The sequence below is a fragment of the Motacilla alba genome, chromosome 27 (assembly GCF_015832195.1).
Source record: "Motacilla alba alba isolate MOTALB_02 chromosome 27, Motacilla_alba_V1.0_pri, whole genome shotgun sequence".
Classification (NCBI taxonomy): domain Eukaryota; kingdom Metazoa; phylum Chordata; class Aves; order Passeriformes; family Motacillidae; genus Motacilla; species Motacilla alba.
Window position 1 is genome coordinate 3,158,913 of NC_052042.1, and position 60,419 is coordinate 3,219,331.

Here is a 60,419-nt window from a genome sequence, read left to right on the forward strand (position 1 = left end):
GAGAGGACTCGCACCGAGGCAGCAGCCACAGGACACCTCAGTCTTGCAGAGAAAGAGAATTTATCGCTCTCTTATCGAGTTCTTCCCACCTCGCTCAGCCCTGAAGACGCCCTCAGGATTCAGAGGAAGAAGCTGGCACTGACCAGACCGAATCCTTTGTTTGAATGGAATTTATGCCTCATGGATGAGGTGTGTGAATTTGCAACAGGCTGTTGCTTTTAAGGGTTAATCCTCTATAAACCTGGGTCCTTTTTCGGCCTTACTTTGCCCAGAAAAGTTACCCAGACAGTCCATAACTCTTTGTTCTTATTGTCTCGTATCATCCTAAATCCTAATTGTCCAAATTTTTATTACTCTAACCATATTGCTGTTTTTATAACCATTTCATTACTATTACATTTGAAATTCTGGCGTTTTCACAGCCCGGTGTCGGGAGCACGCAGATCCCGTGCCCCAGCCTGGGGTGACACGGCTGTGCCTGGCCCAGGGTGGCCCTCCTGGCCCGGGCTGGCCTCGCTGAGCCTGGCACAGCCTGGTCACCCCCTGTGCTCCGGGCAGGGAGCGATTGTGGGTCCCTGGTGCTGGAGCTGCAGCCTGGGAAGGCTCTGAGCTCCCCTGTGGCTTTGCGGGCACCGGGAACGTTCCTCTGTCTGCTCCCCCCCGGGGAGCACTGACTCTGACCCTCATTCGTGGAGAAAGCTTCCTAGACTTCCTAGAATCCAAAAAAATGTGAAATAGGTTACAGAGAGCAGTGCAGGGGTGTCTTGGTGAGAAATGGAGGGTTTGGGGTTCTTAGTGTGTTGGGGATGGCAGCAAGATGGAGGGCACAGGGTGCCATCCTGGGCTGCTTCTTCATGCTTCTCCTTCCTTCTTCTTGGGTTTGGGTGGCATTTTGTAACTGGGCAGAAAAGTCCACATTGGGGTCAGTTACTGGGTTAAAAGGGAAATAATCGAGGTGTCAGCTCTTAATTGGATAGTTTAGTCTTTAAAGCCCTTGGAAGCAGAGACTGCTGCCCATTTTGTGCCTCGCTGCCCAACTCACAGCAGTCAGGCTGTTTTACTGATAAGAAATAAAACCTCCGGAGTCCAAACACGAATTACTGTCTCCAGTGCCTCCAGTCCAGAGCCAGAGAAACCAGCTGGGCCTGGGACCCCCACATTTGTTCCTGGGGTTTGTCACCAGCTGTGCCCTGCTGGCACCTGCAGCTGGCAGAGGGGAGGGTCAGGCTGCCAGGCTGCTCTCACACAGCTCTGGAGCGGGCCAGAACCGACAGGAAAGGAGGATTATTCTCTAAACGAGTGCAATCGATGCCCTGGCACGCCCTGCACCCCAGCTCAGCCTGGGCAGGGTGAGCTCAGCTCCTTCCGCTGCTGTCCTGAGCTGGCTCCCGGGGCTCAGCACATCCCAGGAAGCCCAGTCATGGTCATGGGAAGGGGCAGTCCCTGTCCTTGTGCAGTGACACAGGTGTTCTTGGGAGGCGGCTCAGGAGGGCAGTGAGCCCAAACCAGGGTCACTGGGAGCTGGGATCTCAGCTTTAATCCTGTTCCCTATCCTGGTTTAGGGCCTGCGGCCTGGCTCGCGGGGCTGGCACCGAGCTGCTGAACACGGCCCTTCCGTGGCTTTCCCAGGGGATAAACCCCCCAAACCCCCAGCCCGGAGGGTCTGTCCCTGCCACGGCTCAGCCAGCACGGGGGCTGCTGCCACAGGAACACCCCATCCCGCTCAGGGACATGGCACAGGCACTGGAAATCCCCCGAGACTCCAGAAACGAGGAACAGCAAATCTCTGACAATTCACGGGGTCAAAAGGCACCTGGATCCAGCCAGAGCCTGGGCTCTCCTCTGGGAGCTGGTCAGAGCTGCTCATGGAGCAGGAATACCACCCCAGGGAGGCCTGGGTGTGCTGGGCAGAGGATCTGCAGCTCCCTTTGGATCCCTGCAGCCCCAGCTGCCCGTGTGGGTGTTCCTGCCCTGCTTCGGAGCCATCTCTGAGGCACGACACACGTATGACAGTTATTATTATTGACAATTAATGGGGTCAAAAGGCACCTGGATCCAGCCAGAGCCTGAGCTCTCCTCTGGGAGCTGGTCAGAGCTGCTCATGGAGCAGGAATACCACCCCAAGGAGGCCTGGGTGTGCTGGGCAGAGGATCTGCAGCTCCCTTTGGATCCCTGCAGCCCCAGCTGCCCGTGTGGGTGTTCCTGCCCTGCTTCGGAGCCATCTCTGAGGCACGGCGTGGGTTTGACAGGTTATTGGCAGCTGGGTGTGCTGCCATCTGCGGCTCTGGCAGAGCCACGTGGGTCGGATGTTGCATCATCCTTGGGGGTTTCATTTAAGATGAAGGCGAATGATTTCTCTCGCACCGGGCAGAGGGAATTGTTTGCGTTGCTGTGTTTGTGTCTCTGGTGTTTCTGAAGCATCTGTCTCTTCTGTGTGGCACAGATCAGCCGGAGAGCTGGCTGAAATTTTCCTAAGAACATGAATTTGCTCCATGGCCACCATGAACAAGCAGGTGGTGGTGATGAGATTTTCCCCTTTTTCTGATCAGATTTTCCCCCTCTCCCAGAGAAGGAGCTGTCTCTAGCAGCCGCACGGTGGAGTAGCCAGACAGGAGAAGCAATTAGAGGTTTGCACTCCATCTTTCTGCTGGAGGCATTCCCAGGTCCTCACTGCAGCCGAAGGGCTGCTCTTCATTTTCAGCAGCAGCCACCCGAGCAGAGCCAGCGGTACCCTCAGCACTGGGCAGACTGGCCCTGCTGCTGAGCCAGGACACGCCAGAGAATCCATTCATCAGTGTCACTTCTGGTTTGCACAGCCCACACGGCACATCCTGATCGTGTCCTCACCCCTGGGCCCCCAAAAGAGGCGAGCGTGTGTCAGACACCAGAGCTGAACCCATCACTGCTGAGGTCAGGCAAGTGCTGACACCCGATTTCTGCCGTGAGCAGGATCCAGAGCCGGCACCTGCAGTCGTGAGTGGCTCCGGCTGAGCCCCTGCACCCTCCTCCCTCTGCCCGTCCTTCCGTGCTGCTCCCGAGCCGCCCGGTGCCGCTCCCGGCTCCCCACGAGGTGGCAATGCCGCTCTCCTGCAGGAGCCCCTGCACCCGGCGCCCGGCACTCAGCCCAGCCCGTCCCCCGGTGCGGGGCCCTGGCCTGCCAGGGGAGCTGCCAGAGGCTGCTCAGGGGCAGCAGGAGGAGCAGAGGGAGCTCTGTGCTCAAGATGACCCCGAGATGTGTTAGGGAGTCTCTTTTTCCCAGCCCGGCAGTCGAAGAAGGAGTCAGGATTCTTCAGCTGTGGTTCCCGAGGTTGTTTATTTTCTCTTATCTAATATTTTCTTTCTCTGGCCTGCTGAGGTCTGTCCGGCAGGTCAGTCAGGGGCACACTGCCCGCCTTCAGGGTGGTGCTGTCTTTTTATACTAAAAACTATGTGTACTTAATTTACAATTATTTTCCAATACCTATCACCTATGTTAGACAGTCTGTCTCTAAAGCAACCCAAAAGTGCCACCATCACCCAGAAGATGGAGGCTAAGAAGAAGAAGAATGAAGGACAAGGCATGCCCAAATCCCTCCATCCTGGCCTCTGAACCCCCATTCTAAAACCCCCAAAATTCTATTTTCCACCCTGTGACAAACAAACTATCCTTCTACTTAAACTCCCGTGGCTTGTAAATCTTCACATAAAGTTGGTAATTTTCTCCGTGGGTTAAAATCAAAGGCACAGGGGTCTCGGGCTCTGTGCCAAGGTCTCTGAGCCCCCTGCCAGGGGCTCGAGCCATCCAGGGCAGCCAGAGGGGTGTCCTGGGCTCTGACACAGAGGGAGCCCAGAGCTGCCTGTGTCCTGTGACACCTGTGCTGTCGCTGCTCACTGCAAGGCATCTGGAGCTGCTCCTGGGGGACCATTGTGCTCCTTGGCAGCAGGGAAACGTGCTGGTGGTGAGGGCAGGTGAAATATGGGTCTCCTTGAGCCAGGTCTATAAGCTCTTGGAGATTTATTTCACACCCAAGATAGCTCAGCTACCTTAGAAGGCATAAAATCAGCAGGATGGCTTCTGTGGGAGTGCTGGAAACAGTGTTGGAAACAAAAATGTTTTAATAAAAGGCAAAATAACAAAACTCTTTACAGAGGAAAACTGAGCCAGGTGCAAGAGGTCCTTGCTCCTGGTCAAACACCTCACAAGAGCCATTAGTTCCTTTGTTCTCTTTTTTTTTTCTAGGGAATTGCTCAGGGGGGACTTTTTGGCTTCTGTCCAGTTGGCCATCCTTAAGTTTGAGGTGAAGTCCCCCAAGGTCCTATGAGGTGTCTTTTCACCTAATTGAGAAGAGAAACTTCTGGGCTTATTTCCTTTTTAAGGGGACAAAGGATAGTTTTGTCACTCCATCAACAAGGGGCACATTCCTACAGGCGGGGTCTTGCCAGCATCGGTGTCCCTGCCAGTCCCGGGGGTCTCCAGCTCCCTGGTACCCCTGTGTGTGCAGACAGACCCAGAGACCCAGGGAGATGCAGCTCCAGACTGGGTGGGGGTCCTGCAGCAGCGGCCCTGGGGCTCCTGGGGCTCTTGGTGGGCGAACAGCCCGTGCTTACTGCAGGTCTCTGTCCTTGCTGGGTCCTGCAGGGCCATTTCACCCTGTGCTCTGAGCCGGGGGGGGTCTCGGTGCCGCCCCCAGCCCACCTGGGAAGTGCAGCAGAACGGAAGGAATCATGCTGGCGTTTGGCTTTACTGCTTCTCCCGCAGCTCAGCAATGCCCTCCGGGTCGGGACATTCCTAGAAACCAGCTTTTCTCCTCCAACATCCTTCCTGCAGCCTCGGTGTGACGGCAGGACGGGGATTCGGGATGAGCTGGATGTGTGACGGATATTTGACGCCATTAATCAGTGCGGGCAGCGCTGGTGATTGAGCTGCTCCTGGAAAGAGCAGCGGGTGATCCCGGCTGTCACAGGGCCAGAGGCGTGCAGGGATTCCCTGAGCAAGTCCTGCGTTCCCTTTCTCTACACGACTGTTCCCGGCGTTCGCATCCCAGACCTGCAGCCCCCGGGGTGTTGCTGAACCGGCCGCTGCCCACCCGCAGAGCCTGCGGGATGCTCGCTGTGGGGCGCTCGGGACGGAGGCACCGGACGTGGTGTGACACATTCAGAGGGACAGCAAGGGCCGGCCCTGGGCACATCCCGATCCCCGTCAGCCCAGTCCGGGCACCGACGTGGCCCCGGGCGTGTTACAACCGCTGCGTTTAAGGGTGTTTGTTCACCCTCCCTCGCACTGCTCAGCTGCCGCTCCCCCTGGCAGGGCCCCCAGCCTCCGTCCCTCCTCCTGTGACACCGCTGCTCTCCGCGAGGTGCCAGGAGAGCTCCAAGCAGAGCTGAGCCGCCGGTGCTGCTGGGGCGGGTGAGCAGGAGCGCACCTGGGGCAGGTGAGCGGGCAGGGAGCCGGCTCAGCCCCCGCCGCCGCTGCTGCCGGGACCGTGAGGGAGCGATGGAGTGGCTCAGCTCTGACTCTGACTGAGCAATTGTCCCTCTGCCGGGCAATTCTCTCAGGGAGGTTCTCCAGGATCTTGGAGATGCCATGGGTTCCCCCCCGCCGCAGCCCCGGCCAGCTCCTGGGTCATTCCCATGGGCTCTCTCCTCCACCCATGGGGATTCCCCGGGCCAGGGTCGGTGCCCTGTGCAGCCATCACTCCGTGCTCTCATCCCAGGAATGTCTCACATAATCACCCACCTTGTGGGGGTCACTGGGGTCTGAAAGCCCCAGCCCTCAGCTGAGGCCTTGGCATCAGCCTGGAGCAAACCTGGCACGGGAACAGGGGTCACAAAGACCAGGAAGGGTGGGAGCAGCTCAGGGCAGCTTCATCAGACACCCTCAGAGCCCCTGGGAAGCACTGGCTCCTGCCTAGGGACAGGCAGCAGGTCCAGGGGGTTTTCTGCAGTGGAAGGGCCCAGAGCAGGCATGGAGGGCAGCTTGAGCAGCTGGGAGAGGGACAGGCACAGCCATGATAGGATTTTCATTCCCTCCCCTGATGGATTCAGGACCTGCTGGCACCAGGCACAGGCAGGGCTGACTCAGAGCCTCGGCATGGGGCTGTGCTGGGAGCAGGGATCATCCCTGCTCAGCAGCTCTGCTGTCAGCCCCACACAGCCTGTTTGCACATGCCAGGCACCTCCTGCTTTGCTGTGGCTTGTCACACCTGGGCCATGGGACACAGAACAGCTCCAGTGCCACAGAAAGGGGCAAAGTACCAGGCTCAGCTCCCACAGCTCCCTTGCTGCAGCAAATCCAGTCAGTCAGCACAGCCAAGGAGCAGACTGGGACACGGGGTCCGGCTGGAGACAGAACTCATCTGCCACTGCTGCCCTGCACGGCTCCAGCCCTGCTCCAGCCGTTCTCAATGCCCCATCCCTGGACGTGCTCAAGGCCAGGCTGAATGGGGCTTAGACCAACCTCATCCAGTGGAAGGTGTCCCTGCCCATGGCAAGGGGTGGAAGTGGATGAACTTTCCTTCCAACCAAAACCCCTCTGGGATTCCATGATTCCATGATCCATCTGGGCAGGGCAATGCAGCTGTCCTGCCCTGCTGCCCCCTGCTTTCATCTTGCCACTCTGCCTGAGCCAGCCAGGTCCCCTCCACTCTGGAGGGAATTCCCTGCTCCATGCCAGGGAGAGAATTTGGGCCATGAAGGGGTGAACCTTAGCTGGAATCTTGTGTGCCAGGCAGGGCCCTCCTGAGCTGGGCTCCTGGCACGTGCCAGCTCATCACCAGCACCAGCACTGGCAACTTCTTTGGACACAGGATGGGTGCCCTGGGCCCTTTCCTGCCAAGGTGGGTGCCCAGCAATGGCAACAACCTGCAGGCACTGGGAAGCACTGGGAGACCCTCCTCCCACCCGCCCCGTGCTGCCAACGCTGCCTGGCACAATGGGGATCACAGCAGAGTCCCCTGTGCTGGCACAGCAAGGCCAGAGGGGACAAACCTTTCTGAGCAGCTCTCCGTGTCTGGGGGCTGTGAGGCCATGAGAGGAGCAGCCCCTGCCCGGCCAGGAGAACCAGTGCCTGCTGTGCACTGCCCCGTGCACAGCTCCAGCCAAGGGAGGAACCAGCCTGGCTGCCAAACAGCTCAGGTGTTTCATCCTGCCCTGGTGGGACAGGGGATGGACACCGTGCTGCCACATTTCTCTTCACAGAGAAAAGCAAGGCACAGTTCCTCCCGAGAACGTTTCAGGGTTTCACATTCTCTGAACCTCAGAGAAAGGAAGAACAATTCTTCTCACTTGCTGTGCCTGTGTTTGTGCCAAAGTAGAATGCAGTGTGGAGATTGTTTACCCAGAGTGATGGCGTTTGTGCGTGTCAGGACTGTTGGCAGACAGTCGCGAGATTCTGTGCAGGTGTGTGCAGGGTTGAGTGCTTGGCAGATTCAGTTTAGATGTAATGCAATGTAGTAGAGAATATTAGAGTGTATTAGAGTAATTAATTAGCCTTCTGATAACATGGAGGCCGCACCATTCTCTCTCCCCTCGTCGGGGTTCTCAGAACAGCAGTAACACCAGGCTGAATCCAGCTCTTGCTGATCGGGGGGTAAGTGCCAGGAGGTTTTTGGGGTAACAGCAGCAGGAATGATGAGCACAGGGCAGAGCTGTCCCCACTCTGCTGACTCGAGCAGACAGAGGGGCAGGTCAGGCCAAACACCTTGGTCAGCACCCGCCTCACTGCAGTTCGTATTTCACTTACGAGGCAAAACCTGTGCGGGGTGTGAGCACATCCATCCCCACGCAGCTCCAGCCGCAGCCCGGCCCCTTCCCTGCCCCGCGGCCAGGCACACTCATCGCTGCCTACACAACCCCCCGAGGGCCAAACACTGGCCGCGGGCCAGCGCTCCTTGCCACGCTGCCAGCCCAGCCCAGCCCAGCCCAGCCCAGCCCGGCCCGGCCCGGGCACGATGCTGGCACCGCAGGGATTTGCCTCTTACAAAACACTCGGCCATGGCACGTCGGCAGCTGGAGCTGGGATGTGGGATGGCCGCACTCCGGGGTCCCAGTGGTCCCGTTGCCAAAGCTCGGGCAGGCTCTGGGACAGGCTGGCCCGGGAAGGGCACAGGTTGCAGTGGCAGAGGACGCTCGAGGGGACATCAGCCCCTGGGGTGCTCAAGGTCCTTGAGAGCCACAGCTGGTGTTCGCTGCCCTGCTGTGCAGCTGCCCGGCCCCCTGTGCCCGTGCACACTCCTGGGGCTCCCCTGGCACCCCGAAGGTGCAGGAGCAGCGTGTTTATGCCAGAGCTGCCTGGTCACCCTCTCTCTGTAACCAGCAAGTGCCAGCCTGGCAGGGGGACAGGGAAACCTCAGCCTTGGGGCTGCAGCTGTAAAACCCCTCGGTGACAGCCCCTGCTTCTGGTTATGAGATGGCAGGGACCCCTAAGCAGAGGCATTTCCATGCAACAGCACTGCTCAGCTGCTGTGTTTGTGGCCTTCCTGGCAGCCACTGCACACCCCCTGGCATGGAGCTTCCCGGGAAAACCAGGTCAAGATGGAGCCTTTCAGCCTGCTCCAGATTCTGCTGTGCTTGTGCCACAGGCTTGGCCCTGCACCTGCCAGAGGCAGAGCCACAGCGGCTGAGCCAGCGTGGGGCAGGAAGGGCTGGCAGATCAACTGGATTTTGGGGGCACAGGGAAGGCCAGGGTTGGGGTGCCAAGACTAATATTGGCCCTAAAGCTGTGTGGCTAATATTGGCCCTGAACCTCCCAACCCTACAGCAGGTTCTTGCCAGGCTGGGCCAGGCGTTCAAACCCTGTAGGGTTCAGATCAGAAGTGGGCACTGCCTGGCTCCCCTGCTGTCCCCCTGCTCCAGGGCAGACTTTGGTTGCATTTCTCTTTTTTCCTTCATTCCTTTACCAGGAGCAGGAATAAACTCCCCACCACGGCCTCCCCTGCTCAGGGGCTCTTCCCGAGCCTGCCAGCCTCGCTGGAAACGAACACGGCTCAGGGAACAGGGGCTGCCCAGCGGCCCCAGCACGCAGCCCCAGGGCAGGAGCCCCCCAGGCTGGGGGGGCTGTGCTGAGCTGCAGGCGTGTCACCGGCGTTGTTTTGGCTGCCGGGGCCGCGTCCCTGCCGCGGCTCGTCCCCACGCCCAGCGCCGGGCTGTGATTAGCGAGGCGGCTCCCGCGTTCCCATCCCCGCGTCAGCGCCGCCGCCCCCGCGGGCGCTGCCAGGCCCTGCCCGCAGCCAGGGGAGCCCGGCCAGGAGAGCCCGGCCAGTTGAGCCCGGCCAGGGGAGCTCGGCCAGGTGAGCCCGGCCAGGTGAGCCCGGCCAGGTGAGCTCGGCCAGGTGAGCCCGGCCAGGGGAGCCCGGCCAGGGGAGCCCGGCCAGGTGAGCCCATCCAGGGGAGCCCGGCCAGGTGAGCCCGGCCAGGGGAGCCCGGCCAGGTGAGCCCTGCCAGGTGAGCTCGGCCAGGTGAGCCCATCCAGGTGAGCCCGGCCAGGTGAACTCGGCCAGGGGAGCTCGGCCAGGGGAGCTCGGCCAGGTGAGCTCGGCCAGGTGAGCCCGGCCAGGTGAGCCCGGCCAGGTGAACTCGGCCAGGGGAGCTCGGCCAGGTGAGCCCGGCCAGGTGAGCCCGGCCAGGTGAGCCGCTCCGCCGCCGCCGAGCCAAATAAGGAAACCACCCGCACCCTTCTGCTTGCAAAACACTTTGGACTCGGTGCTCTGCTGACGCCGCCAGTTCCCAGCAGCTCCTGGGATGTGCTGGGGGCTGAAATGGCCCCCCTTCCCTTGCTGGGCTGCACCTGAGAGCCCCGGGACACCGCAAAGACAATGTTCTGAACCCCCACGGGGCTGGTGTGGCAGAGCCCTGCCAGCAGTGCGAGGGACACGGAGAGGGGACACAGGCAGGGACCCACGGTGCGAATGTGGGGCAGCCCTGGCCACAGGACTCACACCCTGCACGTGGAGCTTGACTCCCAGGCCCGGGACATGAAGGGGCTGCTGCCTGGCTGGCAGTGCCACGCTGGCCTGGCTGGGCTCACCCGTGTCCCTGTGCTGCCAGTGAGCCGTGGCACTGGACACAGGGCTCACAGCCCTGCCACAGCTGCTGCAGCACAGCTGGGTCAGGGCCAGCAGCAGGAGAGCAGTTCCAGCCTCCCCGTGGTCCCACAGGGGGGCCACCAGCACAGGGTGGGGAGCAGGGGGGGCTGGAGGAGGAGGCAAAGCTGGTTCAGGAGCTGGCTGCCTGTGTCTCTCCACACAGGGAGAGGCTCAGGAACAGGGGGATCTCAGGTCTTTCCCAACTGGGTAAGCAGCTGGGATGAACAGAACCTGTCCAAGGGGCTCAGTGGGTCCAGCCTTGTCCGTAATTTGGGAAGGCTGTGTGTTGGCTGGGGGTGACAGAAATGCCCTGAGCAGATATGGCTCCTCACCCAGTGAGTCTCATGTGCCCCCCGAGTCCCCCAGTTCCTCACAATGCCCTGGGTCAAAGCCCTGGGTCCCAGGCAATCACTGGGGAGCTGTCCTTGGCCAAAGCAAAGGTGAAGGGCCTCCTGACAAGCTCCAGTTGAAGGGCCTGACTGGCCACCCATGTGGCTCCAATCTCTTGGGGACACTGGTGCAATCCCCCCTCCCCCCCAGCTTCCAGTCCCCACAGCCACCCGCTCTGGCCCCCAGGGAAGGGTGGTCACCAGCCATGCTGGGCGCTGAGCTGCACCGACCCCACAGGGAAAGAAGGCACTAGCACCCCGGCCTGCAGGAGCTCTGGGGACAGGAGGGGGTCTGGGGGCTCTCTGCAGAGAGACAAAGCCAAAATGGGGCTGGCAGGAGCCCCCCAGTCCCACTGGGCTCCCTGGGCAGGGCTGTGGCTGGGCCACGCAGGTGGAAAGTTATTTCTCAGGAACTGGCTGATGGTGAAAGTTCTTTCCCAGGTGTGGCCCAAAAGGAATGTAAATCCTCTGAAGTCCTCATCTCCCCTGTAATTACTGTCAGACAAGTTTCAGCTTGGAGCTGGGCCGCCCCGGCCCGGGGCATGGGAGCAGGGGATGACGCACCCGGCCTGTCCCTGCAGCACACATGTCCCCTCCTGCCCCAGGAATGCATCCGTGACTCACGGGGACCGCGGGGGCAGCGAGCTGCTGGGTGGGTGCACAGCACTGGGCTCACGCTGGTGTGGGACCCCATGTTGAGCCTGGACATGCTTTGGGGTGACTGAATGGCCAGACACTGCTCCCTGCCAGGGGACACAGCCTTGCCTTCCTCCCAGCCGTGTCCCAGCCCCAGGGTGTCAGCAGACCCAGGAGAAAGGTGGTGCCTCCTTGGCTCTGTGAGGGGTCTGAGCACGCAGGGCACTGCTGGTCTGGTCTGTGCCCCTGGTGTCCCTCACCCTGCCCAGTTCCAATTCCACTGGCATCATCCCGGGACATCGTCACTGGGCCAGTGGACATATTCCTGGCAGCTGTGGGCCAGTAGATTCTGAAGGGTCTGGGCTCATGGGGCTGTCAAAACTGAGGACCATTGCACAGGGCTGACAGGGTCTGACCCATCTCAGGGGAGCCAGGCAGCTGGAGCAGGAGCTGGAGCAGCAGCAGGAGCTGGAGCAGTGCTCAGTGGCATCTCGGAGCCAGGGGCTCGGGGTGAGCCTGCTGGGGGCCTCCCCAGGGGAATCACTCGGGAAGGAGCCTTGCACAGTTCCCTCATGCCATGCCCTCACCCCTGTGCTGTGCTCCTGGGGGCCGGTCACGGGGCTGGAGCAGAGCAGAGTCCGCACTGCCAAGGCCCGCGTTCCCCGATGCCACAGGGGCTGTCCCCGTAGCCTGGGAGTGCGGAGCAGCCTCGGGAGCGTGTCAGAACTGCGCACGCCAGGCGAACACACGAGCGTGCTCGCCTCACACCCCTGCTCACGCTCCTCAGGCGCTGGCTCAGCCCCCGCCCCGGCCGTGCGGCGGCTCCGACCGCGGGCCCGGCTCTGCGGCACCGGCACCGGGGGCTGAGGAGCTGCTGGGGCGCGGGGGCAGCGCGGGCAGGATGCGGGCGGGGATCGGCTGCCCACAGGGCACCTGCGCACACCCCTGCACGCCGCAGTACCCCCCGCACACCCCTGCACGCATTGCTACCCCCCTGAGCACCCCAGAACTGCCCCACACTCCCGCCCCATTCCCATCCCTGTTCCCGTCCCCGTTCCCGTTCCCGTCCCCGTCCCCGTTCCCATTCCCATCCCCATCCCTGTTCCCGTCCCCGTTCCCATTCCCATCCCCTTTCCCGTTCCAATCCCCGTTCCCGTTCCCGTTCCCATCCCCTTTCCCGTTCCCATCCCCGTTCCCGTTCCCGTTCCCGTTCCGGTCCCGGTCCCGGTCCCGCCGCGCCGGCCGGTGCCAGCAGGGGGCGCCCGTGCGCAGCGATCGCGCCCCCGGGCGGGCCCGGCGCTGCCCGCGCTCTCTGTTGCTGTCCCGGCCGCTCCCACCGGGAGCCCCGGATCCGCCCGGCCCCACGGGGTATCCCCCAGTCCTCCCGCTCCCACAGGGTACCCGCGATCCCAGCCTGTCCCACTGGGTACCTCTGGGACCCTCGGATCCGGTCCCCCCGTCTCACCGGGTTCCCTCGGACCCCCCCACTCCCCAGGGCTCCCACCGGGTCCCTCTGCCCGGTCCACAGCCCAGAGCGGGATCCCAGCACCGTTCCCCGGGGCAGGTCCCAGCCCAGATGCCCAGCTGCAGTCTGACCACACCCGGGGCTCCTGTGGGGTGAGGGGCACCAGCATCATTGGGGCATTGGGACAGCCAGCACCACCGGAACACCGGGACTACTGAGCCACCAGGACATGGGAACCCCTGGGACTGTAGGTACCACCAGAACCGTCAGGACACCAGGGCCACCAAGACACAGGGGCATGGGAACTTCTGGGACCATTGGCACCACTGGGATCAGTGGGACACAAGGACCATTGGGACCATCAGCACCACCGAGATCAGTGGGACACTGGGGCACGAGGGCCCCTGGGACCATTGGCACCACTGGGATCAGTGGGACACAAGGACCATCGGGACCACTGGCACCACTGGGATCAGTGGGACACAAGGGCCACCGGGATCATTGGCACCACCGGGATCAGTGGGACACAAGGACCATCGGGACCACTGGCACCACTGGGATCAGTGGGGCACAAGAGCCACTGGGACCATTGGCACCACCGGGATCAGTGGGGCACAAGGGCCACCAGGACCACTGGCACCACCGGGGCTCCCAGCATTCGGTTCTGCCCAGGAGTCTCAGCCCAGCCCTGGAGGTGCAGAGCCACATCCACGCACTGAGCAGGGCACGGAGTTTATCCCAAGCACCCGCTGGTCCCGCAGCACGGGGCTGAGCCAGGGGTTTGGATTAACAGAATAATAACAGAGGCGAATCCCTTGCGGAGCTGCAGCGTGTAATTACTGTTACGCATCGGAGAATCCGCCGCGCTCCGGGCGAGAGCCAGCGTGTGCCAGGCCCAGGCAAGCCATTGCCTCCTGCCAGACTGATGGGCCTTGGCTCTGCACTCCCAACTCGTGTTCAGAAAATCATTAGTGTCATTAGAGCTCCAGGGTGGAGCAGCAGCCCTTGGCCAGGAGTGCCGGAGCATGGCGAGGGAGCGGGAGCGGGGTCCCGAGAGGGGCTTTAGCAGGGCTGTGGGTGGGGGCTCAGCTCCGTGGGGGGAGCCAGGGAGGGATGGGGCAGGTTCATTGCCAGGGGCCTCTGGTAGGCACTGACTGTTTCAGTCCTGTTAATGACTTCATAAAACTCCCTGCCAAGTACAGATTAATAAGCAGCCAAGTCATTACCATCGTGTGGGAAGTGACAGCACAGCCTGGTTACAGGGACTGCTCTGGGGTACATCTCCTGAGCACAAGGGCTGGGCAGCCCTTCCCCTCCCAGCAGCTCGGGTGGCCTCCTGGGAGCATGGCCCCAATGTCCCCTCAAGTGCACTAGGTGACAAGGTCCTGCTGCACCAAGGCAACAAGCAACACCTGCCACAACCATCAGCCCTCGAGCAGCAAGGGAGAGGGAGGGCAGGAGGGATCCAGAACACACGTCCTACCCGGGGAGCCAGGCCACAGTCCTCTTCCAGAGGGGACTGAGACCAGAGCTGGGGTCCCAGCGAGGAGAGGGACTTCCCTGGGGGCAGCTGGAAGTCACAGTCTGTAGGGGCTGGAAATCAGAGTCTGTGGGGGCTGGAAATCAGTCTGTGGGGGCTGGAAATCAGAGTCTGTGGGGGCTGGAAATCACAGTCTGTGGGAGCCAGAAATCAGAGTCTGTGGGGGCTGGAAATCAGAGTCTGTGGGGGCTGGAAATCACAGTCTGTGGGAGCCAGAAATCAGAGTCTGTGGGGGCTGGAAATCAGTCTGTGGGGGCTGGAAATCACAGTCTGTGGGGGCTGGAAATCAGAGTTTGTAGGGGCTGGAAATCCCAGTCTGTGGGGGCTGGAAATCAGAGTCTGTGGGGGCTAGAAATCAGAGTTTGTAGGGGCTGGAAATTCCAGTCTATGGGGGCTGGAAATCAGAGTCTGTGGAGGCTGTTCCCATTGCTCCTGCCCATTCTCCTGATCATCAGGTTTGGGAGGGGTCTGCACGGGGCCAGGAAAAGGCCTGGAGGCAGGAGGGCACTTAATGCCAGCAGAGGCTCCTGTGGAGGAGTCATAGGGCTGGTGGAGTCCCTGTCACCACCAACAGGTTTGTCACATCTCCCTGGGGTCCTTTGGCGTGACTGGCCTCACCCCAGAGTGGGGTTTAAATCACGATTCCCTTCTGTGAGCACAAGTGTCCCCAGGCCAATGCTGGTTCCTGCCTCACCACACCACCAACGTCACGGGTGTCCCAAGCTGGGATTTCCATCTGGCTGGAGACCTTGCCCTGGGGGCGGTGTGGGTGCAGGATGAGTGTGGGAGCTGCTGTTTGTTGCCCACAGTCAGCAGAATGTTCATGCGGCTCCCTGCCAGCTGTGCCATGCTCAGTGAGGGGAGAAGAATGAGCAGACAGGGTGTGAGTCTATTGCCACACAGAAGAATGAGACATGAGAAAATGCAAGAGCTGCTGCTACCTGGAAGACAGATGCTGAAAAGCTAACGTGGGAAACTCCAAAGGTTGGAGTTTGTCGTGGAGATAGAGCTCAAGCAATTCCTTGTGGCTTGAGACTTTGGCTCTGCTCAGACATAAAGATATTCTTCTGTCTGAGTAAAACAAGCCCGAGGTGTGTCCATCTGTCCTTCTTCTGCCTGCCAGAGTGATTCTGTCTGCAGCTGGGGGAGATTCACAGGGAGAGCCTTGGTCCCACACAGCGTCAGAGCAGCTTGTCCCTTGGGCTCTGGACAAGGGATTGGGGGATTCTTGGCTCTGCACACTGTCACCAGGCTGGACTGGAGGGGCTGGGATGTCACCAGAGACAGCCTGCAGGGAGCCAAACTGCTCAGCACTGAGCTTGCTGGAGTGAGTCCCTCAGCCCCAGGCAGAGGCAGGAGGGCTGAGCCAGCCTTTGGAGCCTGGACTGGTGATCACATTTTGTTCAGCATCTCCTGGCTAAGATGTGCCAGCAGAGATGGGCAGCCCGTGCTCAGCCTGGGGTGGGCTGGCAGTGCATGGGGCTGCCACAGTGCCCGGTGGCCATGAGGACCAACAACTGCCGTGGGACTGGGGGGAAGAGCTTCAACAACTGTGGAAAGAGTTCTCATTCCAGATGGGCCCGTGATCCCCGAATGCAGCAGAGAGAGCCCATTGCCCCACGCTGCCTGGCCACCTGGATGAGCAGCAGAGCTGTGGACTGGCTGTGGCAGCAGTGCTGATTCCCTGGCAATCACTCCGTGAGGGATCTCCTTGGCACACTCTGTGCCAAACCAGGCACAGAGAGGGGCCCTGCTGGAGAGCAGGTCTGTGCCCCGGCATGGCCCTCACCGGTGGAGGTGGCTCATGGAGCATCAATGACACAGGGCTGGGACCTCACCTGCTGCTCTGCAAACCACTCAGGAGCTGGGCCAAATGGAGGAACATCACGCTGTTCCACATTCTGGAGAGGAGAGGAGAGGAGAGGAGAGGAGAGGAGAGGAGAGGAGAGGAGAGGAGAGGAGAGGAGAGGAGAGGAGAGGAGAGGAGCTGGGAGCTCATCAGTAGCTCAGAGTGGCCCTGATATGGGGCTGCCAGTGGGGCAGCTGGAGGGTCCCAGTGGCACGGCAGTATCTGACCTCACTGCTGCAGTTTGGAGCCTGGAGAGGGACGATGCAGAGTCACTCCTCTTGTCCTTCCCTTCGCCCGGCTGCCCCCGTTGCTGCCTCTTCCCCTCTGCAGCGGCCGGGCCGGGCTGTGCTGTCCCTCTCTCGGTCTCTTGGTGTGGGAAGGAGGGGATTGAAGGGGGTGGCATCACCTGCAGCTCGGGCAGCCGAGGCTGGGCTCGCTGGATGATGGCAGTGTGCCCCGGGCAGCCCAGAGGGAGTTTCCATTGCACACACAAGCACCGTTTCCTTTCATGGTAATGGGAGCTGGGATGGCTTTTTCCAGATAATGTGGGGGGGCCGTCAGGACACGTCCTGGCAGATGGCAAAGAATCGACAGCTGAGAGAGAAACAAAGACATCATGTGTCACTCCACACCTTGATTATATTTGTTACCTGTTTTGTGTTGTTGAGACCTACAGAGCAAACCCGTCAGCAAGGGTAGAGCCTGTGCCTGCCATTTCTCACACAGGAGTGTTCATTTCCCAGGCCTGTAACCCTCAGAGAGTTCCCGCCGAGCTGGGAATTGCTGTGGAAGGCACTCAGGAGAAGCTGGCCCACAGGGGAAACGCAATGACTCCTAATTAGCTCTTATTCATGACATTAGAAGCACAATTAGGGGTTATTGTTTGAGGTAAATGCATCACGCTGACCGTGGCGTTTCACACCAGCCCTCCCCACCCTGGGCACTGCGTGTGCAGCGTGGTCACCCCCGCAGGAAATGTCACCTCCCCTCCAAAGCAAACCGAGGAGCTCAGTCCTTTCCTGGCTGCTGCAGCACACCGGGCAGAGATAGCATCTCCAGCGTGCTTCTTGCTGGAACAGACTCTGATACCATCTCCCAGCGTTATGATGTGTTCTTTTTTTCTTCTGTCTCAAGGGAATTTGTTGTGGGCGAGTGCTTCAGGAGAGCCTGGGAGATTGAATTCTTCTGGTAACATGAAATGGCTGAAGCAGTGCTGCTCCTCTGTGTCCCGATGTCCCATCAAGAGCCAGCACAGGGGAGCTCTGTGCCGAGGGGCTGATGTCAGAGTGGGGCTGCTGTGGGATTGTTGTTCAGGAGCTCAGTCAGGGGCTGGGGCAGCAGCTGACCAGCAAGAGCACTGGTCAGAAAAGACCAGGGAAAAGCTGATATTGCAGGACAATTTCCAGATTGTCTGTGTGCCGTCTGCCACACGTGATAAAAGAACTGAAACCTGGGCTGAGGTTAATAATATACAAGAAAAGCTGTAAAAAGGCCAGGGGCCCCCTTCCTGTGGGCTGTGGAAGGGCTTTGCCTCCTGTTAGGGCAGTTGTCACCTCCAGGCTGACCTGTAACTTGGCCTAAAATGGGTGACCTGAGGGGGATAAGACCTCACAGCACAGGTTTTAGCCCATGTGGGAGGCTCAGGGCCAATGTGGGAATTGCCTGGAGCAGGAGGGTGTTTGCTGGAGCAAACATGAGCAAAGTGAGCACATTTGGGAGAGCTGGGAGCAGGGGTGGCCCAGGATGGCCCTGGAGCACAGCTCTCACACGATGGCTCTTGGGTAATCCTGTACCCCCCAGTGCAGAGGGAAACGGGCCAGGAACAGCTGATCTTTGCCCTGCCGGGTGGCACCAGGATGGTGCTGGGAGCTGAGCACGCTCCTCTGCTCACCCTGCCCTTTGCCTGTGCTGGGTTGTGCCCAGGTCTCCTCCTCCCCCAGCTCTCTGAGGGATGGGGAACGTGTGCATTCCAAACTCCCAGTTTTTGCAGCTTGGGGAGTCAAAATTCCAAACCTGAAGCTCTGCTGCCCAGAGAGCAGAGCCCTGGAATGAGAGGATCCAGAGTCTGTCTCTCGTTAAGCTGTGGCTTGGTGGCTGCCCAGAAAGTCACCCCACGCCCCTGGAGCTGCTCAAGAGAGCGTGACTGCTGTGAAGTCCTGAGATCCAACAGGAGGCAGATAAAGCCTTGTTGTTACTGTGTCCTTCGGGGAACATGAAAGAAAGGAGGCACCATGAATTACTGAGGGTGAGGCTCTGGGAACATCTGAGCACCTCCAAAATCAGTTAGTGCATTATAATGTGAAAATAGCCGGAGGGGGCTGGGAAGGAAGGAGATCACAACATGAGCGAGAACACAAAAGGGTTCCTAATCCCTATAACTCCTTCACTACCTCACAGGCACCTCTGAGAAAAGCTAAAATAACTTTTTTTTTATTGAGAATGCCATGGCTGGAGCCAGGCAGGCCGGGCTGGGTGTGCGATTTTCCACTGCACACAACAAGAGCTGGCGTCACGTCAGCGAAGGGCTTTTATCCCAAGAAAGAATAAAACAGAGCAGTCCCACATTTCCTGCTTCTTTGCTGCTTTTTTCACGCCAACCCCTGTCCAGCTATGTTAAGGTAATCATCCTGCTCAGTCCTCCAGCAGCCTGGGGCAGTGTGGCCAGCGCTGTCCCTCCCCTCTGTGCTGGAATGGTCAAACCCTGGGTGTTTGAGGATCCTCACCCCCAGTGTGGGTGTGCTGGGCTTTGCCCATCAGCACTTTTGATGGAGGAGATGCTGCTCCTGCTGCCATTGGCATCGCTGTCTTCAGCTGCAATCTGTAGGAAAAAGCCTAGAGCACAGACACTGATAAGGATTGATCATACTCTTCCTACTGATAAGGATTTGTCCTATTCTTCCCATTGATAAGGATTGATCCTTCTCTTCCCATCAGGAATTGGAAGTAACCTGCCCTGGCTGTGGGTGTCTGGTAGAGTTTCAGTCCCTCTGCTCTGATTTAGAATGTTTAAGCATTCAACCATGCCTCAGTGTTGAGAGAGCAGAAATTGTGGCACAGGATTTTTCAGCTTCTACACGTTTTTTAGAAGTTTTAGGCAGTTTCTGTGGGATTTGGGAAAGGTGGTGGAGCAAAGCAGGTACTGCTGGGAAACATTACTCATCTACCCTTTAAACTGACTGAAACCCCACCGCTGTAGGGACTTTCCAGTCTCCGTAGGGAGATTCAGCCCAGGCTGGTACCCAAGCAGAAATTGCTGGAGTTTATTCTCTTTTGAGCTATAAGATTTCTGCCAAATCCTGTATCAGTACACAAATCCTGCCAGGTCTGTGCTTGTCCTGCAATAAAGGTCCTGACAGAAAAAGTTTCCATCCAGCTTTGGCTTGGCCCATATAAGGATTATGGATGCGCAGAGCTCTTAAGCAGCAGCTTTTCTTGGCTTTAGACTCTTTAAAAAAACAAATAAACAGATTTGTAGATTTTTGCAATCATACTTGCAGGTGACTTGGAGGACGACAGAGGATTCACTTGTGTTATTTCATGAGGGAACAGCGGGTGGAGCAGGAATGGACACTGGGAATGCCAAAACATAGCCCCGAGCAGGGAGCTGGATCACGCCAGGTGCTGGGAATCAAAGAGGAAGAAAGTCCCATGCGAGCCGCGGTGTTGCCCGTGGATGTGACAAAAGATGTGAAATCAAGAAGAGGAAAATGATGATTCTGGAATTTGGCTTTGGCTGTCAGGGGTGTCGAAAGGCGCCGGCAACGCCTCCTGGCCGGGCTATAAAGGGCCCCGAGGCAGGGGAGCGAGCACTCGCTGCTGCTGCTGCTGCTGCTGCGCTGCCGAGCCGCCTCTCTGCGCACCTCCAGGCTCCAGCATGAGCACCACTGTCAGGCAATACTCCTCGTCCACCTCCCTCAAGGGCTTCGGGAGCCTGGGGGGAGGCTCCAGCAGGCTCTCCTCCGTGCGCGGTGGGGCAGGAGGCTACCGGGCCCCCAGCGTGCACGGGGGCTCTGGCAGCTACTCCGTCTCTTCCCGCGTGGTCTCGGGGCTCGGCAGCGGCTTTGGGGGCAGCTACTGCAGCAGCGCAGGAGGGGGCTTCGGGGGCAGCTATGGGGCCGGCTTTGGGGCCGGCTTTGGGGGAGGCTTTGGAGGCTTTGGAGGCGGCGATGGCATCCTGCCCGCGGGGGAGAAGGAGACCATGCAGAACCTCAACGACCGCCTGGCCGCCTACCTGGACAAGGTGCGAGCCCTGGAGGAGGCCAACACGGACCTGGAGGTGAAGATCAGGGAGTGGTACAAGAAGCAGGGACCCGGGCCTGACCGTGACTACAGCCCCTACTACAGGACCATCGAGGAGCTCAGGAACAAGGTAGGATGCTGGGATCATCTCAGTGGGATGACAGAGAGGAAGCAGAGACAATGACTGTTACCTCTGTAATTAGTCATGAGAGGAATAATTTTCCTAACAGTCATCACCAATTATGTTGTAAAAATGTCCCAGTGGCATGTGTGGAGTGCCGGGCTGAAAATTAGAGATGTCTCATTGTCAGCTTTTGGTTACATCCTCCTGAGTGGGACAAGTGGCAGCTTTCACTGGCAGGAACAGATCTGAGAGGATGTGACACAGAAGTGAAGAAAACAGACGAGTGTGCACTGATGATGTGGGTTCTTGGGAGTTTAAAATTAAGGTGGAGGGAAATTTGCAGCTGTGGGCAAACTGAAACACTGATGTCATATTTGGAAACATTCAGGCAAAGAATTTGCAAACTTGTTTCAGCTTCTCCTGCGGAGGAGATTTAGACAATAAAAAGATGGAACTGACCCATAACGAGTTTTTTGCCTCTTGTGGCAATTACTGCCCCGGGGCTGGAATTGGTACAAAATCCCCAGCCCAGGCAGCTCGGGGGGATTCCTCTCTGTTTGATTTGAGTCCCAGCATACCATTTTGGAGGAAATGCTTGAGTTTACATTGCTCTCTGTTACTTGCCGTGTATGAATTGCCCCCGGGGATTCCAGAAGCTGTGGGCAGCTGGAGCTGCAGGAGTCCTGGCAAAGGATGCAGGGAGCTCATTTCCCCCACCTCTTCTCAACAGAGTTCTCCTCCCAGTGTGGGTTATTTGCTCCTGCTTTGGTAATATGAAAATCAGAATCTGTAGGCACCTGCTCACTGCCTTTTGCTCCGTTTCTGCTGCCAACCAATTAAATCCATCCCAGAACAAGGTGTGCCAAGCACAGACACCCCACCGGTCCCTCTGACCTTTCCACAAACAGCACCTGCCCTGGAGGATAGGAACAAAGGCCACCATCAGATCTCACACATCTCATGTGGCCTCGCTCTGCCTTTTGAAACACTTACTGACGGATTTTTGGAAAGGGGGGTAATGAATTGACCAGCAGTCAGTCTCAGCTGTATCTCACTTGTCCTGATTCCAGACACACTTCTGCTAAGGAAGTGCCAAACTTCCCCAAAAGTGTTGTTCCTGTCCCAATACTCAGCCAGGAGGAATTCCTGACACTCTTCATCTTTCACTGCCCAGGTGTTGGTGGCCACAGTGGACAATTCCAACCTCCTGCTGCAGATTGACAATGCCAGGCTGACGGCAGATGACTTCAGGACCAAGTAAGACACATTTCCTGGAAAAAAATGGAGCAAAGTGTGCAGAGAAGTTTCATGAAATGAGGAGAAAATCCCATCCAAACCCCAGAAAGGCAATGTGGAAGCAAAGCCCTCAAAAAGAGGGTGCAATTTCCGAAGCAGATGGTTCTCTCAGCCTTACAGGCACCCAGAGATTCTGTTGCTTCCATCCAAACCCACTATTTCAGCCCTGTTGCTGGTTTATCTCTGGTACATGCTCTCCTGTGCGGAGTCCTTGCCCTGTGCCTCTCTGTGCCCTTCATGTGTGTGTGCAACTCCCCAGAGCCCAGGGACTAAAGCCTGGTGGTGCCAGGAGCAGGGTGATGTTATGGACTCAGGTGGACACTTTTATCAGTTTCCCCCACTTTGCTCAGAACTGCCCCATGGAAAGTTGTCAATGGGGCCATGCAGTACTGCCACAACAGCAGCGTGGAGGCAGCAGACAGCTGTGGGATTTTCAGGGTCCCCAGATGGAGGAGGAAGGAATTATGAAACTGGCTCCATGTTCTTAGAAGGCTAATTTATTATTTTATGATATTATATTAAAGAATGCTATACTAAACTATACTAATGAATAGAGAAAGGATACAGACAGAAGGCTTAACAGGATAATAATGAATCTTGTGACTTTCTCTCCAGAGTCTGACACAGTCTGACTATGATTGGTCATTAAATCAAAACAATTCACATGAAACCAATCAAACAACCACCTGTTGGATAAACACTCTCCAAACCACATTCCAAAGCAGCAAAACACAGGAGAAGCAAATGAGATAATGTTGTTTTCCTTTTTCTCTGAGGCTTCTCAGCTTCCCAGGAGAGAATTCCTGGCAAAGGGATTTTTCCAGAAAATGTGATGGTGACAGACAGCAAAGGCAGGTGCTGTGTGCCCAGCTGGCAGGGGCTCGTGCAGCTTTGCTGACTGTGTGTGTGTCCCCAGGTTTGAGTCGGAGCAGGCTCTGCGCATGAGCGTGGAGGCCGACATCAACGGCCTGCGCCGCGTCCTGGACGAGCTGACCCTGTCCAGAGCCGACCTGGAGATGCAGATTGAGAACCTGAAGGAGGAGCTGGCTTATCTGAAGAAGAACCACGAGGAGGTGAGTACAGAGTCAGGCTCTAAAAAGGCCACCCCGGGCACTGAAATTTGAGCTCTGGTCCGGCCTTTAAGGCTACGCTGAGTTCTGAACTGCTGGGCAGGAGGTGAGAAGTGCTGGTGAGGCAGCAGAGGGGGTACACTCTGGACAGCAGAGTCCTCCAGGACAGCAGATGTCCTCCAGGATATCCTCCCTGGAGCCTGTGGAACTCCCATTCATCACTTGCCACATCAGTAATACCCACTGTGGCTGTTAGAGGTTTGTTAATAACCCTTGCAGCTTCTGGCTGGGAAGGTCTGTTCCCTGAGAAATGAACCACCTATGGGCTCTGCTTTATTCTCTGGAGAATTAACTCCAGTGGGGATTTCACAAGAATTGGAATTATTTTATTTGTGGTCATGGAGCAAATACCCCAATTTGCTCCCTTTTGATCAGCCCCCAATTGCTCGCTTCCTGAAGAACTCTCTCTCAAGAGGAGCATTTTATATGCCGGTTCTTGGATTGCATGATGATGTGTTTCTCTTTTTGTGTCAGGAAATGACTGCCCTGCGCGGGCAGGTGGGTGGGGAGATCAGCGTGGAGATGGACGCCGCTCCTGGCATCGACCTCACCAAGATCCTGGCGGAGATGCGGGAGCAGTACGAGAGCCTGGCGGAGAAGAACCGCAGGGACGCGGAGCAGTGGTTCTTCAGCAAGGTGAGGAGCTGGGGGTGAGCGCAGGGCAGGGGCCGTGGCCGCTGCCGGGGCTCTGAGGGCACGGCTTTGCCTCGCTGCAGACGGAAGAGCTGAACCGGGAGGTGGCCATCAACACGGAGCAGCTGCAGAGCGGCAAGACGGAGATCACGGAGCTGCGGCGCACGATCCAGAGCCTGGAGATCGACCTGCAGTCGCAGCTCAGCACGGTACGGGGGCTGGGGATGCCGGGCGGGCGCTGCAGGTCTGTGCCCGCCCTGGGCGCCCCCTGAGCCCATCCCCGTGCCCGTCCCACAGAAAGCGGCGCTGGAGGGCACCCTGGCCGACACCGAGGCGCGCTACGGCACCCAGCTGGCCCAGCTGCAGATGCTGATCAGCGGCGTGGAGGAGCAGCTGGCCGAGCTGCGCTGCGACATGGAGCGCCAGAACCACGAGTACAGGGTCCTGCTGGACGTCAAGTGCCGCCTGGAGCAGGAGATCGCCACGTACCGCCGGCTCCTGGAGGGAGAGGACGCCCAGTGAGTGAGGGGCCTCGCTGCGAGGGCGCCTGGGAGGAGATGGGTCATAGCCAAGGAAACAGAAAACGAGCCACCTGCATCCCCTGGAGGGTTCTCCCAGCCCATTCTCTGAGCCATTGCATGCAACAGGGTCTCTCTTTTCAGTCCTATCAGTCCACAACAGCCCAGTGGTTGTAACAGCCCTGCAGCATCCCTGGGTTCCACCTGCCATCCTTCCATGTCTGCATGATCCCGGGCAGGGAGTGGGTGCTGCTTGTTGCAGCTGGGGTGGGTGCTGCACTGGTGTCTGAATTCCTGTGTCACACACCCATCCTTAAACGTTTCTTCCTTCAGTCGGGACGCTAGCAGTTTCCAGAAGCATTTGAATCATGTATTGGTACAAAATATAAAGGCAGGGTTTAAATAATGATTTCATCATGGAGATTACTCACTTTTTTCCTGTTTCTCACCTCCTTTTCCTTGTTCTCCTCCCATAGCATGTCTTCTCACTACGTCTCGCAGCCTGTGAAAGAAGGTAAGAACAGGTCTTGGCTGAAGCTCTGATCATACACAGCTCTCATACCCTCACTCACCTTCTTAGCACAGACTCCTTTTACTTTTCTACTAAAGTTACTATTTGATTATATTTCCAAAATTTGAACTTATATACAAAATTTTACAATACAAAAAATTTATTACATAACAAATATTACGATATACCAGAACATGTGTCAGAAATTATCTGAACAGACTGAATCTGTACAATTTAGCAGTGGGAATGTGTTGCTCTATTGGGTTTCTGATGACTGTAGTAACAAAATCTCTAATATTTTTAAGGCACTTCCTCCTTGCTGCCCTGGAAGTAACAGCTCCTTCTTTCCTCATTGCAGGACCAGTAACCACCCGCCAGATCCGCACCATCTTCGAGGAGGTCCAGGATGGGAAGGTGATCTCCTCCCGGGAGCAGATCACCCAGGCTGCCCACTGAGGCACTGCCCGTTTTGCTGCAAGCCTCGCCCAGCACAGCAAAGCAGATCCCAGCTGACGTGTTCCTGCCACACGGATCATCAAAAGCACCTTCTCCCACTATCACCCCCCTCCTCACCCTCTCTCACCCTCCTCTCAGCTCTGTGCCACACACAGAAATCAAATAAAGCTTCTCTTTGCAGTCCTGCAAACCAAGCTCTGGTCTCTTGGGCTGTCCCAGCCCTGCAGCTGTGGGACAAAGCTCCTCCCTGGAAGGAGCAACATTCTCCATGCTCGGTACCCTGATGGTGGGGCCTGCACACCCTCACCTCTGTAACTCCTGAGACCTGGCAGCTTCAGGGGAGAGGGTGTGGGGGGAGTCTGGAAAGGAGCTGATCTCACAGGTGGTGGCAGGTGAAGCCTGTGAGAATCCCAGTTTCACAGACTGGACAAAGTGCTGCTCCCCTGCTGCAATGCCCAGCAACAGCAGTGCTGAAGCTTTAACCCAGAAGCCAACCAAGTGATGCAGACAGGACCCTGCAAAGGCCATGCCCCAGCTCTCCCCCAGCAGCTGCTCCCCATTCTGGATCCCAAACTTTGGGGTGAAACAGTCTGAAGCTGCAGGCAGGACGGGGATCTGTCAGGAGGGCTGCTGTCCCTCCCGACAGGCACACTCAGCTCAGCTGGGCTCCTGCTTCCAAAGGCGCCACTGAAGGGTGAGGAAAACCGTGATGGGAAGAGGAGGGTATGGTCTGTGCAAGCAAAAGGATTAAAATTCTTCTGGGAGCTCTTGTGGCACTCCCCGGCTGCCGGTGGCTGCTCCTGACACAGCAGTTCCCACTGCCGTCAGCCGGCCCAGCGTTCCTGGAAAGCCAGTTCAGACACATTCTTGGCTGCATTCTGACACGTTTATTGCTTTGTAAATCCAACTTCTAACTCAATGAAATGAATCAGAGTAGCACGACTAAGTGAGAGTGAGAGCAGAGCTGGCCACACATCTTTATGACCCTTCTCCAGAAATCTGTCTGGAATGTAGGAGGAGATAAGAGAGAATTCTTTATTTTTACCCAAACATTGGAATGATGCCTGCAGTTCATCATCTGCCCCACAGCCAGCTTGGCAGGCTCCACAGTTTCAAGCCCCCCCGTGCCCCTGCCCTGCAGCTCTGCCCAGTGCCTGGCCTGTGTGCCCCCTGTCCCCTCGGAGCATCCCCAGCATCCACTGGCCAGAGGAGACTGAGTTCTGGTTTGAGGTTTAAGGCTGATGATCAGTGAGCTCATCAGTGGGCTTGGGGTAAAGGCTGCTGCGTGTCCTTGTGGAGCGTCATGGCTGATCCACAGGGCAGCAGCAGCACAGTTCCCAACCCTCCCAACCTGAAGCACTTGCAGCCCCAGCAGCTCCATGGTCTGCAGACTGTGCTCCCTCCACTCCCACAGCCTTGAGGAGGGAGCCCAGAGCAGCCCAGGGACTCTCCCCGGGGGAATTCATGTCCCAGAGCTGGGTAAAGACAGGGTTGCATCACTCAAGATCAGATACCTGAGAAGAGTCAGGACAGACACAGCTTGCGTGGCCACACCCCATTCCAGGTCACCTCTTAGGGACCCTGTTGTCCCCATGGGTGGTGCAGGGACCACCAACACCAACACACACAGTCTCGCAGCTCCCCTGAGTCCCCTGCCACGCCTGTGCCCCTCTGGCTGTTGCCCTTGCAGCACCCAGTGCAGGGATGCTGAGGAGCCTCGCTGGAATTCACCCTTGCTTTATATTTTCCTCCTGTAAAAGTCTTGGCACACCTGTGTTCCTATAGAAACAACAAATAACACTTTGCTAATGAAATCCCCTGCTTTAATTACTCCTGCACAGTGTGAGGGAGGTGTGGAAAACAGATGTCAATTTTCTCCTGCCTTGAGCATTAATAATTAGTCCTGACCTTAGGAAACCCCACGGAGGAGGGAGCTGCAGGGGTGGCTCATGCTGACAGGCAGCGGCAGCTTGAGGCTGCTCTCAGAAAGTGGGAATCTAGTCCAGAAAGATGGTTTGACTTCTCAGGCAACACTGAATTCCTCTGGCAGAAAAGACCACTTTAGAAACAGACATTAATGCGTGGTTTTCAGCTCGTTTTAGAGAACTTTTTGATGATAATTTGATTCCAGGGCAAACTTTATAAACATAGAAAAAGAGGGGAAGTGTATTTATCCAGGTAGTATCTGCATCTGCTGATATGTAATTTTGGTGCCAGAACTTCACCTCCATTTCCCCCCAAAGCAAGACCAATTGTATGTTTGAACACCATCGTGCTACCATGAAGTTGCTGTTATGCTGAAATTCTGATTTTGAATAATATTAAAAATGGGCTCACAGTGTGCACGTGCTCAAGAAGAGAGGCAGGATCTGGTTTCATACTCAGCCTTTTACTTCAAAGGCTGTGATAGAAACAACACGCAGTCCTTGTGGTTGTGTTCAATGGGAGGTCATGGAAATAACGTCCTGGAGTGGTTAATGTAGTTTTAAGTCTTAATTAATGCTCATGATTTTAATTGCTGCCCTGTGGCATTACCAAAGTATCACAGATATTCTGGGCAACGTGTGTTTTTATGACATAGCAGATCAATGGCAAACAAAAGATGAAAGAAAAGGCAATTCCCCATAGAGGAAGAACCGTGAATCACACGTGTGACACAAACAGTGATACGGTGTGACGGTGTGACAGTGTGACACTGTGCCACTCTGAGGGGCTCTGCTGAGCACCTGGACTCACACAGGAGCTCTGTACCAGTTTTGTCCCTGACATTCCCCTTTCCCCACATCACCGCTGCAATCAGAGAGGACAAACCACGGCATTGCCCGGGCAGAGGTGAGGAAATGAAGATGGGGACGAAGCACATTCCTGGGAGGGACACGTCCCGGCCGCCCCCGCTCTGCTGCACCTTTTCCATCTGCACCTGGGCAGGACGAGCAGTGAGTGGGCGTCCGCTGGCGCCGTGCCCGGCGCTCACACGACAGGAACAAGCTGGAGACAGAGCCAGCCAGAGCCAGCACGGGGAGACTCCGATCTTCCAGTGACTCCGATCCTCCAGCTCTCCGAGCTGCACGGACTTGTCTCCATCCACCAGTGAAGATAGGGAACCACTTCACCATAGCAGCCAGCTCCTGATATTCCAAGGACACATCCCACTCCTGTAGTGTCTCCAGCTTTCTGCAGATGGAGGGGAGGGAGTTGTGCCCTTTGAGCTCCTCACAAATGTACCTTTGTTCTTCCTTCCACACGCTTTCTCCCCTCCTTTGGCAAAGGATCTAAGGAAGAACTTGGCTGTTGGGAAGGGGCTGTTGGGGCCTGCCTGCAGAGACAGCCCAACAATCCACTGTGTGCACACATGAGCAATCCCTTCCCCTCCACACCCCGCAGTATGAGCCAGGCACACTCACACGGGTGGGTTCTGCCTGTGCTGTGGGTCAGCAGGGCCTGGCCACACCACTGTGCTCGGTTCTGGAGCCTTTTTGCCTGCCAGAGACAATCTCTGTCTCTCCTGAAGCTCAGTTTAGGTGGGAGCTGTAAACTCCAAACTCACAATGAAGCTGTCCTGACAGAAAAACATCACAGCAAACATCGCTGGCATCAGCTGCTAAGCTGTGCTCCTGTCAGCTTTGTGCTCCTGTTCACAGGGCTAACACACCAGAAGCTTTTTCCTTATGTCCTTCATCTACTTTCTGCTACCCCATATTTTCCCCAGAGATACCATAATTTCTAGCTAGCTGCCATACCCTGTCATTTTGGGATGGTTTGCTAAGTTCACAAAGCAAACAAACCATCCCATCACCCTTCCACAGTCCCCCACTCTTGGGTGGTCTCTGAAGCGAAGACTCCAATGAGCCCTGGAGCACAAATTCCCTTTCCATTGCTCTTTCACTGCTGATCATCCCTCTCCCTGCGGATAAAAGAGCGGACTTGTATTTCCAGGATTGGGAGCCAAGTTCCTTCCAGCCCCATTGTACTCACGGGCTTTGGAGGTGCATTCAGGGCCTCACAACCCTGCTGCTGTCCCTGCAGGTGCGTGTGTGCAGCCCAAGCAGGGACAGGAAACTAGCTGGGACAAAAAGCCACAGTAAAAGAGGTGCTGAGCTATTCCCTCAAATGCTGCCTGCACCGCTCTGTTTCAAAGCTCACCGTGCAGAGGGAATTAAACCATAGCCCTGAGCAAGGAGCCTCCTCCTTTTAATCACACCTGACAATTTGTGTGGAAACGGAAGAAGCATAAAGATGCCCTTTGTAAGAGAAAAAGCTTCAAGTGGAATATGACAAAAAACATGAATAGAACAAAGGCAAAAATGACGATTCGGGAAGTTGGCTTGGGTTTTATGAGTGATGAAAATCGTCGGGAATGCAAAAAAAAAAAAAAAAAAAAAAAGGAAAAAAAAAGTGTGGCAACGCCTCCTGGCCGGGCTATAAAGGGCCCCGAGGCAGGGGAGCGAGCACTCGCTGCTGCTGCTGCTGCTGCGCTGCCGAGCCGCCTCTCTGCGCACCTCCAGGCTCCAGCATGAGCACCACTGTCAGGCAATACTCCTCGTCCACCTCCCTCAAGGGCTTCGGGAGCCTGGGGGGAGGCTCCAGCAGGCTCTCCTCCGTGCGCGGTGGGGCAGGAGGCTACCGGGCCCCCAGCGTGCACGGGGGCTCTGGCAGCTACTCCGTCTCTTCCCGCGTGGTCTCGGGGCTCGGCAGCGGCTTTGGGGGCAGCTACTGCAGCAGCGCAGGAGGGGGCTTCGGGGGCAGCTATGGGGCCGGCTTTGGGGCCGGCTTTGGGGGAGGCTTTGGGGGCTTTGGAGGCGGCGATGGCATCCTGCCCGCGGGGGAGAAGGAGACCATGCAGAACCTCAACGACCGCCTGGCCGCCTACCTGGACAAGGTGCGAGCCCTGGAGGAGGCCAACACGGACCTGGAGGTGAAGATCAGGGAGTGGTACAAGAAGCAGGGACCCGGGCCTGACCGTGACTACAGCCCCTACTACAGGACCATCGAGGAGCTCAGGAACAAGGTAGGATGCTGGGATAACGTGACATCTTCATCAAAGTCACTTGTGAAGAGGTGACCTTGTTCGTTACAGCTAGAGGGAAGAGGCTTATCAATAGCAGGTAATTAGTCTGAAATGAAAACCAGAGCTTTGGAATAACAGTCACTATCAACAGCAGATCACCAGGCACCAGAATGGGGTTTCTGGTGACTGCTCTAATGTACAGAGAAAGATGGGGCAGAAGAGGAGGCAGATGGATCCAGGTTACCTGATGATACTTGCTGCCACACTGTCACCTCCTGCCTTTCTCCTTACTCCTTGTGGCCCATAGCTGCTCCCTGTTGGGCTCCTGATGGAGCTCTCAGCAGGCAGGGACTCGTTATCTCCTGGTCCTGTTCGCTGCTGAGTGATATGCAGATGGAGATGAATAGTTGTTCTCACAAATATCCTACAAATCAGATTTTTCCTCCCCTATCCTTCAAGGAGGCTAAAGGTAGAGGTTAAAATAGAAAGAAACTGTCCTGGGTGATGGTTGTTCTTTGGGAGTTGCAGACACAGAGTCCAATCCAGGGCTGGAACACACTGGGCTCTGGTAGGTGCTGAAATCAGGTGTGGGCCCTGCTGTAAAATGCAGCACATGAAGTCATGGCCAAAGTAACTTCTTTATTCTTAGCGTTTCCCTGGATGATTTTAAACAAAAGTCCTCCAGCCAAAACACCAGAATCTGCCCATCCCTCCCTGGCCTGCCTTTGCTTGCCCCCCTCAGCCCTTATCACTCATCCTGCGTGAGCTCAGGCTCACTGAGGGAATGAGGTGTGGGCGGTTGGGCAATGTCATACCTGGTCTGTAAGAATAAATTCCTGGGAAGTGGGGCAGGGTCAGCCCCAGGGGGGAACTCACATTCCTAAAATTTCTTGGGCTTCACCCTGGGGGAAAGGGCTTGCCTTGATGCAGGAAGCTCCTCTGCAGATTCCAGCATGCCAGCGTACTCTGATGGAGCACAGAAACATCTGGAGGCAGGAGCTGTCTCTGGATTTGAGTGATGAAGTGCTGGGTTTCACAGAAACCTTCTGCTCCTGATCCAGGGGAAGGCAGATCCTTCCCTCCCTCTCCCGCCTCAGCTGGGAAATGACCACATCAATATTCCTGGATTATTGCTTGGATATCCCCTGAAGCAGGAGAATTTACAGCTCTTCATTAGCTCGTGGCTACAGAAATTCCTGCTCACTAAATGGCCAATCATTTTCATAATGTCAGAGCAAATACTTGCACCTCAGGTGTAATTATGAAAGCCAAATGAGGTAGGCACAAGGCACTCCTTCCTTCCTCAACCCTTTTTTCCTTCTTAGCTGAGCTGCTTCCATTCCCAGAGCCTGGAGTGCTGCCAGGGCTCAGCGTGGTGTGGGCACCTGGAGGTGCCCCCTGGGCAGGGTGACATGCCCATGGCAGTGTTCCCAGGGGACTGAGCCTGTGCTGATGGGAGATGGGAACGAGCACCCCGACTCCCTCTTTGCAGAGCCCACATGGAAGTCCAGATCCATGGCCCAGCACTGCTCCAGTCCTTCTCTGGATGGGATCACTCAGTGTTTGAAAGGACTTTTTAACTCTTTCACTTTTCCCCCATCAGATTCTTTCTGCAACTGTTGAAAATGCCAACATCGTCCTGCAGATCGACAATGCCAGGCTGGCAGCAGACGACTTCCGAACCAAGTGAGTCCAACACCTCCAAGAGCTTTTGTGAAAAGGGGAGGAAAGCCTGGCTGTTCAAGGTGCTTTTTATCTGCACCCGGGGTAGCTCCACACGGGTGGGACATTTGGGAATAGTTCATCTCTTCCTGGGCACAGCACTGCTATTTCTGCACTGTGAGAGCTCTGCACACACATTGAATTAAAGATTCTTGGTAAAAATACACTGAGCTGGGGAAGGAAAAGACAATAAAAATGCTCTATCAGGTGGGTGTATGCTACTGTGTGTGTGTCCCCAGGTTTGAGTCGGAGCAGGCTCTGCGCATGAGCGTGGAGGCCGACATCAATGGCCTGCGCCGCGTCCTGGACGAGCTGACCCTGTCCAGAGCCGACCTGGAGATGCAGATTGAGAACCTGAAGGAGGAGCTGGCTTATCTGAAGAAGAACCACGAGGAGGTGAGCGCAGAGTTGGGCTCAGATTGGAACCTACAAACATTCCTTGTGCACCAGGGAAGCAGTCAGGCCAAACACACAGGAGTCTCTGCAGTTAGGGCTGTCAGGAGACACTTGAGCAGGAAGGGGCAGAGAAACAATCCCTTCAGGCAGGATCTCCAGGAAGTCTGTGGGGCTCCTGTGCTGGGTGCAAATAAGAAATTTCTCACCATGGGAAGATGTCATGTCGCTCTGACGTGTGTTGTGTCTATTTTGTGTCAGGAAATGACTGCCCTGCGCGGGCAGGTGGGTGGGGAGATCAGCGTGGAGATGGACGCCGCTCCTGGCATCGACCTCACCAAGATCCTGGCGGAGATGCGGGAGCAGTACGAGAGCCTGGCGGAGAAGAACCGCAGGGACGCGGAGCAGTGGTTCTTCAGCAAGGTGAGGAGCTGGGGGTGAGCGCAGGGCAGGGGCCGTGGCCGCTGCCGGGGCTCTGAGGGCACGGCTTTGCCTCGCTGCAGACGGAAGAGCTGAACCGGGAGGTGGCCATCAACACGGAGCAGCTGCAGAGCGGCAAGACGGAGATCACGGAGCTGCGGCGCACGATCCAGAGCCTGGAGATCGACCTGCAGTCGCAGCTCAGCACGGTACGGGGGCTGGGGATGCCGGGCGGGCGCTGCAGGGCTGTGCCCGCCCTGGGCGCCCCCTGAGCCCGGCCCCGTGGCCGTCCTACAGAAAGCGGCGCTGGAGGGCACCCTGGCCGACACCGAGGCGCGCTACGGCACCCAGCTGGCCCAGCTGCAGATGCTGATCAGCGGCGTGGAGGAGCAGCTGGCCGAGCTGCGCTGCGACATGGAGCGCCAGAACCACGAGTACAGGGTCCTGCTGGACGTCAAGTGCCGCCTGGAGCAGGAGATCGCCACGTACCGCCGGCTCCTGGAGGGAGAGGACGCCCAGTGAGTGAGGGGCTTCACTGCGAGGGCGCCTGGGAGGAGATGGGTCATAGACACGAAGTGCCTAGGGTGTCAGTCCAGTCACAGCTTTCAGGGCTGCTGTCTCTGTTCACACCAGCTGCGAATGCCCAGTGCTCTGTCCCTGGTGTGTGGCTGCAGTGGGATGTTGCTGTGGTTCCCCTGTCCCTCAGGAGAGGCCAAGTGGAGCAACACTTTTATCTCCATGAGCCTTCTCTGTTTTTCTCCTGCCTGAACACAGAGTCTGTGTAGCAGCAACAACCGATGTTCGTCCCTAACATCTCTTTGGTTTTGTGCTTCTCTTGTAGCATCTCCTCCCAGTACTCCTCCGCCATGTCCTCACACTCTGGCAGAGATGGTAAGAACCTACCTTTCCGCTCAGCCTGGTTCTTTCCCCTTCCCAGTCAAAGCAGGGCTGTTTAAAGCAGCATTTTCCACTCCCTTGTGGAATTTCCACCCGCTCTTGAAGAAGGTGCACAATCTGATAATGTTTTAGGGAATTTCTCTCCTTCCTGCCGTGAATAACTGTCGCCCTTTCCTTTGCAGTCATGACATCGTCCCGCCAGGTGCGCACGATCGTCGAGGAGGTGCAGGACGGGAAGGTGGTCTCCTCCCGGGAGCAGGTCGCACTCACCACTCGCTAGGCCAGCCCCTGGCTCAGGAGAGCAGCAGACTGAGCCAAGAAGTGCCTGAGGCCATGCGTGGTCGGGCTGTGTGCTCCCTTCACCTGCTCTTCCTCATGTGTTGCCCTCATTCCATGCAGGTGTCTCTGGACACACTTAATAAAGCTTTTTCTTCTCGCTCATGCAACTGCAGACTTGTCTTGTCTGGTCACTGACATGTGATCCCTCAAAGCCTCTGGCTTCTGTGCTCATGCCAGGGAAAGTCTTAAGAAACCACAAGAAGCCAGTGGAGAAGGGGATTGGAGGAACATGGGTTCCACCTGGAGGGACAGGGGCTCTGCCTGGGACAAACATAATTTGAGACAGATTTTTCTAATGAACTCAGTGCATGTAAATACAGGGGACTGGCTAAGACATAAACTGTGTAAGGGATACAAAATGAAGGCAATTATGGAACGATGAGGTTTGAGGTCACGGTGCCACGCGACTGATAATTAAAGCCAACAAAATAAGGCTCAGTTCTCTAACTCTTAGGATCATAAAAAGTCACTTTCTCCTGTAAGCAGAACTTAGATGGCTTCAGCAAGGCTGCTGCTGTCAGGTGTTCTCTGAGATACGAGACCAGCATCCGCCTGGTTGGCAAACCTCATCCCTCCAGGCCTGCTGTCTCTTTTGACTGTCTTTAAATCACACTATCAGGCACGAAAACTTTTACAGGGCTATTCATGCTGCCCCAGGGCTGCACTTGAGGAACTAAAGTAACCATTGCTTAATCTGCACAGGGATGAGTAGCAATAATTTCTATCACTGTCGTGTGTAACAGATCACTGCTAAAACCCTTCCTGAAACACACGAGGTAGAAATGATGCCCGAGGCTGTGCTGCTGCTCAGGATTAGTGACTCAGCTGGGCAGCAGCAGGTTCCTGCTGTGCCTGTGCCCACTCGCCTGCTGGAGAGCAACCAAGGGAGGGCCAGAGAGGAGAGGAAATTGTTTTAGAGCCAAAAGTCTGATGGAATTACTTTGATCCAATGCTTTCTAGTCTGTGGCAGCTAGGAGCCCTGTGCACGGGCCTATGTCCATTCCACACCTGAAGGATACAGATCTGGGGCTCAGACCAAAGGGAGAGGGAACAGTTTGCATTAAATCAGCTTCCCGTGTAACAATGGACAAGAGGCTCCTGCAGCTGAGGCGCAGCTTGCTCATCCTTTGGGTGATCAGTGGTTCATTCACCTTCCCCGAGTCTCCCCACAGCATCACAGTCCCACTGAGCACTCCGCAGGGTGCTCCCTGGCCCCAGCAGGTTTGGAAAGAGCTGATGATGTCATGCTGGGCATGACAGGACAGGCAAAGGAGAGGAAAGGAGATCGAAGAAGTGGGGAACCTGCCAGGTCTTTCCAGAGAAGGGAGTGTGAGATATTATCATTGTGTATCATCATTCAGCAATTAGAGAAAAGGGCAGGAAACGAGACACAGCAGAGTGCAGAGTTCACGGACTGTACTGTGCTTCTCCCTTTGCTGGAATGACAGACCTTCCTTGGGGAAAGTCTTCCAGACCCAGCAAACCAGAGCTATCTCAAAAATGAAAACCAGATCAAGGAAAAGTGTAGCTGAGCCTCAAGTTGTCTCAGACTCTCTGGCAGCAGGCAAAGCTGCAGGCTGGAAATTCTGAGCAAACTGCTCATGTGCTGCTATTTTTTTTTTTTTTTTGCCATCAGAAGAGAGTTGTTATACTTTAGCTGTAAATGGCTTTTTAAGTCTTGAACCATCTGCAGAATGCCCCAAGTGTACGAACACAGAAAAGCTTTCTGCAAACCACAAATGTAACTGATTAAATATAAGTAGGAGGCTAAAAGAAGATGTCAGTCCAAGAGTAATTGGCTGTGCTGGCAGCACAGAGAGACGTGGCCCCTTCTGCAGCCAAAAGGGCACGGGGGAGAGATTGATCCAGAGAGATTGATCCAGCAGAACACTCAGTCACCCCTGGGATCTGTCACCCCGTGCTGAGATATTTACATCAGTCAGCAGGAGCAGCCTGAGATGAAATCCCCAGGAGAGCTGGGAGAACAGCTGGGAGAGCCGATGAAGAGCCTGGTTTGTAATCAGTGGATTCAGTTCCCCTGGGAGGACCTTATCAGGGGATATTCATCAACACATATTTGCATCAATGAAAAAGGCTTTAATTCTGCATACAGCTCAGGGTAACCCTGTTATCACAGGCAAGAGTGAAGTCCAAGCTCAGCACAAATGATCTCTGTGTGACATTACAGTGCTCTGAAGAAGGAAAGTACCACAGAACTATAACTTATTGCTTGTTATTTACTCTTTGCTACACACATTTGTGTCTGTGAAACAGGGACAAATTGCCTCTCCAAGAGATGGACAAACACTGGTTTTGGAGAGCATTTTACAGATTTGCTGCAAGCTGCAAGTACAAGAAGAAAACTCTTTTTAGGATTCAGTTGGGAATTACAGAGGCAAGACCTCAGTGAATGATGGTGAAACTTTATGGACAACAAAAATGGAAACTATGAACATCCTTTAAAGGTATTTCATGATGGAGACACAGAGAGAAATCGATGGGATGTGCCTGTGTCAAGAGTAATATAAAATACTGGCAAGAACACTGACAGTGAATAATACTGAATTAAATGTCATCTTTCCAATCTCCAAAGCCCCATGTGCTCCTCAGACAGCTGATTTTACAATGCCCTCAAGGAGGAGGATAGTTGTTATTGTTGTTGCCATCCTACAAAGCATGAAATTGAGATTTGGAGGAGCTGAACGATTTGCCTGGAGTGACTTGCAAAGCTGGGATCAGACCCTGGAGCACCTGGTGTCACCAGCAAGATGCAGATCAGCCCCAGCACAGCCAATAGCAGGCTGACAGAAGGTGGCATGACAAGTAGATCACCAGCCAGTTAAGCAAATACTTTGTAAATACTTTGTAAATTGAGAACACGAGGATTTTCCATAGGTTAACATGGAAATTCAGCTGACAGTGAGCAGAGAGGAGCTTGGGCTGCCTCTGGATGAGCTCCTCCCTGGCCAGGCTGGTGGGTGCTGGCAGTGCCTGGCTCCAGCTCCTCTCCTGGCCCTTCTGTACCTGGGCATCAGCAGGGACTTGGGGTTTGGTGCTGTGTCTGAGTCACTGAGTCCCCTAGGAAGTCCTCTTGGATGTGAAAACAACTGGTGATTGTAGTAACATGAAATGCTGGATCTCCTTGGGGGCACATTAAACTTCATCTGCATTAGCCTAAGAAACAGTCCTAAGCCTTAAAAGATATCCTGAGACTCCCAAAGGATTTCCCTCCAGGGAAATCTGATCTTTCTCATTTCCATTGCCCTGTTGAGTCTGATAATTCTGCTGCAAAGGACCCTAGGAATAAGTCCAGCATGTCCATCCTCTGCCACCACCCCACTCTCTGTCACACAGCCCAGGACGCCAATGGAAACCTGAAATGTAATCCCTTCCTTTCTATTTTTTACAAAGCTCATTACGTGGGAGCAACACCTTTGCCTGGGGGAGGCTCTTCTGCTCATTTGTTACTTGAAGTAGTAATTTTTCCCGGTCAGACCTGTGCTGCTGTTCCTGAAATGCCCACGGGAGATCCTCATGAGCCGTCATTCCTCCTCTCCCCTGTCATTCCTCCTCTCCCCTGTCATTCCTCTGCTCCTCTTCCTCCCCTGGGGCACAGAGCTGCCTTCGAGGGGCTCCCAAGTCAGCCCAGGACAGCTCATCAGAGCATCGCCCCTGGCTGCCCGCAAGGATGTGGGGAGCAAATTTCCGTCTGCAGACTCCAGCCAGGAAGTCAATCAAAGCTAATTCTGGCAAGAGCCTTCCATTAGGCACGGAGATCCCATCATTAGCAGATCTCCTCATCACAAAGGGAAAATGGCTTTAATAAAATGAGGGCTGTGACTGCTGGCAGGGCTTGGGGTTTGTTCTCATGGAAAAGCCAGAGCTGGTTTTAAAGAAAATGTTGAATTTTGGAAAGGAAAAAAGCTGCCATGAAAAACACACAGTTCCAAGAAAATAATAATAAATCACTCCTTTACAAAAGCTGTAGGAATTCTAATCACCTTTGGTAAAGTCTGAAGGAAAGAGAGAGAAAAAGAGAGAAAGGGAAGAAAGGAAGGAAGGAAGGAAGGAAGGAAGGAAGGAAGGAAGGAAGGAAGGAAGGAAGGAAGGAAGGAAGGAAGGAAGGAAGGAAGGAAGGAAGGAAGGAAGGAAGGAAGGAAGGAAGGAAGGAAGGAAGGAAGGAAGGAAGGAAGGAAGGAAGGAAGGAAGGAAGGAAGGAAAAGAAAGAAAGAAAGAAAGAAAGAAAGAAAGAAAGAAAGAAAGAAAGAAAGAAAGAAAGAAAGAAAGAAAGAAAGAAAGAAAGAAAGAAAGAAAGAAAGAGAAAAAAAAAGGAAAGAAAAAAAAACATGGACATGTCTGCTTAGTTTGCAGTAATTGAAAAGAAGCCTCTACTCATTGTGGGTGTTTTCCTCATTGAAGAAATCACACAGCCACAGGATGTTTGGGTTGGGAGGGACCTTAGAGACCATCTCATTCTACCCCCTGCCGTGGGCAGGGACACCTCCCACGGGACCAGGTTGCTCCAAGCCCCATCCAACCTGGCCTTGAAAAATGAACGACCATAGAAATCTCGATGAAATGGAATTAAATGTTTACTCAGCAGTAATTTTGTAATTCTTTGGTAGCAAAAAGACCCATTGTGACCAGGCTGAGGGTGGGCTGCAGGCAGCCCTGCCTGACCCTGAACCCTGGCTCCAGGCAGGGTCTGGCCATCACTGTGGCACCAGAGTACCCTGGCTTTGCTTCCTGAGGATGGCTCTAACAAAGGATGGGCACCCACAGAACCGTCCCACAGTTCAGGAGTTCTGGATTTGCAGTGTCAAGATAAAGCTGAGCTTAATGAACCTGCCCAAATGGCAGAAGCAATATTTGTGAGCCAGGCTGCACCTGACACATTCTTTATGCCACGTGTCCCGGTGACCTGGATGCCAAACCCAAAGCTGAACCACACGTGGGTGAGAGCCAGCCAATATTAGCATTGCTATATTAATGTTATTAATAAAATGAAAGATTCAGGCGACAAAACATTTTAATTATTTCCCTTCTTCCTCAATTTAGCATTCCAGAACTAAAACATTAGTTTAATAAACTTTTTAAAAGGTCTTTTCTGTTGTCCTTTCTAAATTTACCACCTAGATTGTATTGGAGAGTTTTCATGGTGCTGGTTGGAACTGGATCAGATTTCTGTAGAGTCATGCATCTCCTGAAATTCTCCACATTACTGCTTCAGGAATCGTACGAAACATCCTGTGTGGCAGTGAATATTCAGTGGACTGCATGTTTGGTGTCCAGGAAATATCCTTCATATTTTGGATAAATACTTGCCTATTTTGTCTATCCTTGAAAGCAGCAAAACAACCCAGACCTCTTCAAGGGGATGTTTTGATGGATGTAGAATAAAGAGAAGGGATAAACCAGCTCTGGTACATTCCAGTGCAATATTTCTCTGTGCTCTCCTGGAGCATTTGAGGTCTAAGGACCCAGACCAGGGGCTCACTCCACCAACAGCCACGTGGACTGGAACAGACCCTCGCTGCAGGCCCAGGGTGGTCTCCTGGCCCTGGTCCCAGGGACTGAGGCCAGCTGAGTGAGGGGACACCCTCGTTTCTGGTCACAAAGGGGTCAAACAGGCTCTGTCAGATAGGATGCCTTTCCCACAGCTTTCACTTTCCGGGTAGACTCGCCCACGCCGGGGATGGATAATTGCCGTGGTGCTTCATTCCCCGGGCACTCTTGGGTATCGTCGGGTTTTTGTGTCACTGTTGTTGAGTTGTCATCACAAGTCAGACCTGATGATTCAGGAAGTAACATTTTTGATGTAGTTTTGAAACACGCTTCTGTTAACCAAAGCATCTTTCTGTTGTGGGATTTCTGGAGACAAACGCCTTTGGGGAATTATTTCCGGCTGAAAAAAAAGAAAACACCTCCTAGCCAGGTCACAAGGAGGAAGAATAAACAGCCCTTCTCCAGTGGCACGATCCACAGGGACTGGTATAAATAGAGGACCAGGGGACAGAGGTCTCACAGTCGGATCCTGCAGCGACCTGAGCACTTGCCTTGGGCTCTGTTGGCTCCGCACCCACACCATGAGCTGCACTGTCAGGCAGGTCGTCACCACCTGCGCCCAGGGCAGGGGCAGCACGGGCAGCAACGCGGCTGGCACTGCCAGGAGGGTCTCCTCCGCCTCCTCGGGGAGACACGCTGCCTATGACTTGGGTGCCGTGGTTGGCAGCTTCTCCGGCGGCAGCGTGAGCGAGGGATTACTCGGGAAGCAGCTGAGCGCCGGCAGCGCGGCTGGTGGGAGCTTCGGAGCCACCCAGAGGGCTTGTTCTGCCCTGGGATTCAGCGCAGGAGGCGTCTGCACTCGAGGTGGCTTCCCCAGGGCTGGGGCTGGCTGTGGGGATGGCATCCTGTTTGCTAACAACGAGAAGGCGACCATGCAGAACCTCAACGACCGCTTGGCCTCGTACCTGGACAAGGTGCGGCTGCTGGAGGGGGACAATGCCGACCTGGAGTGCAAGATCAGGGAGTGGTACGCCAAGGTGGGGCCCATCTGCGAGCCACGGGACTACAGCTGCTACCACAAGGAAATCGAAGACCTTCAGAACCAGGTAAACCCTTGTTTGTCAAGAAAATCCTAATATTTCTTTGGGCTTTGCTTTGATATGTGCACAGAGCCCTGTCAAAGGGCAGAGGCAACGGCTCTGGAGGGGCAGCTGAAGCAATGGTTTATGTGAAATGATGGTCTGTGGGAGGGGGATTCTGCATTTACTGAGCACTGACGCTTAGCAAGGTGGGGTCCACCCAGCTGGAACACGGGTTTCCCTGCTGTGATGCCATATAACTGATTAATAACCCCAACATATGGAATTATTATAAAATACCCCAGGTAGGTGGAGGCAGAGGAAGCTGCAAGCCCACATATTCCTCTTACGATTTCTTTTCCAGATCCTGTGTGCAGCCATGGAGACTAACAAAATCCTTCTGAACATTGATAACAACAGGATGACTGCTGATGACTTCAGAGTGAAGTGAGTATAGTCCCCTGCTGGCCCATGGAAGGGCAGGTGAAAGGTGGTGATGGGGAGGCCCCAACCCTCTGCCTGTCACCCTGCACAGTGAAACAGATCTCTGACACCACTGGCAATGTTCATAGCGCTGCGTGTCTGAAGCGAAAGAACTTGATCCTAATTTTTTTCCCCCAAGCTCAGCTGGAGGCCTTACCCTGCTTTGCTGACGTGCTGACCTTTGTTTGCTGCCTGTTTAAGGTACGAGACCGAGTGTGGTCTCCGGCAGAACGTGGATGCCGACATTTGCAACCTCCGGCCCGTCCTGGACCAGCTGGCCAGCTGCAAGACCGACCTGCAGCTGCAGTGTGAGGCTCTGACAGAGGAGATGTGCTGCCTGAAGACCAACCACGAGGAGGTCAGCTCTCTCAGGGAATTGAGAAGAAGGCAAATCTCCCCAGGGGTGGATGGATATTGCTGATACAGCCACGTATTTCCTGCAGGAAATGAGCTGTCTGAGGAAACAGGCCACTGGGGATGTGAGCGTGGAGGTCAACGCCTGCCCTGGCCCAGACCTGAGGAAGATCCTGGAGGATCTGCGGTGCCAGTACGAGACGCTGATGGAGCGCAACCGCAAAGAGACGGAGCAGTGGTACGCCTGCAAGGTACCTCGTGTCCACAGAGCTGCAGCCAGCTCTGCCCCACGGGGGAAGGGGAAAAATGAGGGATTATGTCCTAATAACAGCAAGTGTCACAGATGTGCTCAGATCGAGCTGTACTGCCCGATTTCTGTGTTCCATCCATGGCAGAGGGGCCACCACATGGCTCAGATGGTGTCACTGGGTCCCAATGGAATAAACAGGGTGTCAGCCTTGGATGTGCTCAGGGCACTGCAGGGTGTGGGGACGCCCTGGACACCACGAGATGCAGCGGGGAGGTGAGGAAAGGGCTGTTCTTTGCTGACCATGCAGGTGGAGGAGGTGAATCTGGAGGTTGTCACAAGCAGCCAGGAGATCGAGTCAAGCAACAAGCAGGTCACTGAGCTGAGACGTCAGCTGCAGGCCCTGGAAATCAATGTCCAAGCCCAGCTCACTATGGTAGGTGATGCCACGAGGATTCCCAGCTCCAGCTCTCGTGAGCAGGGCTGTACCTGTGTCAAACCCTGGTACCTGTGTGTTTGTTCTATTGTCAGAAAGAAAACCTGGAATCCTCTTTGACGGAGACCGAGTGTCGCTACAACAAATACCTGGCTGAGCTGCAGAACCAGATCTCCTGTGTGGAGCAGCGGCTGGCTGAGATCCGAGCGGAAATGGAGTGCCAGAACCAGGAATACAAGACCCTTCTGGACGTCAAGTGTCGCTTGGAGCAGGAGATCCAGACCTACCACTGCCTGCTGGAGGGTGGCCAACACGACATCATGTATGCAAACAGAGCTGGGCACCCTAAAATCTCAGTGCTTTGCCTTACAGGGATATGAAAATTCGTGATCCTGGTAGGAAAAGCAACACTGTGGTGAGGAACCAGTGCTGACCTGTTTCCAGACAGGGCCAATTAGAAAACCAAGAGGCATCTGAGGATTTGGCTCTGATAAATGTCCAGGGAGCACACCAAAGACCATTCTTGGGCCAGGGAATGGGCTGGGAGAGCCCCCAGAGCTGTCCCAGCTCCTGGCGCAGTTCAGCAGCTCTTTAAGGGCAGCTTCACCAGGAGCTGGACAAACAGTCATGTAACTGAGTTTTATTGGCTCTCCAGAACGAGACAGGATTAGGGACTAGCAGCTAAATTAACTGAAACGATGAATTATCTAAACATTTTCAGTTTCGCACAACAAGTTTAATTAAAGTTTTGGAAGTTTAATTTGTATGCAAAGCAGTTGGCTCGGCCCTGCCTTCCACTGACTGAGGTTTTGAAACAGTCATGCTGTGAATTCCAGACAGGGCTGCACACACACAAAACTGCCCTGAGCACCCACCTGCTCCTTTTGTTTTGTCGGGAGAGGAGCCTTTGGAATGGTGGTGCCCTGATGTGGGCTCCTCTGGACTCTCCAGTCCTAAATTATTTACAAGAAAAGTCAGTTTTTGTTCCAAAATGCCTATTGCAAGGGCTGAAGTGGCACTGTTAGTGCTTGCCTGGGGTAATCCTGAGGGCCAGATGGAAAAGCATCATCTGCCAAAAGACAGAGGGGACAGAGGTGGGTGGTGGCTGCAGCTGACCCCGGGGCTGGGAGGGGGAACTGTGGCCGTGACTGAAGAGACAGAGCTAAAGCAGTGAGGAGGGCAGGGGGAGATCTCCAGGGTGGCAGTGCCAGGGGTCTGGGTGTCCAGAGCTGTCTTTTTTCCACAGAGGGTCGGCAGGAAGAGGAGTCGGTGCCACAGCAGCTGGGAGAAGCACGGGGCTGAAAGCCAACCTGTGCCAGCCCTGCCTGCCCTGAGGCTCTGCCAGGTGAGGGGGCCTCCAGGGAAGTGGGACCAGGAACTGCTTCTTTGGTGCTGGGGACCTGCAGAACAGGAGGATGAGAGGTCTCCAGGCTTTTCTGGGTGATGAAGAGAGGCTGGAGGGGCTTTTTTTCCTGGAGAGAGGCCGGGCTGGAGGCAGACACCGGGGATCACAGCTGGGACTGTTGGTGGTAGGGCACTGGGATTAACTGGGCTGTGGTGGGAAGCAGTGATAAAGGATGCAGCTATGAGATATATATTTATAAACCTCTGCACAGAAATTGTGTTTGACACTGGGGGTGCCCAGCAGGAAATTAAAGCAGTAAAGTGTGTTTAAACAAGGCTTTCAGCACAACACGGGAAGGAGGAGCTGGCAGGGGAATCAGTCAGTCACAAGTCTTTCAACAAGGATAAAATTTAGCAAAGCTGGGGAGTGGAGGGAAACAGAAAGGTCAGTACAAAAGCAAAGGGGTGTAAGAGAAAGGCACAGGATGCAGATCCTCCTGAAAAAATTATTCTTCCCACTCTCCTTCAGGTCACTGCAGACCAGAGAGTCCCTGCCAGCCCCACTGCACATCCCCTGAGGAGCTCTCTGAAGAAAAAGTCTTTTGGAAAACAAGGCAAAAATAACTTGGGAGTTCTCAGCTGTGCTCCAGCAGCAGTCAGAGGGACTCTGGCACCTCCTGGCCACCCCACTCTGATCCCACCACTGCCCCTCACTCAGGCTCCCCTGGGTTGTGGCCATCCTCTAACAGCGACCAAGGCTTGTCTCCAATAAAACTTTGCTCCTGCTGATGCAGCCTTGAACCTGAGAAATACTTTTTACAAGTAAATCAATATACAAGTATTTTAAAAAATATATTATGACTCCACCTTCAGTCTCCAACCACACAGCAATCACTGCAGGGAAAAAGGAAAACAAACCAGCAGTGCTCCAGCTGAACTCAGAGCTGAGGATGGGGATGGAGGGTGGAGGAGAAGGACCAGTCAGTGTTGTGGAAAGGGATATTTGCTAGCAGAGGAGGAGGCAGGAGCCAGGACATGAAGCAGAAGGTGGTGAGGAAGGCTGGGCAGAGAGCAGGGAGGGAGTCTCAGGGCTGTCTGACTGACAGTCTGTGACTCGGAGAGAAAAGGGAGTCTTCACTTCAGCAGACATGTGCTAATATAATATAATATAATATAATATAATATAATATAATATACCTAATATCACATAGTATAATGCAATACACAACACCTTTGAGTTATTACAGATGCACACTAACAGGATAAAATCAAGACCAACAAGTTTTCTCAAATAATACCAAAGCAGGAGTTTTGAAAGCCAGGCTCTGCTGGACTCTCCACACCTTTCTGGTGGAGGAAAACAATTCCCAGAGAAAACACTAAATAAAGAACCTCTAAATGGATTTGTAAAAAAGGCAAACAGGAAGAACCAGCTGGCAACATGTGGGAAGATAAAAGGGTGAGACAAATTAATATGTGGGAGAGAATTTTTTTAAAAGTGAGACACAATAAACAGACAGAAAAAAAAAAAAAGCTGCTGGTGTTTTATTAGCCCAGAGAAAGGAATGGCAAACACATTTAGGAGCACGACTGCATTTTGCTGTGTGTGCAAGCCTAGGCTCAGGATCCAGCCTGTCCCTCCTCGCTGGCAGCAGCGTCTGAGCCATGGGTTGGATGGGCTGGGAGTGGTGGCACAGCCCTTGCTCCTCACTGCCTTTCTCCCATGAAATGTTGGATGGGGTTCGATGACTGACCTTAGACAGGGGCATGACATGAAGGTTTCTAACAAGAAGGCTTTGGGGGATACAATGAGTGTGAATTAGTGCCTGTTTCTAAAGGGAGAAACAGCTCAGACAGCTCTGGAATGGCTCTTCCTGGGCTCTGTCCAGGACACTTGTTAGCCCTGTGGAGTAATTGCTCTAATGAGCTCCTGGACAAGCTCTGTGCTACTTTCCCTGCTCAGTTCTGCATCTCCCGTTCCTGCAGCACTAATTATGCTGAGCATTTCGGGGTGGTTTAACCCACCTCGCTGCTGACACAGCACCTCTGAGGTCCCTGCATTGCATCTGTGCAGAAATGCAACTCTGCCTTCCCCGCCCAGTGTTTGTGACCTGGGCAGCGATGGGAAATGGTGACAGCTGTGGAGACAGCACAGCAAGAGACAGGGAAGGGGGGATAAATGACATGGGGAGGACACAGTGCACGGAGCAGCAGAACAGGAGTGACCCGGGACCCAGACTGTGCAGCAGCTCACAGCTTGTGCAGCTCCTTCTGTCCTCTTGTAACATTCAAATCTTGCAAAGCAAGAGCAAATGAGTAACTCCAAGACAGAGAGACTTGGGCAGAAGGTACAGGGCAGAGAGAGGAACCCAAGGATACAAAGAGCAAGGGTGGATGCCCCCGAGAGAGGCAGGGGTGATGGCAGCACTCGGGCTGGTAAGCTGACAGTGAAATGCACTGTGACAGCTCCAGCAGATGGGTTTGTGTTGTAAGAGAGCAGAATTACACCACCATCAGGAAAAACCCCTGAGGAATTAACACGCCAGAGGTTTAAGGGATCAGTGAAGAAATGGGAAGAAAACAAATAGTTTTGTAAATTACCAATGCTGGAAATCAGCCATGAGTTCCAGACTGCGTGGAACAGACAATTATCTCTGATTACAGGCACAGTGCATTGGGAAAAGCAGGCCATATTCTGCTGTGATGCATGAGCTGTAATTTCTCTACAAAAGTCTGTTTCATACAGCATGCAGACAGGTACAGACCAACACCCACAGTAACTATTTGTAGGGTTTACATTGTTGTTTATTGGCTATGTAACTTTTGTAAAGAATTACAAGAGACGAGCAAACTGCTGCTGTAACCCAACAGGAGATTTCTCAGTCCAGTACACTGAACAATATAATCTAAACTGCCAGTATGAGCACATAATGGAAGTGCATTGAAATTAAGAGCGTTTTGAGCCCAAGTATGATATGAAGATAAAAGAAGATGGTCTGGGGAGTTCTGGCTGCCCTTCACCTTTGCCTGCCTGGCTCTGTTGCACCCTTGGATGGTGCCTGAGTGCAGGAAGCACCTGAACACTCCAGGCTGTCAGGCTGTGACCTGATCCTGTGGCTCTGCAGCAGAGACCACAGGCTGAAGCCTTGGTTTCCCTCCCGTCCTGCGCTGTGCTCAGCTCTCCATGCAGAGTGGAATTGCTGCAGTTTCATCACCCATCACTGTTCCCTTATGTCCTAAGAAATTGTCCAGGACTCTCCTCTGCTGTGACAACCTGCAGTGCCACCAGAGATGCACCTGCTGGAGGCCTGACTGCACTGTCAGCACCTGGCAGGTTCTGGAAGGATCTAATACTCTCCCATCAAGTGAATCAGGGGAGACCGAACTTTGGTTGGAAGAAACCTGGTTGTGTCCACCTCCATGTCCTGCTGAACTTCTCCTTCTCCTCCTGCAAATGCTCAGTCTGCAGATGTGAACACTCAGCAAGAAAGAAGCTGAAACAGAGTCGGTCTCCAAGGTGTATTTAAGCCTGTGCTGTTACCAAACCCACTGTGGTAATTATTTCAGTTGCCTTACAGGATTTGGCTAAACATGGTGGTATAAACCAATGAGTCACTAGCCAGGGAAAAGTCGTGGTCTGCATTTGAAAGATGGGAGTATGGGGCCTGGAGCCGGCTCAGTATCACATCAAAGAGTTTAATAAGTGATGCCTAATGGCCATTATGCAAATTATTAATGGTAATTACAAGTGACAAGATAAAATCATATTCCAGTGTGGTTGCACAAACATCACTGAGGCAATGCTTATGAAAGCAAAGTTCTGTTGAACCAGACACACCTTTCTTGTAGTTGACACAAGAGAACATTATCAGCTTTGATAAGCAAAGAGGGTGAGCATGTGGAGCCAGGCTGGGCACGGCGACAGCCACAGCTCCCACAGGACCAGACTGTCCTGCCCACGGCACCCCTTGGGAATGTGGCATCCTCCTGCCTCCTCCATGCCTGGGCACCAATATTCACCCTTATCCCCTCTTCCTCCCCTTTCACTCTCTCTTCTCGTCCATCAAGCCCACAAGACTCAGCAGCAGTGGCACTGGTGTTGTGTGAGACCACTGCTGATCGTCCTGGCCCAGGGCCTCTTGTGGCTTCCTGCACCTGAAACCAATTGTTTCCTCCAGTCCTACACTGAGCTTGTAAATCCTTTAGGGAGACGTTTATGTCTTAGACACACACAGTCCCTTCCCTGCGTTCTGCCCCAAGGCTGTGTCCCAGGGCTACAGGAACACAGTAATAACAAAAGGGGAGGTAAAGAAATCAGTTTCGTGGGGGAAAAAGCCAGTACGGAGGGAACACAGCCCTGTCTGTCTTGGTGCCGAGCCCCGGAGCCCTGCCATGGCCACGAGGACAGAGACAACACCACAGTTTGTTTTTAAGATACAACCAGGTTAGCCAAGGACCAGGTTAGCCAGGGAGCAGCTTCTGGGTGCATTTGCTGTATCAAACACATGTTCCATGCCCCAGTGAAATTGGCAGGAGCCCAGAAAAACTCCAAAGAATGCAACTGCATCCCAAATATGAGTTCTTGGGAAGAATTTTATGGTCATGTCTAATCTTCACTGGTAAATTGGGATTTGAGAGTCTATGGACCATTCCATAAAATTGGGTACATCGGGATTTGAGAGTCTATGGACCGTTCCACCAGGACACGAGTGAAAGGTTGTACAGTGCTGCTGCTGTTTGTTTCGTGGAGCAAGACCTGCTCCTTCTTCCCATCAGAGAACTGCTGAAGGAAGCAGGGGTGGGTGCCCCATGCCCACCTGTAGAGAAATGCCCAACATCTGCAGTGTCTCCTCCTGAACCCGACACTCTGAAAGGGAAAGAAAGGCACCCTGAGCCCTGTCTCTGCAGGTTGCTCTTAGGTAACTCCCGAAAACCTCCCCAGCAGAAGCGAAGCTCCAAGCAAGCATTATATTAATTTCTCTTGGCTCCAACAGCCACACCCTGTCTTCAATTATATTCCTCAAAATGACGGATGAAAGCCAGATTTGCTCCCTCTCCTCCTTTTTGCTCCTGATTTTCCTGACTGTGAGTCTAGGCTGTGTGGGGAGCACAGGGGCTGTGTCTTGGGGGAGGATGGACTTGTATTTCAGGCACTGCAGTCTCAGTGAGGAATCCAAGCTCCGACAGACTTCAGCTCTGTCCTTAAGCAAGTTATTTCCCTGCACCATATGAATAATGAATATTCCTGGATGCCGCCAGCCTTGGGTAGGCGGCTTTTTATCATTTTTGATCTAAGTAAAGAAATAAATTATCCCACTGGAGAGTGGAAAGCTTTAACTCATGCTGGTGTGAAGACGATCCTATCTAAACATGCTTGGGGACACTCTCCTACCATGGTGACAGCAGTCACTGACTTCCCACCCGTAAAAGTAGCTGAGGGTATAAGCATTGGTTTTCTCTGCTCTTCCTCCCAGAGGTGACGCTGCTCTCAGAGCTCCTCCAGTGTCACCCTCACTGCCAGCAGGGATCTATCACAACTGCTCCTGTACATATGGACATCCTCCAGTCAAAGGCTGCTTTGTGAGTAAGAGTTGCGTGGAAATTCCACGCTGTAGGGAACAGAAGCCGTCGTCCCCCGGAGAGCGGAATATCCTCTCATTAGAGAGGCGGCTGGGGAAGGACACTGGCACTGGTGGAGCCAGTTCTCTGAATCCTCCCTTGGCTGTTGCCTGCCAGGTTGGAAGGTTGTGCTCCTCTGACCAGCCAGGCTGTGCTGATGCCTGCTGCTGCTCAGAAAAACTCTACAAGAAATGCAGAAAGCTCTTCTCCTTCTTATTTGGTGTGCAGCAGAATCTTCGTAATGGCAATCTTTGTGTCCCGGGATCTGGATATATCACCTGTGGATACTCCCTTTCCTGTCATCTCTGTCTTTATCTGTCATCACCACGCACGGAGAAAGCATGGACAGCAATTAAAGCAATTGAAAAATAACTTCAGCAAGGTCCTTCATGCAGTTGACATCAACCTGTGTGTCACCCATGCACAGGGGACACTGAGCGGGCCTGAGCTTCGCAGTGTGAGCTACCTGACTTCTCGTGTTTGCGTGACTAAAGACATTTAAGCCATAAATAGGAAACTAAATCCATGGGGGATTTACCTCAGTGATTTTGGAAATCTCACAATAAAGCTGTGCCAGGTGACCAACATCCACACCACAGTGTCCGTGGTCTGTTCTCTACTGCAGTCACAACCATTCACACTTTTCAGAAGTGAGAAATTCTATTAGTTTTCCATTTTTTGTTTCACAAGCTCTACCATAGCATGCGATATAAAAATGGTTATTGGACTAAGAATAAATACAAATTAATAAAAGATAAAAGGCACTTTGATGTTATAAATACCAATGGTTCTTCTTTGTACATAATCTAGGGCAACTTTTTTTCTTGACTTGTTGCAAAGTTTGCATCATACAAAAAGCTGATGACTCATAAAACACTATTTTACTTTTTGGAATAAGCTGCTGACATGTAAAGTATCTTCCTTGTGAACTGGGATTTCTAGAGGGAAACTGCCTATGGGCTATTTAATCTTGGCATAAACAGCCAGACTAGCCAGCCCCGTGGGAAGAAGAAACACCCCACAGGTGACACCCCCTTTGGAAGGTATAAATGGAGAGCTGCAGCAGCCGCCAGCCTGCAGTCGGACTCAGTATCACGCTCTGCATCTTGCTTTGGGCTGTGGGTTGGCGCTGCAGCTGGGCCTCGCCATGAGCTGTAGTATTAAGCAGACAACTGGCTCTCTCAGGGGCAGGACCAGCGGTGGCAGCTGTGTGATCGGTGGTGGCGGTGGTGGCGGAGCGCGGATCTCCTCGGTCTCCTCCGGAAGATACGCGACCTGCGGGATAGGCGGTAGCCGAGGGTTTTCTGGGAGAAGCTACTGTGGTGGTGTGAATTACGGAGGAGGACTGAGCACCGGCAGCTTGGTCGGTGGAAACTATGGAGGTGGCTTAGGAGCCGCTGTCCTCGGAGGATGTGCAGGCATGGGGTTCAGTGGTGGCAGCGCTCGCTTTGGCGGTGGCATGGGAGGTGGCATGGGGATGGGTCTCGGTGGAGGTGGTTTTGCTGGTGATGGCATTCTTCTTTCTGGTGACGAGAAGGTCACCATGCAAAATCTGAATGACCGCCTGGCTTCTTACCTGGACAAGGTGAGGTGCCTGGAACAAGAGAATGCTGACCTGGAGTGCAGGATCAGGGAGTGGTATGCCAAGCAGGGCCCTTTTTGTGAGCCACGGGACTACAGCTGCTATTACAAAGAAATAGAAGATCTTCAGAACCAGGTAACACCCCCTCCCAGCTGCTTTCTCCCTTGCAAGGCTCTCTCTGGTGCTGGTTCACAACTCAGTCCATTATTGGGAGTTACAAATTGTTGTAAAATGCCTTTTGCAAACAGCTATTACAACTTCTGCCTGTGGAAAGCCCAGAGCTCAGAGATAAAACTGGAGAGTTTGGGCTGTCTCTGTTGCTGTTATTCATCAGACATACTGAAGGGGAAAATCTCACTTCATGGAATGCATCTGGATGGGCTCAGTAGCCTTTTTGAATTTAGTTTGTGCCAAGGTGGTCAAAAAGATATATGGCAAGAAAAGAACTAAAAGATAAATAAATAATGGATCACATTAATTTGCCTGAATTTATGTTATTGTCATCAGTCTGGCAGAATTTCAGTTAAACTTTATTTCCTTTTCCTTATTAGTTTACTCTTTAATGTAGACTTGGGAAATATAGGACATCTAAATAAAACTAAGAAAAAAGAGAACATTGCCATAACATATTTAGAATGGGCAATTTAAAAATCAAAACATTTGCTAAGTGTTTGGCAAAGATTTAGGATGCCAATGCACAAAGAATAAAGAGAAAAGAATCCAGGAAAGGGACTGAATAAGATAGGCTCATCATTAATCCTTGAAATAAAACTTTAAATCTCGTAGCATTTAGATTTGAGGCTGAGGTGGATTGTAGCAGGTGCTGGACAGTAATTACACCTCCTGGACTCTCTGCACCTGAACCATGAATTTTATAATTTTAATGATTTCACTGCCCTTCCCTGAATATCCCTGTGAGTGCTGCACCCCTCAGGTCCCCATCCTCATCCCCATAATACCCAGGATTTTAAACAGAGAGGAGGAGGAAGAGGGTGTGGTTGCACCAGGCAATGGGCGCCTTGAGCCCAAGGACAAGGAGCAGAGACCAGGAACAAATGTTCATTTTCCAGATTGTCTGTGCAACCATAGACAACAACAAGATCATTCTGAACATCGATAACAGCAGGATGACAGCTGACGACTTCCGAGTGAAGTGAGTACCTGGGGCTGTCCCCTCCTCTGTCACTGCCTTCGGGGCTCTCAGCTGCTCTCATCTGGGCCAGGACAGGCTGGAGGCTGTGCAGAATTCTCTCATCCATTGTCTCTAGAGCTGCCCTAATTAGGGGCAGTTCCAGGAGGGGGAGTTTGGGATGCCAGGCTGGTTTCCAGTAGAGATTGAAGGAAGCAGAAGGGATCGGCCGACTGGGAGCAGTGAGGGTTCAGCCAAGCTTCTGCTCCAGCATGTGCTGTCTCACAGAGGGGAAAGTTTTGGTTTTTTCTGTCAGAGCTCAGAAATGCTGGTGGTTTAGACACTGACTGCTCTTTCTTTCTTGCTTCCTCCTCGCAGGTACGAGACGGAGCTGGCCCTGCGCCAGAGCGTGGAGGCCGACATCAACGGGCTGCGCCAGGTGCTGGACCAGCTGACGCTGTGCCGCTCGGACCTGGAGGCACAGCTGGAGTCGCTGCGGGAGGAGCTCTGCTGCCTCAAGAAGAACCATGAGGAGGTAGGTCCTGCCCTCTCCTGTACAAAGCGTTCGCTCCTGTGGGATCCATCACCCCGGGGTGCTGCTGCGGAGGGCAGTGTTTGATGGAGAGCATCGTGTGACACAGGAGCTGTGAAGGTCCATCAGAGAGGGGCTCTGCTCCCTGTGAGGGACCTTGGCTCCCTCAGTTCTTCCTTTTGTTTTAAACCTGACCTGATCTGGATGGTGTTTCCAGGAAATGTGCTGTCTGAGGAAGCAATCGACTGGAGATGTGAGCGTGGAGGTCAATGCCTGCCCTGGCCCAGACCTGAGGAAGATCCTGGAGGAGATGAGGTGCCAGTATGAGACGCTGATTGAACGCAACCGCAAAGAAGTTGAGGATTGGTACGAGTGCAAGGTGAGTAAATAATTCCCACAGCTCTGACTTTCCCTGGCTTACACCCAGGCAATCATCCTACAGGGATTTGTTGCATGTAAAAACCACACAAAAGACTGTAAGAACATTTAGCATTTGTTCACACTGACCAAGTGACACAAGGGAGGGACACTGCCACCCTGTGTCCTTGTCATGGGCTGAAGGAAGTGCTGCATGTTTGTGGGACTTGAGGTATGAATTCTCTACACAGCAGTAAGTGGGGAGAAGAAATGGAAGCAGTATTATTAGAAGAACAAGAGGAATGACCAGGTTTACACTGCCATTAGCATGAGAGTTTTCACTCAAACCTTTCTCATTTCATGTCTTTGCTAACTTCTTTGCTCTTTCCTTAATACTTGATCCAACTCCTACTGCACGTTCCCTAAAGCTCCTTATCCTGGATTGGTGATTTCAGATTGAGGAGGTGAATCGGGAGGTTATCACAAGTGGTCAGGAGGTGGAGACGTGCAACAACCAGGTGACTGAACTGAGACGCCAATTGCAAGCCCTGGAAATCGATCTGCAAGCTCAGCTCAGCCAGGTGGGTGATGAGCTGCTGCAAACCTCACCCATCTCACAGAACTCACAGCTAAATGCAGTGTTTCTCCTGCCTGTATTTGTCTTATGCCCCATGTCACTCCTCAGAGGGACAATCTGGAGTCCTCGCTGGCGGAGACAGAGTGTCGCTACAACAACCACCTTGCTGAGCTGCAGAGCCAGATCACCTGCGTGGAGCAGCAGCTGGCTGACCTGCGGGCAGAGATGGAGTGCCAGAACCAAGAGTACAAGATCCTGCTGGACGTCAAGTGCCGCCTGGAGCAGGAGATCCACACGTACCGCTGCCTGCTGGAGGGCGGCCAGCAGGACCTTATGTAAGTGGGCTTGAGACACACCAAAAAAACACAATAAAATACCTGTATCCTGGATATTTCAACAGAAGAGCAAAGTGAAGGACCTGCTGAGCTCCTTCTCCCTTACTGACCTATTTGGCCTGCCTGGTGTCATGGTGGTGAACTGCTTCCTCCCCTGTGCTATTGCTGTCATAAGGAGAATTGCAACATTTTGCCATTTTTCTGCCAAAAAGGGAAGCAGACTGAGAGTAGCAGGGGCGCTGACAATCTGTAGCTCTAGCTTATCTGTCATTTCTGTCACTAAAATGTTGTTTTCCTGTCCCCTCAGTCAGCAAGGAGGAATTGGTCAGTCTTCAAGTCTAGGAGGAGGAGTGGCAAGAAGCAGTGGGATAGGAGGAGGAGGCATCATTAGGACAAGCCACACTTACACTTCGTCTGCCCAGATCCCATCCTGTGCAGCTGCGGAGATCCAAGGTAAGAACTGTTCCACTCTAAACATTTCCAGTGTTCTCTGCTCTATGCAACACTGATGGGCTGGAAGAAAAATCTTTCCCACGTAGTTTACAGGTGCTACTTGAAAGTTTTATTGTGGGGCCTCTGGGAAATACAGGACAGGAGCCACAGAGGAGTGGCTGAGAGGAGAGCTTTTGGGAGCTGGGACTCTGCTGGTTTGCATGAGAATTGCCAAAGGGAAGAGGTATAGAAGGGAGAGGGACAGAGCCAGCAGGCAGGCAAGCCATGGAGAACATGGAGAAAGGACTGACATGAAACGTGGGATAAAAGAAAGGTACTCAGAAACCAGGTGGGCAAAAAAAAGGCAGGAATCGTGGGAATACTGGCAGATAACTACTAGCCCTAATTCAAAGGGAAACTTCCAGCTAAACTGAAAAGGAAAGAAGGAACTATAGTAACAGTTGGTCCAGGGGAATGACATGAGCAGGGGCGTTGATCTAGCATGGACCCCGATGCCATTCCCTCATCCAGATCACTGCTGGAGCAGTGTCTGCAGCTTCCACCTTTTGGCATTTTGATGCAGCCTGTGCTGCAGCCAGTGACAGATCCATCTGCCAGGCTGGCAGGAGCCATCAGATATTCCCAGGAAGGGGCAGTATTTATCTGAAATTCTAATTGAATTGGCTTGTGAAATGATCACGTGTAGGGAATGACAGTGTGGGAAAGAATCTATTTTTGCTATAAACACAGTAATGTTTCCTTTGATCTCTGCAGTGCCTTGCCGAAGGATTTGTGATTAAGCAGAGAAACGAGAATATCCAACAAGAGAAGCCTGAAGCAGAGCTACAGATGAAGAGAGAGAATATTTAGTGCATGTGTCTGCAGAGAGCACGGAGCGTGCTCGTCTGTTGCTCAGCCATGCTAAGCAATGTGTCAGAGGGATGAGCAGAGCATTGAGCCACATTCTGCTTTATTTTGCTATTTGCTTTTCAGTCTGTGTTGCTGTGTGTGGCCCAGCACCACAACTATTGCTGTAGTCAGCCAGGGCTATGATCACTTATGTACCTGCTGGTGAAAAATGTCTCTAATAAAACTTTGCTTCTGCCTAATGCAATCAAGAAGCTGTGTCTGAAACTGAGTTCCTTTTGAACACCGGGTGTGATCCATGAGCAAGGGGCACCTAAACTGGTCAGGATCATCCTGCACTGGGAGCAAAGCTGCTTTGCCAGCAGGAGAGAGTGGCCTTGCTGACCTGGCAGGTCTTGTCCAGCTCCTCCCTGTTGTCACAGCCTGAGGCAGAGGTTGCCCGTTCCTGTGTGACACCTGCCCTGACCCCCGTGGACAGGCAGGGCAGGCCGAGGCTTGTGTCCTTCCCACACAGCATTGGGCTGAAACACAGTTTTAGAGGAATTTTGAAAGTCAGTGATGGAACATACAGAGACAGTTTGCCTTGGTCCCAGTCTAGTGCTGACAGATCTGGGCTGAGCACTCTCATGCTCCATCTCCCAGCCTGGAGACTCTTGAGGATGAAATCTGGGTCTCCACAACTGATTCCATTTCTGCTGACATGGCTTATGTTCCAACCCATCCCTTTCATTCTATGGGAATCTTCACACTGGGAAAAGGACTGCAGGCAAAAGGTTTATCTCCTCTCTTTTCACACAGTGACTGAGTCATTTACTGGTCATCCTCTGATTGCCAAGAGTTTCAACCTGAACATCACGAGTGGTTGAAAGATCATCTTTGCGTTAAACACACCTTGTCTGGGAAGCTGCAGGGGGCAGGGTGGGAAATGAAAAAGTGCAGCTTATCAGAGAATAGAGTTGAGAAAAAAGCCAGGTAGAGCCTTTGGACACCCAGAGCCACCCAACTGTCACAGACCAGGCAGGTCAGTCCCTCCCTGGCCTTGGCCAGCAGCTTTGTAGCTGGTGCTGAGCTGGTTTTCTCCTGGCCCTGACCTGCCAGAGCAGCCGAGGGCCACGGTGAGCTGGCAGAGTCACTCTGCATTTGGAGAACAGTTCAAAGTATTATGAGGGTGTTTTGAGGATTAAATTGTTGGTCCAGAAAGCCAAGCAGTGGTGGTTTTGGTACTGGTGTGGCTGTTACAGAGTCACATTCACCTTTGAGATGACCCAGTAAAGCAAAACTCCTGGTTATTCCTTTTCCGTCAAAGGCTGGAGGTTGTGGAACAGCCAGACTCGGGACAGGAGAACAGCTACAAAAAGAAAAGCACTTCAGGACTGGGCACACAGCATAGTGTGGCACACTTTTCTATTGCCAGCTCTTTTATAAAGACACCAACTTCTCTGATGATACAGAAATAGACTTAACATGGGAGCAAGTGCCTGAAGAAGTTCAACCACCAATGTCTCAGGGAGCAGGTGAAAGGTGCCCTTCTCCTTGTGAGAGGCCATAGAGAGAAGATGTTTCAGTGATATTTCTTTATTTCATCTACCAGACACTAATAGTGTCCACGGGCAAGACAAGATAATGCAGCACTGGAACACCTGCAACGGCTCCGAGGAGTGGCCAAAGGTAGAAGTTTTTAAAGCAAAACAAAGTAAGCCTTATTTAAAGTTCAGCTCCAGCCCTGCATGAAGTCCCAGACTCGATGCAGAATTCTTTCAGTGGACATGTATGGCCAGTGCTTCACAAGAGATCCAAAGAGATACAAATTCTGGCTATAATGGCAAATTTCCTTGTGTTGGACTCCAGTGGATATCCCAGCTGTTCTCAGAGCTCTGGCTCACAAGTTGAAAAGCAAATCTTTCCTTTTCCATTCCCATTGTCTCCTCCTGCCTTGTTCAGTGCAAGGACAGACAGTGAGTTAACCCACTGCTGCCCTTTTTGGCCTCAATCCTTCCCAATCTGAGTCCTGACGCTCTTATTTCTAGAAATATAAAGACACAGCACTGACACTCTTCCAGTCTTCTGGAAACTCTTGGCTACCTATGGTATGTAAAAGCTTCCCAGTCTCTCCTGGCAGCCCCAGCTGATTCCCACCAGCTGTGGGCTGGTTCCTCCTCTTGCGAACTGCTACTGACATCTAGCTGCTCCTCCAGACTCCCTGGGCTCATATCAAAGACCTTCCCACCCTTTCCACCACATCCAGCAGGTCCAAAGCATGCACTTTCATAAAGGAGCTGTCCTGAATTCCTGAGAGGTGAAAGAGGACTAATGACATGGTCAGAAGAAAACTCTAATGCTGCAGAAATTATGAATATGCCTCTGGAGAGCCCCTGGGGGGTACAGCCTCAGCTCCTGGGACGCTCTGATGTTGTTTGTGGACCTACAAGTTGGGTTGAGTCTGGAAGGCAGCTCAGGAGAGGCAGGTTGTGATTAACAGTTCCCCAGCAGAAAACACCCTGGAAACTCTTCATTTATTAAAGAGCTGCAAATTATGGAGCTGCAAACGTTGGAAGCTACATTTCCATGAGATTTCCCTAGTTCTTTGTGCTGATGACACAGACCCAGGAAGCTCATGAGTTCAAATAACTGAATGAAAACATGAGGGAAAGCTTAATTTAATTTTTTAAGGTCTCGGAACAACTACAAAAACAATTAGCTTTGTCTTAGTTTATCTAGTGCCCTCATTTTCTGGAGACAAACAGGAAAAATAACAAGACAGAGGGAAGCGTGTGCAGAGCAAAGCTCCCGGGCACTGGGGGTTGCTGCAGGCACCCGGAGCTGTGAGGGGCAGAGGGGACCGAGGTGTCCCGGAGGAGCAGGAGCGTCCCCAGCCTGCAGACACCCTCCACTCCCACGGAGTACAAGTCATCCCGTGTTTCTGCCTGCGCTACACTGATGTGCCCGGGTGATAAGCGCGGGGCTGGGGAAGGAATGTGTGCTCACTCAGGAGATGCTGGCTGCACGCAGCTGTTGGGAAATTCCTGAGGAATCATCCGCAGAGCAGGCCAAGCTTCCAGGGACGCAGCTTACAGCAGTTTCGGTTTGCTCCTGCCACCACACCCTGACTCCCAATTATGTTCTCCAGTCCTAGGAATGAAATCGGTGATTCCTTCCTATACACAATAACTTTATTTGAGCTTTTACCTATTCTGAGCTCTATTTTTGTGTGGTTTGGGAGGCCCAGTGTGTCAGGGAGAGCAGGCTGACATGCGGGCACTGTGTCTGGGTCCAGCTGCAGCTCGGCCAGCTTGGAGTAAATCACTTTGGGAAGCCTCTCCACACCTGTCTCCAGCCTGCTGGAGAGATCACCGGAATGCTTCTGCCTTTCATGGAATGGATAAGGAATATCCAAGGAGGCACAGAAAAGGGGAGACATCTTTTCAACAGAAATAAGAATAAGAGCAATAAAATGATGGGTAAATCCATGAAAACAGGGATAAGTCAGTCCTTAAATAAAGAGATTGTTTACCTGCCATAACAATAGCTATTCCAATCCACAGTCCTGACACTGAGTGAGGATTTCAGCAAGAGTTTGAACTCACTTCTCCCTGGTGAAGGAGAATTGGAGAATTTCTCACAGGGAACAGTTGGGTTCAGAAAGCCATGGGAAGCCTGTCCCTTCTCCCTGGCCACTGGAAAGGGGCTCCCTCGGGAGAAGGCCCGTGCTCTGGAACCTCAGCAAAACATCTCATGAAAAGAAGCTTAGCCTGAATTTTGATTACAAAAGTGTGACAGGATTCTTGCTTTTTCTTCGCTTAATTAATATTTGGAAACATTACTGATAGAGAGCCTCTAGTTTGTACCAAATCCAGCTTCTCCAGCTCAGGTAGAACTGCACAGGGCAGTGACTGCTCTGCAGCTCTATCAGCAATTCTGTCTTTATATGTCCCAGGACAGCAATCCCAAAGCTCTGATTAAAATGCAGCATGTATTGACAGAGAAATTGGCCATAGGATGTTTCCACTCCCATCCAGTGTTTCAAATCCACCCTTTCCCAGCAACAATTACAATCCATAATGAGGAGAAGTGCAGAAATTATCTTTCACTGAACAACAGGAAATACTTAAAGCACTTTTACCTTCCTTTACACTCTCCACATAATGAAACAAATCTTTTGTGGATTACTGGAGAGCCACAATCATGTATGAAGAACCTTTCATCCGTGCCCATTACGAGATCCCTCCTTGGTCTCACTTGTCTCACAGCAGTGTTTCAGATTTGTCATTTTGGCAGTGGAGAAATTTAAAGGCTAATCTCTGTGTCTCTCATCTTTCCAGAGTTCTTACATCACTCCTCATACATCACTCGAAAAGCAAACTTAGTATTTCTTCTTTCTTTTTCATCTTACATATTCCAACCTCAGCACCTTGCATGAAAACTGCTTATTCAACTCAAAATAAAATGAAAATAAATTAATGAGAGATAAAGACCTCTTTGATGCAATAACCTTTAATGATTTCTTCCTGGTGTGTAATTTAGGACAGTGTTTTTCCTGGCTTAATGCTGTAAGTTTGCATCATAAACAAAAAGCTGATGATTCATAAAACATTATTGCTAATGTATTTTTGAAATTAGCAAGAGACATGTAAAGTACCTTCCTTGTCTACCAGGCTTCTTGAAAGGAAACTTCCCTTTGAGAAATTATTCTTGGCACCGATGGCTGGAGTAGCCAGCCTTATGGGAAGAAGAAGCAGAGGTGACACCCACTGTGGAAGGTATAAATAGGGATGGGCGGCCACGGCCAGCTCGCAGTCTGATTTCGTATCAAGCTGTGCATCTTGCTTTGGGCTTCTGCTTGCATTTCCCACCGCTGTCGCCATGAGTTGCAACATTAAGGAGACTATCACTGTGTCTAGCAAAGGCAGGAGCAGCGGTGGCAGCTGCATCATTGGTGGTGGTGGCGGAGCACGGATTTCTTCCTTTGGCATAGGCAGTGGCAGAGGTTTTTCTGGAAGGAGCTACTGCGGTGGAGTGAATTATGGAGGGGGACTGAGTGTCGGTAGCTTGGCTGGTGGGAGCTATGGAGGTGGCAACTGCTATGGCAATGGCCTCGGGTTTGGCCTCGGAGGCGGTGTGGTTGTCGGGGGTCTCGGTGGCGACTGCTTGCTTTCATCCTGCGATGAGAAGGTCACCATGCAAAACCTCAACGACCGCCTGGCTTCCTACCTGGACAAGGTGAAGTGCTTGGAGAAGGAGAATGCTGAGCTGGAGTGCAGGATCAGGGAGTGGTACGCAACGCAGGGCCTCTCCTGCGAGCCCCGCGACTACAGCTGCTACTACAAAGAGATTGAAGATCTTCAGAACCAGGTAATCCCCCTCCGGTTGTTCCTCCCCTTTGGAAAGCTTATTCCTGAGTTTGTGTTTAGAACCTACTGCAGCTGTTGGAGGTGCTTGTGAATGTCTTTGCAAACAGAAATTTTGGCAAATTCCCCTATGGCGTTGCTGAGTGTGGGTGCTGCAAGGTGGTGTGGGTGGGAGAATGCTCTGAAAGAGGAAAAGGATGCTTTGGTACATTGTATTTGACTGTACAACTGTAAATGTAATATTACCAATGCACTCTGAGGAAATGTAGTGGTGGGAGAGCAAACTATGGGACAGTCAAAACCATACACTTTGGATGCTTCATCAAATGAATCATTATAAATCTCTAGGTGAGAAAAGCTGAGAATTGAAACTGATTGTCACAGTGCCACAAACAGCCTGATATTATAAGTCCACAATGAAAGTTATGGCTGATCCTAAGGCTTAAAGACACCTTCCCACTATGTTCCCTGAAGGTCCTTAAATCTGAAGCCCAGAACATGCCAGCTTGAATGTCAGTTGAGATTTACTATCTCAAGGAAGGTTCTTTAGGTTTATTTTTTGAAGAACTT

At 53.4% G+C, this 60,419-nt stretch overlaps 5 protein-coding genes across 5 annotated transcripts in view; all 5 read left to right on the top strand.

Moving 5' to 3' along the window:
• The first annotated feature begins 19,561 nt into the window (after nucleotides 1–19,561).
• Nucleotides 19,562–25,022, top strand: LOC119712188 (keratin, type I cytoskeletal 14-like). The gene is made up of 8 exons (XM_038163129.1): nucleotides 19,562–20,309; nucleotides 21,478–21,560; nucleotides 22,516–22,672; nucleotides 23,204–23,365; nucleotides 23,446–23,571; nucleotides 23,660–23,880; nucleotides 24,357–24,394; nucleotides 24,750–25,022. The coding sequence occupies exons 1-8, from the start codon at nucleotides 19,815–19,817 to the stop codon at nucleotides 24,845–24,847; spliced, it is 1,380 nt and encodes a 459-aa protein (XP_038019057.1). The 5' UTR covers nucleotides 19,562–19,814; the 3' UTR covers nucleotides 24,848–25,022.
• A 4,230-nt stretch (nucleotides 25,023–29,252) lies between these two features.
• On the top strand, nucleotides 29,253–33,725 carry LOC119712187 (keratin, type I cytoskeletal 14). Its single transcript, XM_038163128.1, has 8 exons — nucleotides 29,253–29,855; nucleotides 31,459–31,541; nucleotides 31,817–31,973; nucleotides 32,232–32,393; nucleotides 32,474–32,599; nucleotides 32,688–32,908; nucleotides 33,232–33,281; nucleotides 33,470–33,725. Exons 1-8 carry the CDS (start codon nucleotides 29,361–29,363, stop codon nucleotides 33,565–33,567), a joined length of 1,392 nt encoding a protein of 463 aa, XP_038019056.1. The 5' UTR covers nucleotides 29,253–29,360; the 3' UTR covers nucleotides 33,568–33,725.
• Nucleotides 33,726–39,712: 5,987 nt separating this feature from the next.
• Nucleotides 39,713–43,821, top strand: LOC119712065 (keratin, type I cytoskeletal 19-like). Its single transcript, XM_038162922.1, has 8 exons — nucleotides 39,713–40,237; nucleotides 40,575–40,657; nucleotides 40,895–41,051; nucleotides 41,137–41,298; nucleotides 41,605–41,730; nucleotides 41,826–42,052; nucleotides 42,977–43,075; nucleotides 43,604–43,821. The coding sequence occupies exons 1-7, from the start codon at nucleotides 39,713–39,715 to the stop codon at nucleotides 43,062–43,064; spliced, it is 1,368 nt and encodes a 455-aa protein (XP_038018850.1). The 3' UTR covers nucleotides 43,065–43,075; nucleotides 43,604–43,821.
• A 5,958-nt stretch (nucleotides 43,822–49,779) lies between these two features.
• Nucleotides 49,780–54,758, top strand: LOC119712195 (keratin, type I cytoskeletal 19-like). The gene is made up of 8 exons (XM_038163157.1): nucleotides 49,780–50,410; nucleotides 51,346–51,428; nucleotides 51,783–51,939; nucleotides 52,154–52,315; nucleotides 52,749–52,874; nucleotides 52,979–53,205; nucleotides 53,513–53,658; nucleotides 54,412–54,758. The coding sequence occupies exons 1-8, from the start codon at nucleotides 49,841–49,843 to the stop codon at nucleotides 54,435–54,437; spliced, it is 1,497 nt and encodes a 498-aa protein (XP_038019085.1). The 5' UTR covers nucleotides 49,780–49,840; the 3' UTR covers nucleotides 54,438–54,758.
• A 4,491-nt stretch (nucleotides 54,759–59,249) lies between these two features.
• Nucleotides 59,250–60,419, top strand: part of LOC119712196 (keratin, type I cytoskeletal 13-like) — a 5,129-nt gene continuing 3,959 nt past the window's right edge. The window contains 1 exon segment of the mRNA XM_038163158.1: nucleotides 59,250–59,853. Coding sequence (XP_038019086.1) covers nucleotides 59,365–59,853 — 489 coding nt within the window. The 5' untranslated portion in view covers nucleotides 59,250–59,364.

What these genes read in the sequence shown, in the direction of transcription:
- LOC119712188 (XM_038163129.1), top strand. Translation starts at nt 19,815, where the DNA reads ATGAGCACCACTGTCAGGCAATACTCCTCGTCCACCTCCCTCAAGGGC. An exon ending in TCGAGGAGCTCAGGAACAAG is followed by an intron (nt 20,310 to 21,477) that starts GTAGGATGCTGG and finishes TTCACTGCCCAG; the next exon opens with GTGTTGGTGGCCACAGTGGA. An exon ending in CTCGCAGCCTGTGAAAGAAG is followed by an intron (nt 24,395 to 24,749) that starts GTAAGAACAGGT and finishes TCCTCATTGCAG; the next exon opens with GACCAGTAACCACCCGCCAG.
- LOC119712187 (XM_038163128.1), top strand. Translation starts at nt 29,361, where the DNA reads ATGAGCACCACTGTCAGGCAATACTCCTCGTCCACCTCCCTCAAGGGC. An exon ending in CTGGAGGGAGAGGACGCCCA is followed by an intron (nt 32,909 to 33,231) that starts GTGAGTGAGGGG and finishes CTTCTCTTGTAG; the next exon opens with CATCTCCTCCCAGTACTCCT. An exon ending in CTCACACTCTGGCAGAGATG is followed by an intron (nt 33,282 to 33,469) that starts GTAAGAACCTAC and finishes TTTCCTTTGCAG; the next exon opens with TCATGACATCGTCCCGCCAG.
- LOC119712065 (XM_038162922.1), top strand. Translation starts at nt 39,713, where the DNA reads ATGAGCTGCACTGTCAGGCAGGTCGTCACCACCTGCGCCCAGGGCAGG. An exon ending in AGCAGTGGTACGCCTGCAAG is followed by an intron (nt 41,299 to 41,604) that starts GTACCTCGTGTC and finishes CTGACCATGCAG; the next exon opens with GTGGAGGAGGTGAATCTGGA. An exon ending in TCCAAGCCCAGCTCACTATG is followed by an intron (nt 41,731 to 41,825) that starts GTAGGTGATGCC and finishes TTCTATTGTCAG; the next exon opens with AAAGAAAACCTGGAATCCTC.
- LOC119712195 (XM_038163157.1), top strand. Translation starts at nt 49,841, where the DNA reads ATGAGCTGTAGTATTAAGCAGACAACTGGCTCTCTCAGGGGCAGGACC. An exon ending in AGGATTGGTACGAGTGCAAG is followed by an intron (nt 52,316 to 52,748) that starts GTGAGTAAATAA and finishes TGGTGATTTCAG; the next exon opens with ATTGAGGAGGTGAATCGGGA. An exon ending in TGCAAGCTCAGCTCAGCCAG is followed by an intron (nt 52,875 to 52,978) that starts GTGGGTGATGAG and finishes GTCACTCCTCAG; the next exon opens with AGGGACAATCTGGAGTCCTC.